This window comes from Fistularia commersonii, chromosome 16 (assembly GCF_037954325.1).
Source record: "Fistularia commersonii isolate RoL2024-O1a breed Wild chromosome 16, RoL_Fcom_v1.0, whole genome shotgun sequence".
Lineage (NCBI taxonomy): Eukaryota > Metazoa > Chordata > Actinopteri > Syngnathiformes > Fistulariidae > Fistularia > Fistularia commersonii.
In genome coordinates this window covers 11,839,542-11,911,630 of record NC_141299.1, presented here as the reverse complement: position 1 = coordinate 11,911,630, position 72,089 = coordinate 11,839,542, and the positions used below count along the sequence as shown (strand labels likewise).

Below are 72,089 nucleotides of genomic sequence, written 5' to 3'. Positions count from 1 at the left end.
ATGCCGGGACAAAGCGCGACAGCGGGATAAATATGGCATTGTATTAGTGTTTACAGAGGAAACAGCTCAGTGCTGCACACCACCCATCCTGACGCTGCACACACAACATCCAAGGTGAGAGCTACTTCTTTGGCAAGCGTCAAAAGACAGATTGTGCCGTTCACGATACCATCAATTACAAAGGAACAGAACGAACCGCTACTCTTGATCGTAACCTGACCCTACCTCGGTGAAGCCTTTTCTCCGCTTCACATATATTAACAGTGACAAACAAACTGCCAAAATCCTTGATTGGTTTCCTCTTCCTCCTGACTTTTGCATTGTTATTGACTCTTTGGAATATAGCTTAAGTACTGCCCCCGGAGCCCTTGTCAGTTGTTTGATAGAGAGCCTTGAGTGTGTTTGGCCTGTTCTTTTCTGTCCGGCCGGCGCGGGAGCGGGGAAGCCAGGCATTGAGCCCTTAACTATTCCCTCTTCCCAAGTTCTATTTCCAGCTCCGGCCCTGGGGCGCACCGCTCCGACATTCTGCAGCCCGGGCCCGACTGACCACAACACTGCTCCGTGACCCCGGGGCCACGACTTCGCTCTCACTGAGAATGGGAGGAACTGAGGAGCCATATTGTGTCTTGAAACTTCCCAGAATGATAATTATAAAAACAGTGTTTGTTTATGTTCTCACAAGGAAAAGGGACGGGCGAGTGGAAGATGGAGGAAGGAGGATCAGTGTAAAAGTTCAACTCAGGGTCTGGGAGTCAACATTCGGGCTGCAGCTGATACTTTACAACAGCCTGGATTATTTTAATGTAGTGTTATTTGCTTGACAGGGTGCATGTGAATACGAGCGCGTGTGTGAGATTGCACCATGACATTAAAAAGGCCAGCTGTGAGTGGATGTCTAGCCACTATAAATAACCCCCGGTTCGAAAACATGACAAAAAAATAGCCCAAATTAGGACATAAATATTTAACTGGCCGTTTGCGGCACGGGAGTCAGCGGAGAAACAGTGATCGTGAAAAGTTATGGTGACACTTCAACCTGCAACGCTTTTTTATGTGATCTTTTTCACATCTGCTTTTGCCGTTGTGCATCACCTTGCTTTTGACATGTCAGTCATCACGCGTGCACACTCAGTCAAACACACACAAACACACACACGACACAGAAAGAGCCAAAGAGAGAGAAAGAGACTGTGCTAGTTTTCTTGACTGCCCGTTTTACAACGCAAGTTGATCTCTATCCAACATTCAGGTCATCCCCGCGCCTAAGTGTCTTGACCACGGTGTTTACTGTGGTTCCTGTGTAGTTCGTGTGCACCTCAGTTGCCATGGTTACGATTCACTTAGATCATTATTCAATGCTACTCTTGGTACTTGACTCCACTTAGCGTCAGAAAGGAGGGAGAAATGAATAGATAAGATAAACTGATCATTAAATATCCCCCGCTGACACCGTGTGCTGTTGGGGGTTTATGAATTTTTGTCTGTTTGGTTTCGGTCTGTTTTGTCAAGATTACAAGATCCTCATCTCTTTATCTTGCGATAGCAAAGCTCATTTTCTTGTGAAAACAAGACAAAATAAGATGGTTGTCAGTTTTTTTTTTTTTTTCTGTTGTATATTTATCAACTCCAGTTAATCCAATGACTCTGAACCTGACGTCCCCAGAACCAGTCAGATACGCTAATGTCTATCTGATCTACAAGTTCAGAAGCGGCGCCTTTATTAAAGAGATCTATAATGCAGTGATCAATGTTCTCCTAATCTAACATTGTTACCGTGACGGCAGTGATAGGAGGGCAGATCCTGGTGCGGCACTGGATCATTTGCTTAGTTTGAGAAAGATCTACAAACAAAAAAAGCTAATAAAAGACATAGATATGTTGATTTATAATGGGTTTACATTTGGATGTGTTTGGAAAGGCATAGCAACAAGGGATTATGTTAAAAAAAAACAGCTAAAAGTTGGATCTTGACATAAAATGCAATAGAATAGTCAGAATCATATAATAGAATTCTTTTCTGCGGATTCTTTTGAATTGCATCAACAGCTGGAGGGTGATGTGTCCAATCTCACGATATTTATTCATGTTTGAGTCACATAAAAAAAATAATATTAATGATCGAGATGTAACATCTAATACTCCTTATGTTCATTGCGTCACAATGTCTGCGATGTCTGATACATTTCAACAATTACTTGATGAAAGAGGAACAATATGATGCATTATTTGATGATAAAATGTGTGCTTTTTTTGGTTTATTTAGCAATAATTTTTGATTTCCGCCATTTCCAAATTAAAAACAAATATTAGCCCGGGATCCTGGGAGCTATGTTGTCGGGGGCTTTACGCCCCTGGAAGAGTCACCCAAGACAAACAGGTCCCAGGTGAGGGACCAGACAAAGCACGGCTCAGAAGACCACCCATGAAGAGCAAAAACTTTGGACGCAGTTTTTCCTTGCCTGGACGCGGGTCTCCGGGGCCTCCCTGGAGCCAGGCTCGATGGCGAGCGCCCGGCGGCCAGGCCTGCACTCATGAGGCTCCGCCGGGCACGGCCTGAAGAATTGACATGGGTCCCTCTTCCCCTGGGCTCACCGCCCACAGGAAGGGCCGAGGGGGTCGGGCGCAGTGCGAGCAGGGAGGTGGTCTGACCCTCGCCTGCAGTCGCTGGCTCTTGGGACATGGAATGTCACCTCTCTGGCGGGGAAGGAGCCCGAGCTAGTCAGCGTGGGGTCTATATAGTCAGCATGGGGTCTGGAACCAGGCCTCTGGAGAGGGGCGGGATTTTTTACTCCGGAGTTGCCCCTGATGAGAGGCACCGGGCAAGTGTGGGCGTATGCTTGACCACCCCACTCGACGCCTGTATATTGGGGTTCAACCTCTGCCGTCAGGTGGGGGGGACGGGTTCTGACTTGTTTGTGGTTATGCACCCAATAGCGATTTAGTTTACCCACCCTTCTTGGGGTCCCTAGAAGGGCTGCTACAGAGAGCACTTCTACCGGGGACTCCCTCGGTCTATCCGGAGACTTCAACGCTCACGTGGGCGACGACAGTGCGACTTGGAAGAGTGTGACTGGGAAGAACGACCCCCCGATCTGAACCTGAGCATTGATTTGTTATTGGACTTCTATGTTAGTTATGGATTGTCCATTACAGACACCGTGTTCAGGCGTAGACGTCCATATGTGGACTCGGCACTGATGTACCTTAGGCCACAGGTCTTTGATTGACCTTGAGATCGTGTCGTCGGACTCGCGGTCGCATGTCCTGGACACTCGGATGAAGAGAGGGGCGGAGCTGCCAACTGATGACCACCAGGTGTTGAGCTTGGTGGAGGAGGATGCTGGTTAGACATGGCAAACCCATACGTACCGTGAGGATCTGCTGGGAATGTCTGTCAGAGTCCCCAGTCAGAAGGAGTTTCAACTCCCACCTCCAGCGAGAGTCGGGGGACTTCGATTCCCAGTGAGCCGTATTCCGTGCTTCCATTGTCAAGGCGGCAGACAGGATCTACGGCCGTAAGGCGTTCAGCGCTTGCCGGGGCAGTAACCCCTCGATCCCACCGGTGGACCCCAGTGGTGAAGGATGCCGTCAAACTAAAGAAGGAGTCCTATCGGGCCTTTCTGGTCTGTGGGCCTCCATAGGCAGCTGACAGGTACCGGCAGGCCAATCGACATGCGGCTTCGGTGGTTGCCGAGGCAAAAAGTTTGGGGAGACCATGGAAAACGACTTCTGCCGGGCATCGGGGAGATTCTGGTCCACCATCTGGCGGCTCGGGAGGGGGAAGCAGTGCTCCATCAACGCTGTACAGCGGGAGCGGGGCGCTGCGGAACTCAACTCCAGACATTGTAGATCAGTGGCAGGAATACTTCTGAGACCTCATCAAAACGCTTTCCCATCTAATGAGGAAGCAGAGCCGGGAGGTTTTGGGGCAGACATACCTATTTCCAGGGCTGAAGTTGCTGAAGCAGACAAAAAGCTCTTCAGTAGCGGGGCCCCAGGAGTATGGGGTACCGAACCCCGTTATATTGGCCTGCCGGTCCCTGTATGATCGATGACGGAGTGAAGTCCGCATTGCCGGTTGTAAGTCCGACCCGTTTCTGTTCGTAACTTTTACAGACAGAATTTGTAGGCACAGTCAAGGCGCCGAGGGGATCCAGTTTTGTGGCCACAGACTCAGCTTTTTGCAGATGATGTGATCATCTGCAAAAAAAAAAAAAAAATCTGCAGATGATGCTGGAAGTGGCCGAGATGAGGATCGGCGCCTCCAAATCCGAGACCAGGATGCTCAACCGGAAATTGGTGGGTCGCCCACTCCAGGTCGGGGAGGAGGTCCTTTACCAAGCGCAGGAGTTCAAATATCTTGGGGTCTTCTTCACCAGTGAGGAAAGGATGGAGCGGTGAAGACGGAGCTGAGCCAGAAGGCGAAGCTCTCAATTTACCGGTCAATTTACGTTCCCACCCTCGCTAGGGTCACGATCTGTGGATAGTGACATAACGAACGAGATCGCGGATACAGGCGGCCGAAATGAGTTTTCTCCGCAGGGTGACCGGACTCTCCCTTAGCGATAGGGTGAGAAGTTGGGTCATCAGAGTTGAGTCGCTGCTCCTTCACATGGAGAGGAGTCAGATGAGGCGGCTCGGGGCATCTGGTCAGGATGCTTCCTGGACGCATCCCGGGGGACGGATTTTGTGAATTTTCCATCTGGGAGGAGACCACGGGGAAGACACCCAGAACACGCTGGAGAGACTATGTCTCTAGGGCGGCCTGGGAAGGCCTTGGGGTCCCCCCGGATAAGCTGGAGCATGTGGCGGGGGAGAGGGAAGTCTGGGCCTCCAGCTTCTGCCCCCAAGACCTGACACCAGATAAGCAGGGGAAGATGGACGGATAATATTGGACTCAGTTGTTAGACTAAATTGCTTTTTTTTTTTTTAAATCCGCCACATGCATTTTGGTCTGTGACTAGAAAATGTACCATGTTTTTACTTCTAAAATGCCAATTCCTGTATTTTCGACATTTCACCGTTTGCAAGGGAATTTGTTGCGCATCACATTCAGTCTGTATCTTACGCACACGTAGTGCCGCAGGATATAAAGATGCAAGTGTCATCGACTTTACTTGTACTACCGCTCCTAAATTTTTTAAGAAGCCGAGCTCCGAGTGGACCGGTCTCTCACCACCTTCTCCCCGGCCCGATGGCTTATTTATTCAGGTGTAGCGTTTCTTCTCCGCGAGAGCTGAAGTCTGACGCTGACTGTGACCGGGCAGAGGGAGGGAGATCGTGGGCTCAGAGGGTCGCCGGGACAACAGGACTGCAGTATCAGTAGAAGCCGTGGCCTCGGGGGTTCCAGGCTCACGTCCACGGAAGACTGACACTTTCACACGGCGATTGCGCACGGAAAACGGCAATGATACCCTGAAACGGCTGCGGCCGACGGGGACGATAGCCGATAAGGGATAATGGACGGATGAAGAAGCGCAGATCCAGAATCCTATCAGGAACCTTGCGATTCCAAAGTCAACATTTTAAGTCCGCCTGGACCAATTAGATTGAGTGATGAATTAGCATTTTAAAAAAAGAAATCCTGCAGTTTTACAGCTACGCTTGAACTCTCCGGTCTCCTGACAGCCGCCCAAACATAATTACCGTCGTCTAACGGACTGATTTTTGCTTTCTTTTTGGAGTTTAAATATAAGTGACTTTTGATGAACAACAGATTTTAAAGTAAAAATATGTTGACTTTTCCAGCAGCGCATTCAAGTTGCAACTTCAGCCAAATGTTGAAGTATTACAAGACGTGCACGTACAGTTGAAATGATGAACCTGCAAAGGCGCACGTTTCCTCAGACTTGGCTGAAAATCCCATCGTCAGTAGAAGTTCTGCTCGCAGGATTGTCAACATCATGTTCCAGTTTTTATCTTTTGCATCGTTCCAATACAGGACCTAAAAATCTCAAATTTAGCGACACTGAGAATAAACTTCATATTTAATTAGAGAAGTTGAGTTCGTGCAAATATTGAAATAGTCGTATCTGCTGGAATTTTTAATGAGGGCCATATTAATATGTCACCAGATATTTTTTTCCACCAAACCCCTTATCAAAATGCGGTAATAACCAGGCTTTTAAAAAAAAAAAAAATGAACCAAAATAAGGAAGGGCAATTACTGTCAGAGCTCGACTCTTCATCTGCAAAGATGGGTAAAGGCATTCATTAAATTGGGATTTGAAACGGCGGCATTTGGCTGGTAAACACGAATCTCTGAATTCATAGTTCCCCCAACTGAATGTCCTCCTTTTCAAAAGAAAGGAATTTCCTTTTTATCGCAGAGGATCCTCAAAGAGCCGGGCGTCATCGTCCCCTACGAGACCGCTGTGATTTGACAAGTCCGGGGGAGGATAAAGAAAAAAATAAGAAAGAAAGAGGTGAATCGATAGTCAACTACAAAGGCCGGTGTTTGTCTGACAGCCAAACAAGCCACACCGGTATTGATCCGGGCCGCTTGAAATATGATGGATCGCAGAGGACAATATGTGGCCGGGATCCGCGCGCGCACACTGCTGGGAATACGAGAAAATACGGCAGCGCTCCTTCAAATCACGGCATTTTTTGTAAATATCATTTACCGGAATCGTCGCAATCACCACTTGGAGGAGGTTGTCTGGAAAAGGCTGCTCCGAGAATGTTGCATTTCACTGAAAACCTTGGATGATCATTTCACCAAATTGTACCTCTTTTGTATTCAAAATTAATCATCGGCCATCTGGTGGGCCTTGACATACCGTTTCAGCGGACAAAACATCTGATGAATGACGCTGAAGTTACCCTTGAAAGAAACCTTGGTCTACTCACAAATAACAGCTCAGCCAAGGTTTCGGCCTTTTTATCAACACAACATTCTTACACCCGTGACGATTCCTCTGCGCTGCTGAGGCGGTTGCAACATTTGCTAACTTGCCTCGGAAGAAAAAAAACACGCACGGAGAATCGGACGGAGTGGGGAAAAAAAAAGATAACTACACACACACACGCACGGTGGAAGATGGACGCTATATAAAGGAGGTCTCACAAATAATTTCACGCGGGGAGCTAATCTGCAAACACGTGGAGCCTCCTGCAGCTTTCCTGGTAGCTGCAGGAAAGGCGGAAAGGGGGGACGAGCAAAAGTACATATTTGTTACGAGCAGAGGAATAATTCATATCCTTTAAAAGTTCAAAAGATATTGTTATTTCGGTCCAATAAACAAAATCGCAGTTTACATCGGAGGTGTCAAACTCAAATACACAGTGGGCCAAAATTCAAAATTGGGACAAAGTCGCCGGCCGACATTGATATTTATTGAAAAAAAATCTTCCTCCAGATGTAACAGTGACCCTTTTCACCCAAACAAATTGTGCTTAAGAACTGTATATGAAACAAGCAAAGGTTAATACTAGGCAATAAATGACTTAATATTAAAATCGAAATTAAAATTAAAAAAAACACATCAATGGTATTTATTATTTAAATAAAAAAAAACATAAAAATCGTAGGTTTCTTTTTATTTGCAACCTTCTGAGTAAAATTTTAACCTTTTACCACAGGCTGATAATAAATGCAAAAATGAAATAATACTACTACTATTAATAATAATAACAACAGTAATGACATAATGATAATAATAATAATAATAATAATAATGATAGTGCATTAAGAAAACATTAATTATAGCTCAGTTTGCTACACACTGATCTACTCTGATCGTCTGCCTTTCTTTTTGCTATTTTTTGGAAGGGTAGTAAGTTACCAGTATTAGCATAAGGCTGCTATGGTAACTGTCAACAGAGGAGTAGATGTTAATGGGTCCTGTCGTGACTTTTGTGCCAAAACACCCGCAGAGCATTCTGGGATTTGTGGTATTTGCGGGACGGCTCATATTATTTAGTATGGCTCTGCGGGCCAAAAATAATTAATCTGCGGGCCAAAAGTGGCCCGCGGGCCAGAGTTTGACACCTATGGTTTACATGTAATCATTTAAAATAAAGCACAGAGCAGCATAGTGGTAAAATAGGCAGCGCTGATGCGTTGCAGAAAGAAGTCCCTGGTTTGATTTTACCAGTGGCACCTTTCCTTTCCTCCCAAAGTCCAAAAACATGCAGTAGGTTCTTTAAGATGCCCAGATGTGTGAGAGGTGACCGAAGTGTTGCATGTTACCATTATGTGTGAATGAGAGAGTGAACGGTTGTATGTCTCTATACGATGTGTGAATACATGAATGAATGGTTGTGTGTTTAGATGACATATGAATGAGAGAGTGAGTGATTGTATTTCCCTGTATGATTTTTTGAATAAAGAGTCGAACGTCTCCGTACGTGGCCTTTCGACAGACTGGCGACCGGTCCAGGGTGAACCCCTGGACCCGCCTCTCGCCCAATGACAGCGAGCATCGGCTCCGGCGTCCCATGATCCTGATTGCGGGAATATTGATTCAGATAATGAATGAATATTTCTCGAGAGGGGAAACCGACACATTTCCAGACGGGAGGCCTCAGCCGGTAACCTTGGTTTCGTGTCGCCTTTGCATGCGCTGGTATGTAAATGACCTTCAGGCAGAAATGGAGAAAGTAGTTTTTCTGGATTTGTGCTAAGATGAGCTGAATTAACTTGCAGCCGCCTCCATTTGTACCGAACAGAAATTCCAGGTCATGTGACAGTTTGGACGATTCCGGCAGAAATGTTCAAGGCACTGCCGGCATCTAACCAGCACGTGGGTATTGATTATTGTAAATGAATCCCTTAATCACCTTAATGAGATTTTTTTGTGTTGTTATGGGTGATTTTTATAGCCGCATTTACTCAAAGTCGTTCCGCGCCTTGTCGCAGTCGAGAGGCGTGTTGTGAAATATCCAGAAATGTCAAGGCAAAGCTGATGAGGTGCATTTTGGAGATTAAATCTGCGTTATTTGATAATATTAAAGAAGGCTGCGTTTGGTAATCAGAGCGCTGGCAGTACGTCCATCTTTACTTGTTTTCCCCTCTTTGTTTATTTAGTCCTTTTTAAAGTTTGCATAATTTGATCAGATAATATCAACTCCAGCCGCCATCAGATGAGTCCAAGTTTCCCAATGTTTACACCATTGCGTTGTATTTTACGCATTTAAGAATATCGCATTGTCTCTCGCGCAAATTCAAATCTAGCTCAAGAGAATGACCGATGTTTTTGTTTTGTTTTTTTTTTGCTCAAATCCGCTCCAATTATATTGTTTAAAGCAAAACTACGTTTCGCGTGTCTCCTATCGGCGATAACAACAATCCTCGGCCGTGCCCGCCGGGAGATCTCGAAACGCTAAAAGGGCGAAGGAGCAAAGAACGGAGAGCCTCTCAGTGGCGTAACCTGGGCTCGATTTATCAAAGACTGAGCAGAAAACCAGCAGGGAGGGTTTGCCTTCACCGGGGACTCTTTCAGCACCGCGCTGCCTGACAAATAGGCTGGAGGGTTCAGTGCATTAACCCACATGTTGACACTAGGCTGAGAACACAGAGTGATAGAGGGGCAATAGGGGGCTGCACAGAATGACATATGGCTCAGCTCTTAGGGGTGCAATAAACACACATGCATGCACAGGTGAAAACACAGGCGTGTACAAACACACACCGAAATGACTACTGTTACAGGTGGCTGGTTTCCTATGCGGTTTTACTTGGGTGTGCGTATTCTCACGTCGACCCCCCGCGACACCGAGCTCTCAACCGCTGCCGGAGGAGAGGTGAAAGTAGACCTAGATGGCGGCGCCTCAACACCTCAGCTGCGTTTTTTGTGTGTGTGTGTGTGTGTGTGTGTGTGTGTGTGTGTGTGGAGGCGGCAGGGAGGGTCACGAGGAGCCCTCATTGGGAAGAGCCACAGACACAACACAACCATGCAGACAGAAAGAGATACAGAAACACTGTCTCATACGACGGGGAGGAGAGTCATCTCCGGGTAAACACCGCCAGCGGAGGCCAGAGATGAGGAAACTGATATCAGCTGTGCTCCGAAGGCGCAAGAAACGAAGTAAAACACAGAAAGGAATAGTCTCAAAATTGCCCAAAAATGTAAATTAACAATAGCCTACCATTGCCCTATTTGATAGAAAAGTAAGTAAAGGTCATTTCAATGTGCTCATCATCTTAGGAACTTCTTTTTCATCTGGCTTGACTGAAAGGCTCACGTGGACTGAAACGGCCTGAGAGGGTCAAAGGTCGGCGTCATGACGAGGTCTAGTACTTCCTGTTCAGCAAGTCTTTCGAGGAATTCCCTCAAGTCTGACGCTAAGATGAACTGATGGCTCGGTGGCGGCTCAAGGTCAAGGCGACCTTGATAAAATTAAATGTGTCTGTCTCAGGAACACAAATTTTCACTCAAAACTCCATAAGAAAAAAGAAAAAACTGAAAACTAAAGGGTCAAGGGTCCGCTTAGCCTGATCTATGTATGTTTGTTTATGTCTTTATGTATATACACAAGCAAAATATCGTAGTTATTATCATCACCAGTTATTATGACGGTTGAGACCTGAATTTTTCAGACCCCCTCAAGAGAGACGGCAGTAATGTGCTGGACTTTCCATGGTGATCCGCAGCATTACGTGAGTGATGAAGATGGAGGCGGCCTCGCCACGTCCGAGCAAAAAGAAAATCCGCACCTAAAAATAAGGAAGTGGAAAACTGAATGGTAAAAGTGCCATGTAAAAAAAAAAAAAAAAAAAAACTGACTCATGTAGAAAATTGTCAAATGAATAATTTATGAGCGATAGCGGAGGATTCCCTAGAACAGCCGTCGATGAGAGCTGCGCGGTTGTCTCGCAGATGGATCAGCACGAGTGTGTGTGTGTGTGTGTGTGTGTGTGTGTGCAAGATTGTGAGTCACTTCATCAGCATAATAACTGCTGCTTTTTGTGCTCCCATTAGGTCATTAAAATTACAGCACGTGTGAAACTTTGGCAAGAGGGTAAAGTAAATCTCTTTACCCTTTTGCTCTCTGAAGGAAGTGGATGGAAAAAACGAATGAAAGGGGGAAAAATCTCCTTCATCTCTGTAGGCAACCCAAATCCTCACCGTGGTCGCTGCCAAAAACTAAATTAAAAAGACTGGAGAGTCAGACTCTTTAACAAACGCAGGGCTGTGCTCGTAGGGAACGGAGCTTCTCTCGTGGTTTACAATTTGTTTTAGCTTCTGCTCCGTGCTGTTCAGAAAGATCCAATCTTTCCAGATCAACACCAACCCACCAGATCGTTGCCGACGGAAACCCGAAGCCAATTTATAACAAAGCACTAATGACATCTTTCGCTTTGGTACATTGTGAAAAAATCTTTTTGGCTGACATTTATCTTCCCCGAGGCGGATTCAAACTTTTTCCAGGCACGTTCCCGATCACGGTTAACACATTCACACCTTGGAAGCTCCTCGGCGGGATCGACGGGCCCGTCGGCCACTGGACGGCCCGCTGGAGCATAAAACATCACCAACCGTCAACCCCAACGCCAGCGGGCACTAAGGCGAGACGTGACAGTGGATAGAAGTCCGACAAGTCATGTTTGGGTGCATCTTCATCCATTCATTTATTATCCTTACAGATTATCTCGCAGCTAGCATCACAGGGAGACGTACAACCATTCGCTCTCTCGTTCACACGTCTGGGCAATTTAGGGTCTCGAATTAACCCGCGGCATGTTTTGGACTGTTGGAGGATACCGGACACTCACGCAAACACATGGGGACCCATTTGCACCTGCGTCCTTGCACCGGTACTTTGTGAATTGAGCATCAAAGTGCACTCAAATGTCTTATCGCACTGCCACTGTTCATATTCATATCTATAATCATATCTATAACATTGTTTGCACTCCTACTACCGGCACATATCCAGATGCACTGCGGACAGCAAAGTAGGATACTCACTGTACAGGGAAACACGTTTCTACACTGTGCACGTGACGATAAATGCTTTGAATGGGAAGACTGTGGAGACTCCGCAAGGGAAGGCCACCTGTTGGAATCGAACCAGGGACCTGGGATAAATCACAGGAATTGGGTCAAACCCAAAGTGAAGGCAGTCCCCATCCTTTACTGATGTGATACTCCAGGCCTTTGTTAAGAATTGCTGACCAATGGTGAGCTCACATTTATCCGGTCGCCAGTAGTTGAACTTGTGCGCGTACACTTTTATGGATGTGATTTATTTATTTTTAAGAACATGTTTTTTGTGGAGTCGCAGGTCATCGGGGTTAAAGATACAGATGGATACCAGACAAAATAAGTCTCTAAAATAAATTCGCATTTAAACATCTTTTCCACATTCTATCATTTCTCTTTGAATGATCCGTAATATAACTTCCCGTCTCAGACGTTGATATTACTCTTCGGAGGGCTCTTGAGGAAAAAAAAAAAAAAAAGAAGAAGAAAAAGGAAAAGGGTTTAATTTATTTTGCAGGACAACACGAGGCTTTTGGGGCCATTTTGCTTCTTTTCTCATTGTCCATGTGTTTTCCATGACTAGAAAACCAGTATTCTGGTTTCCAGGGTGCGTGAGAACCCCGGTGAACAAGTTGACGCTCAACCGATTTTGGTCCAGATTGTCCGCAGTAAATTCCATCGCTCAAGCTGATCTGACCCGGCAGACATTTTTCAAAACGTAGAACCCATTAGTTGTCCTTGTTAGATATGGATTATATAGGTTTGAATTATTTGTTGACCGTTAAGAATCACCAAGTTTTTTTTTTTTACTAAAATGCAAACAGCCATAGCATCATACATAATTTAGAACAAGATTCTGCTTTGCTATGTTATTGGCGAACTGTCATTGGAGCGTTTCTGTGTTCGCACCACCAAAGAGCAAACTTTGCATGCCTGGAATCATGAATACATCTTATTTTGAAATGATACAGATAGAAAATAACTTGACTTGTCACTACACATGTATTGAACCCCCTAAGAGCCTGTTTCTTCGGTGAAAGAGCAAGTTATAAGAGCAAATGAAGTGTACGAAAGGCAACATCCCCTATTTTTAGGGACCCTGTGGGAAAAGGGTATGGAGAAAAAAAAAAATGTTTAGATTTACTGGCGTCGGAGGTTAAAAGTGAGCCTCGCACATCTCAAAACCTTTGCTGAATTTAGGAACTGAACACATCCCACACTGTGGAGTCGGCAGGAAACTGAAACCGTTTTGGCTAATGGGATAATAGAACCATAATGAACAGGAGAAACCACACCAGTGATGAAGTAATGCTGGCGCTTCAACAGCTCACACAGTCAGAGCTGGCAACGATCAGAGGACTGAGGCGCAAACAGCTGTGATCAAGGCGAGGGATGACGATCCTTCACTGTGACACAACCTCATTTGGTCTCCTGGTGGCCTGCATACCTCGGCACCCGGCAGGAAAAATACCCCCCAGGGATCTTAAAATACACTGAGAGGGCCAGGTCCAGGCCTAGCCAACCACGGGGTGGGGCAGCAGCCTGGGAGAGGGGAGATAGAAGATGGGAGAAGGGAGAGAGGAAGGGCCGGGGGGCAAAGCTGCGTGCCCAGGCAAGCTAGCCGGCTCCACGGGCCTATGATGACAGACACACACCACAGAAGGAATGTTAACCTGCTACGAGGTTCTTCGGCACGTCGGTTCCCAAAAACACGTTCGAAGGACCGATAACTAAAACGGGAGCAGAACTCAGCGGAACGCAACTCGGGGGCTCGCCGGTGGCCGCGTTCATTTATGTGTCCGACAGCCTTTATTTAGCCATACTTACATCCCCAGATCACTTCTAAATGTGTAGCGGGATTAATTTAGGATTCATGGCTTGATCAGACCACCGAGGTCATCGAGGTTGTTGCGTTGCCAAAATGAGGTGCAGCCTGACACCACGTGGGGACATGGAATTACTGCATCTTGACATTTTCAAAACGACAGTTCCCACTTCACGCACTCAAAAACAAATAATGCAAAACCAATTTACAAAAAGAGATATCTAGAATGCTGATTTTTTGGGGGGAGTGACTCGCTTGCCGGATATGCCAAAGGCTTTTTTAAAAGGAACTAAACGAGAGCTTAAAGTAATTTAATAAGAACAAAATGGTGCTTTATTTACGTCAACCGTCTGTTTCATCAGCAACAACCTGATATACATTTCATGAAAACATACAGTACATAAAGTTGACATTAATTTAAATCTAAAGGCATAAAAAAATCAATGCCTACATCCGAAGAACAATAATTCCTATTACCCAAATTTGTGCTAATATTATTTCGAGAACCACCGATACCATTTTTTGTTGACATGTTGTGGACGGATAACTGGCTTTTTCAGATGAAAGGATGCGGAAAAAACGAGTCCTATAAAAGATAACTCCATCTGCAGTGTGACAAAGGGAATACATTTGTTTGCTCACTCGCAGCCGACCTGTTGAGGGATTTAATCCGGCGAGGCTCGGCCCCTGCTGACTGGAGTTTTAAGACTAGGTTGCTGCATAATCTAGACTTTTAAAAAAAATGGAATACTGTTGCTTCATCTTCAGAATTTTCAACCGTCGCCGAACTGTTCAAACGATTAATCTGTTTCAAAAGTGCAAACTGTCGGGTCAGAGGACGTGAGCCTTGTTGGTAGTGACTACTGATCTGTTTCACGCACACAGACGTGCTCGTCTGTATCGATGGAGGACCTGGTCGTCAGTGCTCCTGCGGGGCAGGAGAATGCGGAGCAGAAAGTCCTTGATTCGACGCAGTCATCATCTGAGTCTGGGGAAGATTCTGATGAAGAGGATCATACTGATGAAGGTGAAAGAGACCAGTATGAGCATCAGCCACAGGAGCCAGTTGACAGACTTCTTGGTGTGCTGCTCCAAGCGCTCCGACTCGGTCTTCAGTTTCTCAAAGTTCAGATCTGCCTGACGCATGGACTGGCTGAGAGTCTGTGGAGCGAAAAAAACAACTTCTGCTGTGAATGTTGAGTATCAAGCGATCGAACACACCAAGAGTAATGTCATCATGTTCAGACTGTGCTGATTTTCACATTTCAAACACACAACATGCATGATTCCCAGGTATTTTGTTTTTTTATTAATTTAAAAGTGTAATTGCAGGAATCATTAAACACTGCAAAAACATTTTTTGTGTCCCCCTATTAATTTTGGGAGGTAGATTGGAGTTTTATGCCCACTCTTTGACATAAACAAGTTTAAGGGGTAAAAAAACCCCACTGGAGACACTTGAGTGTGAAAAAATATGAACTTTATCTGTTCTTTGCTGCCCACCAGTGGACAAAACCAGCTTTGAAAACGTCCGGGCCAAATAAACAACCTGCAGTCTCAAAAACCTCAAAATCATATGGGAAGAATTTGGGATAATGATAATACTGAAATTGGAATTTAATGAGGAAATGTGAAAGGTTCTATCTGCTTTAAAAATGAAACTATGCATGTGAAAATTATTTTATTTATGTCAAAACATATAAATAGACCTACTGATCAAATACACAGGGTTATTAGAATACTTCTGACTACCAGGATACATGGATGTCTGAGCAGATACCTGGTTATCCTGTTTGATGATGTTCTGCGCTGCAAGAGTGTTATTCTTCAAATTTCTGGCCAGGTTGAGCATGTCTTCAGCGATTTTCTCCTGCAGGTTGTGCTGGTGCTGCAGGATCGCATCCAGCTCTGCGGCTGACTGACGCTCATCTAGTGGGAGACCTCTGCGCGGAGGAGTCTTATGTTAAGATATTTATGCAATGCTATTATCTGCTTTAAAAATGAGAAGTGCAGTATTCAAAATCATTAATTTTACACTAAATGGGAGCGATGATTATCATGGCTTGCCTTTTGGGGTGAAACAATATAGGTAGAATTAAAAAAAACAGCCTATTTTTCAGGGTATGTCCATATCATTGGTGCATCTCTCACAGTGAGGGGAAAGCGGTCACACATGTGAGCTAATGATGATGGCAAAACTCCCAAGTATGATGATCCACTGATCACAAGGTAGAGCATGATGGAAGATCGAGCATCTGCCATCCCTGAAGGATGCAAATATTGTCTCTGTGCAGATTTGACTGCAGCAAAATCCAGGACTAAAGCACGATGGGCTTTTGCTTGGGAAGATTGGTTCCCCCTGTATAGTGGTGGGGGATTCTGGATTTCAGTATATTCTGAATGTATTTTAAGGTGTGCTGCGATGTCCCCGAAATATAAACAAAAATGTTTCTGCTCTAAACTGCATATTCTGTCTTTTTAAGGTTTAGTCTACACTTATATCTGAGGCCTCAGTGAGCCTGTAATGACAACAATTTTTTTGACGGAAAAAAGAAGTGTTCCTAGTTTGATTCCTGTGTCCAACTGAGGCCTGTCTGTGTGAAGTTCACATGTTCTTCCTGTGCCTGGAATGGTTATCTCTGGATTCCCCAGCTTCTTCCCACAGTGCACAGAAAGGCTATAGCTTAAAGATGACCCTGAAATGTTTATTGGCATGAATGGTTAGCAGGATAAGTAGAACGGATAGACTGACTGAATGTAGGACTACTAAATAAAATAAAGGTGTTTTGAAATGATCAATGTCACCCGATCTTCCTTGGATACAAGCACCACACTGAAAAGTATACAGTAAACAAAGACCACATAATGAACCGCACAGTGAACCGTATGAACTGTTCCATCCTTATCATACATTAGATGAAAAGATAAAAACAAAACAAAAAAAAAAAAAACTAACAAAACTTACCTTCTGTTTCGTAAATCTGTTTCTGATATGGCTATTGAGAGGACAAGAGGTGAAAAAAATAAATCCCTTACATTAGGTTGTCAAAAATATGATGGCACATTTCAAATGAGATATTTAGATATGAAATTGCTTTTGATTAAAATAGAATTGTTTACCTTTGCCTGACAATCCCTGTAATGTCAAGCATAAAAGGAAGTTATGGCATGAACTGAATGATCAAGGCATTAAACCCATTTAGTTCACCAATTGTTTAAAAGCATCTCCAGCAAACCGCTGATGGCTTTCATTAACAAATAATAATAATAATAATGATAGTAATACTGGTACTCTGCCCATTTCAGGAGATTGTACTTGATCAACCCAAATACCCAAGAAACTATAATAAATACCATTAAAAATGAGGGATGTTCAGACAATATCTTGTTCCTACTTTTATAATAACCGTTTCCTTGCAATATCACCTTTTGATCTTTCAAACAGTTTTTGGCAATTTTGAGAAAATCCATCCATTTGACGACAATTAATGAGGAATGATGTCCATTGCTTTGTAGACTGAAACAATAACAACAACAATAGTAGAGAGCCACGAGTGTAACCAGAAATTGACTTGCAGAATGAGATAGAAACCTAATTAGGCAATCACTGATATTAAATTGATATATTGTCTGGATGAATGACAGTGATGTTACTCTTTGGTGTTTATACATGGACGTAAATGTCTGAGAGGACCCTACCGTGCCAAGCAACTCATCCCTCATCTCTCCTGTACACCGGGCCTTCACCTGGATGTGCACAGTTTTAGTGGCGGGCATCCTCTCGTTGGCTATTGTGGGTGTTCGCCCGGGGGCGAGGAATTGATTTGCTAAAGCCTTTTCTGTTGCCGACGACTGTAAACAAAAACAGAACAGCCACGAGATCAGACATCCTTCTCAATAGAAGTGAACTGGATGAGAGGGTTCAACAATGAACAGCGTGTCAACTTTTAATTGCTAAAATGACAGCAAGACACATAGTAAATACAATGTAAGGTTCTAAAGGATAAAACTACTAAATACTGACTAGTTTTTCTGCCTCAAGAAGTCCCTTTAGGAAATCTACTTTTCTTGTATATTCAGTCAGGACTTCTGGTGTGGGTTTGCTGGAATAAAAACACAAGTAAAAATAATTTCAGTGGCTTTAAGGGCTGAGTGATATGGAAATATATTACAAATATTCAGAAAGCCTTCAACTGACAAACATGTAGCAAATTATGTGCTCAAGTGTAGATGTCGCTTCTTGTTGGTTAAGTGTGGAAATAAAAAGTGTGATACCGCTGATTTGGTTCCAGATTTTAAATGTTGCTTTCATAGTGGCTTCATTATTAGGAGTATGACAACTAATAACTTTGGGATTGCATGATAAAGTGAAAAGAGGTTGTGAATCTACCTCTGACTTTTCCTTAGAGCCACCAACATCTCCTCCAGGGCGCCAACATACTGAGGACAGGAAGAAAGAAAACTGTGACTGGTTTACATGGATATACAAAGGTGACAGGAAATCACTTCAAAATCTCTTCTTCTTCTTCTTTTGGCTTTTCCTGTCAGGGGTTGCCACAGCGAGTCAACTTTCTCCATCTAACCCTATTCTCTGTATCCTCCTCTCTCACGCCAACTACCTTCATATCCTCTCTCACTACATCCATAAATCTTCTCTTTGGTCTTCCCCGAGCCCTCTTGCCTGGCAGCTCCAATTCCAGCATCCGTCTACCAATATATTCACTACCACTTCTCTGTACATGACCGAACCATCTCAGTCTGGCTTCTCTGACCTTCTCTCCAAAACGTCGAACATGTGCCGTCCCTCTGATAGACTCATTCCTGATCCTATCCATCCTGGTCACTCCCAAAGAGAACCTCAACATCTTCATCTCTGCAACCTCTAGTTCTGCCTGCTGTCTTTTGGTCATTGTAACAGTTTCTAGTCTATACATCATCGCTGGTCTCATCACTGTCTTGTACACCTTTCCTTTTATTCTGGCTGAAAGTCTTCTATCACATAGTACCCCTGACACTTCTCTACTTCAAAATACACAATAGAAATATTGAAAAAAATATCCAAAACATAAACAGTGATGATTGAGGACGACATAATCTACAGTACAGCTATAATATATGCGTGCTTCTTAGACGAATGTAACAGTGTGCATATATTTAAGAGTCATGGAAAAACGTGAATTTATTTCTTACGTAAAGTTCTGATTAATTCTGAATCATGCTAACTTCGCCAGGTTAGCCAGCCCACGTACACACGTCAAAACTGCTGCAGTGAATAGGTCTACTTTTAAAATCACTTTCGTTGTAAAAAAACAAAAAACAAAACAAACAAACAAAAATAACTATTAATGGGAAGAAAGAAGCAAATAAAAATGTGCAGGGACATTCTTGTTAAGAGTGGTTTGACTGGCGACGTGGCTAAAGAACAGAACGGCTAAACGTCCCACAGTTGAAGCTAGTCATGCTAGCTTCATCTTCCGGGTGGGGGCTACAGGAAAACTGAGAAAGGGAGAGTTTCACACTTGGTCGCTTCTTTTATGCCTTACCTTTTCAAGCCGCCACTCGGTCTCGCCGCGTTTCTCGGAGGCGATAGATTCACAGCGGGACAATAACCTGACAAAATTAATCTCTAATCTCGAAGCCATGTTTGAAGCCGACGGACCGTCGCGCTAAAATGACGCAATGACCCAAGTTCTTTCCGGAGCGTTAGCGAAGAAGTAAAGACTGGACGGGGAATCAACACATGTTAAATAGAGCTGGAAAAGTAGAAGAGCAAGAGATCCACATTCAGTTTTTTTAAAAAAAGTGCATTTTTTACGAATGTTTCCTGTTTACTAAAAGTCCTATATTCCTGGAATATTGCCTTTCATTTTAGTTAGCTGAAGATCATAGAGATTAAAAATCAACAATAAGTATACTAAACAATGACAGTACCGTAAGTGTCATTGTGGTCTCTGGCTGTGTTTACAAATTATGTCTCAGCATAATTTGGAAAAAACCATAGGTTTAGAAAATATTCTGTATTTGCACAATATGACGATATAAATAACGCAGAATATAGGCTGAAAATAATACAAAAGCCCAAAGTATGGTCGGTGGAAGGGGGGAGGGCTGAGAAAATGGTCAAATTGCTTGTTTCTAACAAGAATTTTTAAAATTTAGTTCAAAATGACTAATGGCCCTGATAGTTATCACTAGAAAAGCAATCACCCAAACTGTTAAATATACAGCCTATGATGATGTTAGGTCATTTTTTTTATTCCTGATAATGAAGTCCTACTGGGACATTAGTCATTTGAAAACAGCAGAGCTGAAATCTGGTTCGGGGGAAAAAAAACAGGACTATTTACCATATCATACAAACCAGCTAGAGTTTACACCCCCCAAATTATTCTCTTTTCAGGGTGAGTTTAGTTTTTCTTCATAAAAATGTGTCATTACCGTACCCATCACTTATCTTACTTATCTGGCTGCACAGTGGACAGCAAAGTAAGCGTTTCATGATACAGAAAAACACACTTCCAGACTGTACACATGTCAATAAACACATTGAATCTTGAATTACATGTTATTTCATTGTTGATCTCACCTTTCTATTGTTGTGGAATGGATCCTTCGAGCTCCTTTGCCAAAAGTAAAAGCCCTTAAATTTGTAAAAGTTCTACTGCACGAATGGTAGAATAAGGAATGAATATTTTCATTTAATGGTTAACACTTGGAGTTTCTTGCTAAAAAGGGCTTTGAAATGTAAAAACATTAAATTATTTGAATAAAGTACCAAAGTTTGGGAAATTTAGCATTGGACAGAAATTTGTATTGTCATTTTACTTGCACTGTTCCTTTTGATATCATATTCTGTTTCTTTGTGCCTAGACCAGTGTTAATTTATGACAGTGCAAAAGAGTATTATCTGAAAGACATTTTAGGGTTTGCATGTTTGTCTAAATTACCGGATGTATGCATGGTGATTGTGTAACATGGAAATCACTGGTCAATAATGGATCTCCTGAGAGCCTCTTGCCCAAGCGTCTTTGTGTACCGTGAAAAGCGCTATACAAATCGTATGTATTATTATTATTATTATAGAAACACTTTTTTGACAATAACAGATAAAAACAGGCGGCAGCCAATACTACAAGCAACATGTTCTCTATTGTCACGTTAATGCTAATAACCATTACAATGAATGTCATTCAGTCCCAACCACTCACTCTGTTACACACTAAACATGGCACATCTTCCTCATGACCCAGACATACATCATTCAACAGCAGTCAGAGAAGAACATTAGTATTACAATTTCACGCAAAGGTAGCCAAAGCTGTGCTTTGGCAGCATCTTTTCATTCATGGTCTGTCCGCAGCCGAGGAGCTGTTCATCTTCGAAACGGACGACCATGGTCTAGGACTTTGAGCTTTAAAGACATCATGGCACGGTTCCTGCATTATGGCTGGGGTTTTTTCTTCTTTTCTGTTTCTGTTTCAAAGGAAAAGTGGCAAGTGCTGCTCTTGTTTCCCTTTGCTTTGCGAAGGCAAATGACTGCCTGACTGATGTTAGCTGTGAGGCAGGTCAAAGCTCAACATGGAAAGAGCCTGTTGTCCATTGTAGCTGATGTGACCAGAATTTTGTACAGCAGTCACAAAATGAATGTTCAAGGCATGTTTTTAAACATGTAGGTTAAGTACAAATTGACACAGAGGAATAAGACATCCAGAAAGACCACTAAATGACATTATCAAGGCACAAGCTAGTATTTCTGTGAACGCGATGGTTTCACTTGTTCATTAAGAGAACTAAGACATGGAAAAGTGCGACTGGAACCTGCAATATTTTCTTGAATTAGCACACATGTATTAACATATCAAATCTGCTGGTTCATTAATAGAAGGCTATAGAAAATACAGCCTTGGTCCTGAATGGACTGTAACCACAAAAAAAAAATTATAAAATGATAGAAAAGGTGCTTGGTAACAATTTGTCCCATTTTCTTTACTGTCACTTAAGATGAGGGGACTTTAGAAAAAAAATCTGCAGTTCCTTAATTAGTTTCCGCTGGCAACCACAAATAGAATTGCTTGAAATTGCTGTCCCTTCAATTAGCTATAGGTCCGCAGTGGTCATTGTGCCCACATAATCTCCTTTTTATTCATTCAAAGAGGTGATGATCCACTGCTGATTCTAGGTTTTGGATCCACTCTTGGCTTTCGGCAGTCAATAATTGTTTAGGTTACCATTTTCATGTTTTTCCTTCTGACCACAAAGAGGTTGTTAACTGTTTTCATCGCACCACTTTGTGTTTTTTTTTCTCCCGATCTGCCAGACAGGATCTGTCAGACATCATCATCCATAAAAGGTATGTCTGGGTCAGAAAAACGTCTTGTGTCATCTGAGACATGCGTGTCTGCGTGCTGTGGACTGGGTGTCGCTATGGAGATGGAAGAGGAAGACGTCGAGGGGCGACATGAGGAAAAATGCGGTAACAGCTCACAGTCATTGTTGTCATGGATGTATAGGGACTGGGTGCTGCCCTTGCGGCGGCCAGACTTTTCTCTTCTCTTGATCAAATTGTGAAAGGGGTGATGTCCCAGAAAGGGGGAGTTGTGAGCTGGACCAGATGCCACAGCCTGGGATACAACACCTGGGGGGAGTTTCACTGTGCCTGGGATAATCGGATTCCGACGGTGAAGTGGATGCCTGGCGGAGGTATGGGAGGATTCTGATGCTGAGGAGGCAAAGCAGGGCAGAGAAGAGCACGAGCTAGAAGATGTGATGACTGGGAAAGAGATATGTCCACCAGGGACTTTACATCGCTGTGCCAGGTCAGGTGGTTTTGGTGGGCAAACTGGTCTGTATCTCTTTAGTTGAACGCCAACTTGTCCTGGAAGAGACGGATACAAGAGGGATTATGGGAGTGGAAGACTGAATCTGTTGCAGCTCCTGGTCTGAATCACACAGCAATCCTAAGAGGGTGGAGGGAAATGAAAGACCATGCAACCATGTTACCTTCCGCACAATTTTTTTTTCATTTCCGGAAACAATGAATAGGCATTTGACATTGTGCTGATTAATTTGGTTTAGATTAGAGCATGCTTTCGTGCCCGTCATGCATTTACATGCATACATTGGTGTGCTGACGTTTGCACGTAAAACAAGCACACACGAACACAAAAACACGGTTGCTGTTCCTCCAACCTGCTTTGTTACAGAGCAGACGGCACCATTCCCATCACCATCACTGGTCCAGACCTGCACCACAAAAGACAGGAAGGGCCCCATCCCAGCGGCCCCGCAGTCAAGTCAGAAACCCAGGAGGAACAAAAAGATAGGAGAACGGACAGTCGGGACTTTACCTTCATACTGACCTTCAAGCTCTGAATTGTGGGCTGAAGGGCGCTGCTCATCTAATAGACTCTCTGAACTAAGTGAGGCTTCAGAGTCCAGGTTTTCCTGGTCAGAACCAGGCTGCTCCATTTCAGGCAGTCGACAGACCAAGTCGTCTCTGGATGACACACCATATTAAATCAGACTGTGGAGTGTGGCTGTGAAAGTTTATGAGAGAAAAAAATATCTTTACTTCTCCTGTTTGATGGACTTGATGCGTTCCACCAGGTTCTTCTCAGCCTCTGTGTCAGAGTCTAGAGGCTCATTCTCAGGGACGACTCGCAGATCAGAACTGACCTTCTCATGCACCTGCAAAGCAAAGAATTACAATTATACCTCAAACAACTCATGCAAACAACAGTCATCATATGATCAATTAACATAGAATAATTCATTTTGTGAGAATAGCACAGGAGCCATTAAATGTATCCCTCTGTAAATGACTGAACCATTTGAAATAGACGTCAACTTTTGTTAGTGAGGATGAATAAAGAGCTGGGAGGAAAGTGCCTGTGGTTTCATGCATCTACACATGATTTTTGATAGCATTTTTGTCAAACAAAGAATATCTCAGGGAGACAAAAACAAGCTCAACACCACATTGATATATGCCATTAGATGTAATTTTGAAAAATTCCCACAATCCAGGAAACACCCAACCTCTTCACAAATGTCTACCACAGCTTTTAAGAGTGTGTTTTGTAGCATGATGTAAAATATGCATGCTAGCCATCAGGCTTTGTAAGTGTAAGTATTATGACTGACACCAACCCAGAAGCTGCTAGTCCTCACCCAAATCCAACAAGTCTAATCACTGACAGCCTTCACATCACAAGCAGGCTCTAAACTAAACTAAACAAACACAAACATGCAAACCACTACCAGTTAGTATAAAGAATAAAAGGCATTATGGGAAGGTAATGAAATAACAAAAAAAAACAACAACAGCCAAAGCATAACTGCATCGAACATGCCATGCACACATCAGGTCCTTCTGCATGACACACGAAGTGCTACATGGCTACATCTGCTAGATCTACTGTGCCGGGAGAACTGGATGATACATACCACCACTCCTTTGTAAGGAGCTGAGAACCTGAGAGGTAAATGCCAGTAGTGCTAAAGAGAAACAAGGAATATTGGCCATGTTACCCAAGTAGCCTAAAAACACAAACATCTGACACTTGAAGATTTTAAATGATCCAGGAGGATGTTGCTGACAGGTCATGATAAATGTAGTGAATGCAGAGTACATTTACTTTGATAATATTGAATGCTCCTATTCCTTTTCTTTAAAGACAGGGACAAGAGTATACAGAAAGACAACAACTTTGGTGAGTCAGTGGAACAATAAATGAAAAAGAGGTAAATTTTGCTCCTCACGGTGTTTTGTCTCTTGAGTTTGAGTTGGTTGACAGCCAGGGCCTCTGCGTACTCCAGTTGTTCGATCTCTTCCATCCTTTCATTGTAGAGTCTGATCTGCTCACTGATTAGCATCTCCACACACCTGTCAGGAGGGAATACAGTATAGATTTATCCACTAGCTATATGATTCACATGCCAAATATACCTTAGTAATAATTCACAAAATAATAAAAGAGATAATTTATGCAAAGAAAAAATATGTAGTTCCACTGCCTTACGTAGTGGTCTTTGCGACATCTTTCATGCTGAGAAGTGGGTCAGCACCATCTGGGCATCGCAGGATACACGGAGCAAAAACAATGGCCAAGGAGTTGGGGGACATGCGGTTGTGAGCCTCTTCTTTACACACCCTGCAAGGGAAGATATAAGGTAGCAAGTTCAGATTGGTTGAAAATTTGAGTTCATATTTTTTTATCCTCATCAAGAAAAGGTTAATAGAAAATATCTTGCACTTTTTTGTTCTTATTGTATCTTGCAAAGGTTTTAAAGACTATACAGAATACAGCAGTGTTTCCCAACCTTTTGAGCTAGGGCATATATCTAAAACTAGAAAAATCATATGAACACCAGCGAACAAAAATGTCACAAAATATATATTTACTGAAATATAATGAAAATCTAGTCTCAATTTACTTATTAACTTACATGCTTTTTTGTTTTCTTCTGACCACTACTCCTGTTAAGGCCTTCATCTGGGTTGGAATTTTCTCCAGGACCAAGGTCAGATTGACCGCTTACTCTTATCAAATATTTATCCATTGCTATAACGGTACATGGGATGTTGTCTCAAGCACAGCATGACTATGTACTTTTGTATGTTGTGCGATACTGCTCTCTAATGGAAGAGTATGTGATTGTTCTGCCAGTCACAACATGCCGCTCACTTTGCGCATCAATCAGGAGATACTGGATAATCTTCCACGGCGCATGTGATGATTTCTCACTGCACATTTATGTGCCAAAGTACAGTGGTTGGGAAACACTGGGAAAGAGTGAAATTACTCTGTTTATGATCCTTGTTGGAACCCAATGACTAATAGTTAATTGATGATGCATGGATATGTAACAATATTGTCATATTTCACTTTTTTTTTCTTTTTTTTTTAAAAGCAGGCCATGTGATAGACCTATAAAATGTTAATTTGACAGAGTTAATGAGGTATATGCCCTTTGCAAACAACTAAAGGGTAAGCGAAGATCAGGAAAAATTCTTGGGAGGACACAGGACTTTATGGACTTTTATTGACATTGGAGTGGATCCATACCGAACAAGGTGGAAAACAAGACGCTCCAATGTGTTGAAGTTTGCTGTTGGAAGCTCTTCTAGCACTTTGTAGATGGCATAAAGCTGCTCCTGCTTCTCTGGCAGTTCTGCCGAAAGAAAACATACAATATCCTTTATGATAAAGAACACCAATTCAATTTTATCTTAATCAGGCAGCATCCTCAATAAATATATACTTGTTGCTTCAAACACAATAAATGTCACAGGAAGAATCCTCACAAACTGTTATATTTGATGACTTTGTGAAATTCTATCCAGTGATGAAGAGTCGCCCACTCACCTACTGCATGCAGGAACTCATTATAATGAGTGAAGGTCATGAGTGGGTCTGGCAGTTCTCTCAACCACTGCTTTACCAGCCCAGTCACAGTGTGGATTGGATAGTCCTCAAGGCAGACCAGGTGGGGGTCTGAATATGTCAACAGCACAAATTTAGAGGTGAAAAGAAAAAAAAATTCCATTTTGCTAAGTCAATTACAGTCAATGTAAAAATATCCCATTCATCATCATCAGTTGAACCTTAATTTCAAAGAGAGGGTTCTAACCAGTGTCTAGTCGCTGGTGGAGCTCTTTCATGCGATTGGCTGAGCCAGACTTGCGATAGATGCCCTCGGTGTAGAGGCCATGCATTTCCACATGCTCCAGCATAATCTCCAGCACCATGGGCACTGGGTTCTTTTCCGAGACCAGATAACCCACACGCACCCCAAAGTGCTGACCATTGAACTCTTCATCGCTCTGTGGATGGAACGAGACAAAAATGGTCTGTGAGAATTCCATTGTTCATTTGCAATGAAATTTCAGTAGGATCAGGAATGAGTCCATCAGAGGGACAGAATATGTTAGATGTATTGATGAGAAGGTCAGAGAAGCCAGACTGAGATGGTTGGGTCATGTACAGAGGAGGGATAGTGAATATATTGGTGGAAAGATGCTGGAATTGGAGCTGCTAGACAGGAGGTCTAGAGGAAGACCAAAGGGAAGATTTATGGATGTAGTGAGAGAGGATATGAAGGTAGTTGGTGTGATAAAGAAGGGTACAGAGAATAGATGGAATAGAATAGATGGAATGGAATAGATGGAAGAAGTTGATTTGCTGTGGCAACCCCTAGAGGGAAAAGCTGAAAGGAGGAGAAGAAGATTTGCGATGACATTTCATTAAAAAAAAATCCCATAATATTCAGGTCAATTACTTTTACAATTTAGTGTGAAAACACATGTCCTTAAAAATTGTCTGAAAGCTTTACTTTGAATGTTCTTACAGATCCTGCTCAGAGGGTGCATTCCTCCTTAAATCACAATATGCTGGGATTTTCTGAACTCTTGATGTTTCTCGAGCCAGAGTTTCATTAAATTAATATCTAAAATAAAACTATTTTAACATTGGCTGGTGAAATGAGAAGCATTTTTACTTTCGGTTACTTTTGAATTAAAACATACCTTTTTGGCACAGAAGGTGGCACAGTCAGTGCCTATTTTGCAGAGGCACTTTTTGTGGCAAACCATTTTGCAATCTGTAAAACAAGTTTTATTAGTTAGGTTAATTTTAGGATTTGTACAGATACCTGAATAAAACCCAAGATAAGAACGATGATCTCTACTCACAGCTGCACATGTAGGCTTTCTCCATGGTCCAGATGTAAGAAGTACACTGATCACATGACTGCATGATGCTGACCTGGTAGTGGATGAAAACATGATCCAGGGGGCTCTCCATCTAAAAGGGCAGACAACAATTTAATGACTGAATCAATTATTCAAAATGACAGTAAATTGCATTTGATTATTAATTGCACAACAGTATGTTTAGTAAATATTGAACTTACACTTTTGTCTTTTTTTCGCCTCTTTTTTCTGGCTTTTGCAGGCTGAAATACAAATGGACATTCATGAAGGAACAATTATGGAAAAAGTAATTAAATTTGCAGACTTTGGAAAATTGGATGATAAGAAAACTTTATTTTGATATTCTGATCTATATAGGTACAATGTCTTGGGCGGTACGGTGGTACAGCGGGAAGCGCTTCCGCCTCACAGCACGATGGACCCTGGTTCGATTTCTGATTTTCCTCCCACAGTCCAAAAACATGCAGCAGTTAATTGGTAAAATTGCTCAGATGTGCGAATGAAAGCGTGTATGGTTGTCTGTCTGTTTATGTAGCCCTGGGATTGACTGGCGACCAGTCCTGTGTGTACGCCACCTCATGCCCAATGGCAGCTGGGATAGGCTCCAGCATAGGACAGTTGGACAAGTGGTAGACAATGGACGGATAGATGGATATAGTTTCTGTTAAATATGTTTCACCTTTGTAGGCTCAGCCTCCTCCTTCTTCATCTCCCCCCTGATGAAGCCATCCAGCACAGACTGGAACAGGTTGACCACCAACTGAACTTCTCCCTTCTGCTGTTCACCTGCCAGATGCATCACCTTGTTCTGGTAGCCGGTCATCAGACCTTTATAGCCAATCGTGAGTTTCTGGAAATGTTTAGAGGATTTGAGAAAAAATGAGGATGACAATGTTGAATGAATAAATGGGTCTATGTGCGGAGGGAGAGGGCAGCAGAGAGACTTACCGGGAGTGAATACATGGCTTTGATAGTCTCTCTGAACTGCATGGTAGCTCTTACAAAGATGGACTCTGTGGCTGATAGCGATTTCCCCCTGGAGCGGAAATCATTTACCTACATAGGAACAATCACAAACATGAGTAAAATGTATTTTATTTTATTTTTCCAGAAATGGGGCAACATTTGACGACTTTCATTTACCTGGTTGCCAAGAAACTCATCGAGGTGACGTAGCTCATTGGCATTAGTAATCTCCCGATCCAGAGAGGCATTCCACTGCTCTGAGACTCGTGTGGCCCGACTGATCTTTATGGTCGGGTTTCGCCCTAGAGGTTTACCAGCTCGGTCTCCATGAGGCTGTGAAACAGGTCTGGGTGGGTGTCCAGATGCTGGGGCTGGAAGGGGAAGGGAGTCAAGTTATTTTTGATATTAATGCAGATTGAGCCTTCAAGGGCCAGTATTTTTTTTTAAAATAGGAAGAGAACAAATGAAGACATTCATTGTCTATCCTGCTTATTTTACACTTGTATAACCATTCACTCATTCATTTAAACTTCTGGGCAATTAGTCTTCAATTTACATCTGCATGTTTTTGAACTCTGAGAAGAAACCGGAGAACCTCGGTAAAAATTAAGCAAACACTGGATAACATGACCAATGCCCATCTTGCCACCCTTTCTGACTGAGGTGAACCTCAGCACTTAAGCATAGAATGGTGCTGACAGTTTCCTTGGCAAAAAAATTCCATGAGATGCTTTTTTTCCCCCAATTAAGTGTCCTGAAAAATGTAGTTTCTCTTTAAAGATTTTGGCATGTCACATCTTTTTAAGATAAGTCCTTAATTCTAAAATGGATAACAATGTAGAGAACAAGTAATGAGATTTTGATCACAACTGCCATGTAACAACATACAGTCCTTGAAAAGATGAATAATAATTAAACGGTTAGAAGTTTATTTAAAGGACAGCACTCAAGGTTAGCTGCCCTGGAATTTTGGACAGATGGCATGAAGATTGATGTGATGTTTACCTTCCCCTCCTATTGGCTTTTCACTGAGCGTCTGAGCAATGGTCAGCTCTCCGTTGTCTGGAGTCTGGGCCTCTTTGTGTGGTCGCTTTTTCAAAATCTTACTGAAGAAACCACCTGACCTGCAGTGTTCAGAGACATGAGAGAGCCTTAAAGTAATATTCATGCACCTTGCTATGTGCCTCAGTATACTGTCAAATCCAATGGAGAGATTTATGAGGGGGGGATTAGCTAGTTATATTTAGCTGTAATAGCAGACTGTGGTTTTAGTTTTTTTTTTTTTTTTTTCCTTCCTGTTTCAAAGAGTATCTTTGTTAAATTAAATCACCAGGGCTGAATTCTCAGGGCCATACCTGTCTGGTGTGGATGGGATAGTCTGGGGTGATTCTTGCTGCCCGGTCGTATCGTGGTTCCTCCTTCGAAAGGAGCTTCTTCTACAGCTATCAGTGTGGGTCTCCTGAGAGCAAATTGTCGACAAAACGCAAACAATTAAAAACAAAAAAGGATATATCACTCAAAGCCTCTACCACAACTTGTCAAGACTCAAATGACAATGGAGGAACTTTACAAACATTTCTAATTTTGTGAAACCTTTTTGCAGTTAGAAAAATCAATGAAAAGTACCTCTTTCATTGAAATGGCACCAGAACCCTCTGAACCTGGAGACAAACTGTCAATTGAAGAAGAAGCTGTTTCACGTCTGTAATAGAACAAAAACAATAAATGTAAATAATGGCAATTGTTAATTGCAACTGTATAATTAAATGCGACACTGAATGAGAACACCTGACACTTGGAAGAACAAGTTTCAAAGTTCACAATTTATATTACAGTTGGAATTATGACAGAAAGACGTACAATGGCTGTTTCTTTCTTTGATCCTCTCTGTTGTGAGATGGAGTAGGGCTTATGCTTTCAGATTGGCCGTCACTTCTCCTCCCCCTCCACTTTTCGGGCTTCTCCTTTATCGCTCCAGGACGGCGCTGCAGGCCAACAGCTCCAATTCCCTCCCCCTGGCAATTTTTATCAGGTGGAGGGTCAGCAGGTTGCAGTGACAATGTAGTTGGACGAACAGGAGCAGCAGAAGAAGAGGAAGGTTTCTTCTCTCCAGAGTCATCCTTCAATTTCCAGGCCACGAAGGTGTAATGGTCTAGTTCCTTGCTCTCCACACACTCCTTTAGCTTTACTTTTTCTTGGCTTTTCTTCTTTGGTATTGATATCTGATCAACACACGGGGCTAAGGAAGAGGCAGCTCTTTCAGTCTCTCTCTGGTTGTGCTCCAATCCCCTTTGCCTCCTCTGCTCTCTCTTCTCCTGGCTTCGGGAAGACTGGCCCTTAGCTTGAGGTCGTACTCTTTTTTGTTCGGAATGAAACTGCGTGTCAGATCCCTCACCAGGAGCTGCTGAAATTAGTGCATTGGAGGTGACTACGTCAGAAGGCGGCCCTGAATCTGAGTGATCTTGGGTTTGATTATCCAAATCCTCCTCTTCTCTCTCATCCAGCTGGGGTCCAGCCTCAGCCTGAGTACCGTTGGCCTCGAAATCAGACCTACAAGATACAGTTTCACCTTCATCCTCCTCTGCTTTCATAGGCCATTCATCCTCCTCTTCAGTGTGTGTGCTTGTCGTAGCCTCCCCATCATCCTCACATCTCTCGTCCTGTGCTAATTGAACTGGGATGCTGTCATCCAGCATCTCCTCTGTGACCAGCTCTATATCTTGATCTTCTCTTGTTTGAGGCTCCCTGGCCAGTCTTTTCTCTTCTTCAGCTTTCATTATTTGTCTGGCTTCTTCAGCCTGAGCCTCCTGTTCTTTCCTGGCAGCTTCTTCTGCTCTCCTAATTTCCTCCTCTTCTGCCTTTCTTCTTGCTTGCTCCTCTTCTGCTCTCCTCCTTTCCTCTTCTGCTTTTTTAAGGGCCATTTCATCTTCCTCTCTTTTCCGTTTCTCCTCACGTATGGACTGGCACCTGAAACAAGTGAAAAACATATGATTCAAACTCGACAGTCTAATCTAATATCCTGTTCAGAATGTTTTCACGCGAATAAAGAAAACAGATTAAAGATCTAATCAGAAAACAGAATGTCCACCGTTGGAGGCCCTATTGTTGTTATCTGATTTGTATTCAAATAGAAGACCAATAGCTTTGTCGAGGTTTGTTACCTCCTTCTTGCTGAGTGGCCTCTGACCAGAGCTTGTATTTTTGTTGCACCCTGTCTTTGCCGGTGAAAATCTGATCTCTGTCTATGGCCTCTCCAAACTGCCTGAATTAGTGTAGCTGCTTGCCGTCTTTGTTCCTCCTTGCAGAACCTGCGCCATGAACGCTAAGAGGGAGGGAAATAAACCAATTGATATTGATTTTTGATTATTGATATTGTAAAAAAAGATCAGGGCAAGAAAAAAAATTGGATTCACAAGTCTGACTGCCAAAATCTGAATTTGCTGTGATTACTTGAATCAAGATTGCAGCTTGTCGCATGTCCAGAAACTCCTTCCTCTGAAGCCGAGCTCTGAACCAGCGTTGGAGGAAGATGATTTTTCGCATTACATCCTTGTGCAGGATGTCCTGCAACTTTTGTCGCTCCAGCTCTTTCAAAAACACCTGCAAAAAGTGCACAAACCAGATAACATGAGCACACCTTGAAAACTAAAAAACTTATTTACTTTAAGAATTAGCTTGGTATGAGGCACTAAAAATAGTGCTCTCATAATCCCGGACATTTCACCTTTGTTTTGCCAATCTGGTACGTTGTCGGGTCCATACCCATCTTCTCAAGCAGAGCTGATATATCGTCCTTGGCAGCAGTGGCCTTCTTTGGAAGCAAAACCCTGAATTGCTCTATGAATTCCTATAGGTAAAGGCAATAAAAACATTAACAGTAAGACATAATGCAACATATCAAGTCAAAAATAAGAAGCTCGAAAAATATCTCTAACACAATATACAGTTTTTTTTAAATAGAAAAGCCATTGAATTTATCATTATGACATATAAAACAGTTGAAAGGTTTTGTGAGTGAAGTAAACATTTAGATATCAAAAAGATAAAAGCATTATTTGCTAGACATGGGTCTATACTTATACTTTTACCATGCGTGGTCTCATTGCTGTGCGGCTCTCTAATACTGAAATTTGGCTCCGGACACATGGGTAGAGACAATCTATTGTATAACTGAGATTATATCAACAATCAAGAAAAACTCAGTACCTGGAATGTGTACTTTGCTCCATAGCCTGACCTCCTGATACGAACAGTGTCCAACATTCCTGTGTAACGCAGCTGCTGGACCACCAAGGCCTCATCTAGATGCATTTCCCTCTGCTCAAATTCAGCCACAAGAAACATATCTGATTATGCATAAGATATGTAAACTATAATGTATAACGAGAAATATATTCAGCCTACAGTAAATGAGGCAAAATTAAAGGACATTTTAGCTTAGCACCTTAAAGAACATTTAGAAACACAGGATATAGGGGTTTTAACTAAATTGTGGAAAATGTGTATCATATGTAATACATAATGAGATCACTTGATGTCACTTCATCCAGTACACTAGTCTTACAAGTTTTTAGTGCCTCTTCAAAATGAGTCTTACCTTCTCAGCATTGGAACGGATGCAGCGAATAAAGAAAGGCTCTGCTCTGTTCAGTGTTTCCAAGAGTTTTGTCAACGAGTTCTACAGAAAGTAAAGAATGATCCACAGAGCTTCAACCTTCTATTTCTGGCAGATAAATTAATTTTTGGGTAACTTAAGTGAATACAGAAGCAGCTAGTATTACCTGGAACTGGGCGCTGATGCTGGGGGGTTTCTTCTTCTTGTGCAGATGGAGAAGAGATTTGGTAGTACGGTCATGCAGCGTCAGACCCACAATAAACTTTAAAGACTGAGAATCTAACAAACTCTGCACAGAAACAAAAATTTCAACACATTAATACAATATTATGCAAGACTTGCATTTATTAATATAAATCTTTGACACACACAATACATGTAAATAAACCACAATACCACAAGACACAATTTGATCAATATTCAACATTTACAGCTAATTGTGCAAAAAAAAAATATCAAACACTACAAAGCCCCAAAGCCTTGGACATAAGATTTCATATTTTTATTGGCGTTACCTTGGGAATGATCTGCTTCTGTTTGATGTTTTTATTTTTCCTGTTAAAAGAGGAAAAAGGATGGGTCATTGAATCAATCGTGTGAACAATAAAAGGATGGGAGCGAAAGAGAAGTGGGTGAAATCTCAAGAATCTGGGTTACTATAGATGGGTGGATGTCTTCATGCACTGCCAGATAGTAATCAATTCATGGGTTGCATCAAGAAGGTAGGATGACTGATGGGTGGAGACAAAGCTTGATAGAATAAGAGGCGATGGATGATGGACAGGACGAAGAGAGTTTGCTGAAGGAAATAGGATGTACACTCTAAACCCACGATCATAGTAGAAACTAAGCATACAGACAGACATGCTTGACTTGTAACATCAAAATGTAGAAGGATACAAAATGTAGGCCAATAATCAGTGTTAGACAACTAAACTGTCAAACATATGCCTTACATGCCTGCACAGTCTTTTAATGATAATTCATGCTGCAGTTATCGGAAATACACAAGGCTTGCAGCTTTAGCCTTCAAGACATCTTGATAGTATCTACAGAAAGATGTAATACTGTCAGGTAATGATGAAACAAGAAGCGTTTTGATGTTTCATTTTAGTGGATTAGTGTCATAAGACAATCCATTGAGAAGAGAAATAGCACTGTCATTTTATCTCTAACTGGTATTAAATGTTTTTTTTCCCCTTTAAAATGGGCTGAAGTTGTTCTCTACTGCTCTCTGGACAGAAAGATTTCACAGGAAATCACTCTAAAAAGTTCTTGCACCAGGTCTGTCTGCAGACTCACTGGAGGACGTGTCGAGGGAAGCGGAGGCGACCCCAGGATTGCAGCAGTTTGCGAGGGTCCTCACCATCCATCTGCAAGTTCTTAATGGAGCTGATGATCTGTGCATGCATGTCTCTGATAACACCAAACAAACCCAGTGAGGAGAGGGAAGGAGAGGGGAATAGGAAAATTGAGGGGAGATACACGAAAGGATAGGAAGGAGGAGGAAGGAACAAGAAAAAAAAAAGGGTCACACAGTTAGCACACCTCAGAAGGAAAATAGAACACACACCACCAGCTACCAAAGAAAGAAACACAACACTGCAGGATAGTTGGGGGTCTGATTTAAATTTGTGGAAAAGTGACCGACAACATGTATTCTCTCCCCCATGTGTGTTTACATATATACATATGGAATCCACAAGACACATTAGACCACCCAACAATTCTGTTACACCCCTTTCAAGAACAGAGAAGGAGAAAAATTAAGAGAGATCTGAGCTTAGTGGGAGTATTCACACCAGTATCACTGCCACTGTGGTGGTAGTTAACATGCAGAGCTGAGATGATTTTTGGTTTTGCTGCCCATCTGTTGTCATGCTGGAGCTGTTACTGGCTGTGTTGTTACTGGTGAGTCTGTCATATTTTGGGGCACTTAAATAGGAACTGATGTTACACTGGACGCCGGTTCTGGTGAGGTTAATACAGAGGTTTCTCTGTGTCCATGCACATCTACTCTCTACTTACCATGACTGACCATGAAAACAGAAGTCAGGCAGGGAAGGAATGAGCAAAATGAAAGAGAGACACCAAAACCAGCCTCTACACTTCTGTCCTTGCAGATGCTGATATTACTAGATCATTGTTTCTGTGTAACAATGTACCATAAGGTTCAATTACATTGTTGACAAAACTACAACCCAGTAATGTCAGATCTGAAAGCAGTAGGGCAGAAGGTCATGGGTCAGAGGGCTCAACGACCTAAAATAATCTCTATGGTTTGGTTCCATTCTGACAAAGCTCACTCCGTTCTGTTTGTCTATATCAAAAGAGACCAATGTATGTGTATGAATCCACATGTGGTTTTAGCCCTTCACGGTTGATCCAAGCGATCTGGCCAGCTAATCAGAGAAGGCCAGGAAAAGCACTTTCCTGTGCTCTATCACAAAAATAATATACACTAGATTTTAGCAGCTCCAGATAAAGACAGGGATAACTTAAAGCGAACATAAGAAAAATTAACATACAGTTCTGTGGTGTAAAAAAAAGTCCTCTTAGGAATTACCGTCACCAAACCTTCATTGTTTTAAAAATATGTTCAAAAAAAGTTTCACATTCTTCTGCTTACAAATGAAAATAATAAAAAATTAAAGAAACAAGGCCCCACTGATCAGCAACTCAATGGGTTTATGAGAGTGAAAATGACATGTATCAAACCCTGCGGTCTCCATTTTACAACTGAACACTTGTGGTAGATCTGGATATTTGACTGGCCTGTTACGTAAGGCTATTCATTACCATCATCGGGAGGCAAAAATAGGGAATGTATTTCAAAAGAATGATGTTCAGCCCTGCTGCAAGAATTAGGCCATGAACTTTCAAGGACACTGCTGATTTTTCCTTCAGTCATGTGGTTGAAAATGGTCTGATTTTAGAATAAGGAGTAAGCTCAAAGAAGGGAGCAAACCAGTTGAGCACATTTCCTTCCTGCTTGGCCTCGTGTCCTTAGTCCTTTCTCCTGTCCACCAATTCACTTACTTCTTACTCTCAAAGCTAGCAAAGATGTCTTCAAAGGCCTCTAGAGGGTGCTCCTCTGAGTGATCAAAGTAGAAATCGAGCATAGACGCTCGTCTGTGGAGGGGAGAGGAGAGAACCGCACATACTGTAGTCACCAGAGTGTCGGGGGGGTAGGAGATTGGGTGACTGAGAGGAGGTGAGAGAAGATTAATTTGTCATGGTGTTTACAAAAATCAGTTGAAATACGCTACAGTAATTTTGAAAACAATTGGCTTTGTCCTCTCGCCCATCAAATCCAGTACCACAAGGTAAATCAGTTCCAAAGCCGGGCAAGAATTTAGAACATTTTCTCTGACAAGAAGCATTTAATTGTGCTTTTTTTATTTTAATGGATGATGTGATACTGCTTCATGATGGCACAATATTATTTTCTCATAATCCTTGTTGAAATACTCCTTCCATGTTTCAAGCATGTATTTTACTTACTGTCAACCACAAAGTGAGCAACACCAATACTCCATGTGAGTTCCTCCACAGGCAAAGTCCAAAAACAACTACAACAATGTGAGACCAAAAAAAAAAAAGAAAAGAAAAAGACAGAGAGAGAGAGAAAGAAGAAAATCTTACTTGTAAATTCTTTCAATTGGAGCATTGGACCGCTGTAGCTCTCCCAGCGGTGTTCTCGAGATTGGACGGACAACACCTACAATAAACAAAAACAAACAACGCTTGTAAAACAAAGGTTTAATGAAGTCACATGATTCCTGAAGTTTCGTTGTATGGAGTTTGTCTTAACTTTATTGGATGTGGTTAATCCACATAGAAATGGCTCCTACGTCAATAAACTACATCTAGGAATAGCAAAAAAGTAAGGAGGATTGAGCACTGCAGGGAAAATATCAAAATCTTCTTAAGCTTCAGTTCTGGTAATTGTATTCTTCTATGTGCTGACCTGGAGGGCTAATTACACAACACAAGGACGCCAACATTCTGAAACTGGGGTATAAGCTGATTAAAGGCACAAAAAGGTAGCACGGCATAGAAGGAACTTACAGGACTGTCTCAGAAAATTAGAATATTGTGATAAAGTTCTTTATCTTCTGTAATGCAATTACAAAAACAAAAATGTCATACATTCTGGATTCATTACAAATCAACTGAAATATTGCAAGCCTTTTATCATTTTAATATTGCATATTATGGCTTACATCTTAAGAAAACTCAAAAATCCTATCTCAAAATATTAGAATATCATGAAAAAGTAATTTTTGTTTTTTTAATTGCATTACAGAAGATAAAGAACTTTATCACAATATTCTAATTTTCTGAGACAGTCCTGTAAATCTGATGTTCTGGACATACAAACTGCAGACATTGCAGAGACTATTGACTGCCGCTTTTGTTAATAGTTTTGTAAAATAATTATGAGAGCTTAATCCATAGAGTATGTTAATCAATCTTCCATTTAAAGTCCTATACACTGCCAATCAGGAGCCATAGTAGGCTGTATGACATTGATTTGTACCTGCAGTCTTTGAAGCCCAAGAGCGACCGGCCTCATTGAAGGCTGCAATGCCTCTAATAGTAGCTCGTAAGATGCCCCATCGAAACATGGCCACGGGGTCCATGCCGATAAGCTGACGCACATAAGCACGGTCGCTGCTCCGCAACAACGCCACGATGTCTGGACGCATGTGGTCTGTGTTTTTCTCCCTGAAATCCTGGACAGGTTTTTAATATTAAAAAGGGAAATTAGAAGGTGTAATAGAAACCAAAAAACGGGTCACAGATGTCCTTAAAGAGACACTTTGAGAATAAATTCTTCATATTTAATGGAAACTGTTGTATTTTTTTTCCTTCCCCTTACCTTTACTTGATATTTGACTTTCCCAGCAAAATGTTGAATAACAAAAGCAGGCTCCATGACTGGTGTCGAGACGAAGTATCTGTTCCCTTGGTGCTGCTGCTTGAATTTAGCTAAAAGTGTCTCATCTGTGGCATGAGGAAAACTAGAGCGTGGGCACAAGGGAGAGACAGGAAAGGAAAAGCAACCGAATTTAATGTATAATAATTTTCATCTTTTCTAAATATTTAAATAATGGTGGAACTACAGTGAATTAACTTCTGCTTTTCTTACTTGCTCTCCTCATCCAAAAGGTAGAGAAGGCCAGTGGGCTTTTTGCTGATGAGATGGATGCAGCCCACATTATCCGTATAGTCAATGTTGTGCCAGGTGATCCCCTCTGCTTGGTACTCCTCCTGTATAACCGATCACTTTGGTAAACTAGTTCACTGATGAAGTATCAACTCATTTATTTTATTTTATAACATTTTGTCAAAGACAATGCTGCAGTAGTGACTGATAAAGTTACACATAATTCCTTTTATCCAATTTCGATGACACACATTCAAGTAGTCAACTTTTTTTTTTTTTTCCCAAAGGTCCCATATCATGAAAAAGGACCACATGGATCATTTTAAATTCCATTATTATACTTAGTGGTCTACAATAAATAACATCTTTGAAATTCCTTTAACAGAGTTTGTCAGTTGCCAATCCACTGACAGATTATTTGAGGGTGGGGGCCAGTGCTGATAATGGATAAAAAACATATTATCCTCCACCCCAGGGAATGCTTCTCTACAAGACAGAAAGTTTTGATGCAAATTGTGTCAAAATAGCAAATCAAATTTCATGGTAACAGTGTTTATGCTGCTGTTCTGCAGAGAGTTGAAGAGATCTTTGCCAAAGAGTAAAATTGATTATGTGTGGCTATGCAAGAATGAAGCCATCAGAGAAAAGAACGTATATATATATATATATATATATATATATATATACGTTTTATTTATTTTTAAGATAACAAATCTGATAGTCTGCTCCTCTGTATTTAATATTAAATTATTTGAGCAGGGGCAAACAGACCAGGACCACTAACCTGCTCCAGATTGAAGATGTGATGGTTGAAGTAATACTGCAACTGCTCATTTGCATAGTTGATACAGAACTGTTCAAAGCTGTTGATCTCAAAGTCTTCAAACCCAAAAATATCCAGGACACCAATGGACAGACACTGAAAAAGAGGACAATATCAACAGTGAGAAGGATGATGAAGAACAAAGGTGCTGTGTTGGTCTGTTTGTAGTGCGTATTTTTTCTCACCGGGACAGATTCCTCCATGTCTTTCTTGTTGAGGAGAGCATGATTGATGCGTAGGACAATCCAGTCAAATAAGGCGCTATACAAAGATTTAGCCATGGAGTCTCTGGCTGTGATAGCCTAATGTGAGAAGAAGTGTTTCACATTCGGTTGGTTAATGATCAGCATTTTGATTTTAGATAAGAGTGCATCACAAACATCTAAGGAAAAACACATGTATATGAGCAGAATGCCAGTGCTTTACCTCAGAGTGGCTGTAAGGGAGGATCAGTTTATCGTTGACTGTCACTGTTTTCCTCTTTGTTAGTGCTTCAACCAGCAGCTCTTCTTTAACCTAAATAGCCCACAAAGTTAAATACAGGGAATGAAAAACAGTCCCAAAATGAAGTTAAAGTGGTAAAGTAAATCTTATAAAAGCAGAATTATACAAAATAACAGGTTACCTTTAACAAGTCAGAAAGAGTAGTAAGCACTTCTGATGGTCCCACGTCCAACCCTTCATCTCTGCCAGTTGACTTTTTCCTGTAAGTCACGTTGCCCAAATACAAGATGGCCGAAAGCACAGAAAAGATCCTGCAACACAATTTATAAAATAATGTGTAACTCTATACAGCAAACACAAACAACAGTCATAAAAAAATAATTTAATGCACTGGAACTACACTGGAAAGATCAGCTTTGATTTCAAACACCCTTTGCACGGGCGAAGAGTCCAAGAATCAGCTTCTTCCCCAGGGTTGTGAAAACTGCTGTAAATCTGAACTGAAACTGAACACACTTTACTTTGCACTTTACATTTACATTTGAGGGACATTCTGTCATGGTAATGATAAAATGTCTGTAAGGAATGAATGTCTTTTCTGCTGTTTAGTGCAATATTTATATTTCATTTTAATACTACTTATAATTTGTATTTTGTAACACACTTACGCCGCTGTGAAAAGGAGTGCTATTAGACAAAATTTCACAATACAGGAATGTGTAATGTTTATAAACATCCTCTTGCATTTAAATCTGATTTATTTAAAAGGCATTAAGAAAATCTTCTTGAAAATGGTTATCCGACCTGTTAAATTGTTTCACTTAGAAGCATAATGTTGGACAAAAATTAGCATGACTACTTGAGTATTGAGCAACATCTTTTACTTTACACAGGCATCTTTTCCTTCACTTCAGCAAAATGCTAAAAAAGCCATCATTTTGAACCCCACGCGTGTATAAAGCAGGCATAGCAGTTCATTTTCATTATGATTTTGTATTGAACATATACATTTTTTACAAATATCTAGTAAAGTGTACTATACTATCTGCATCAAAATATGCCGTCAAACTTGACCTTTTAGGCCCTTTTTATACCAGCATTAAATATTTCAAGAGTAAATCACATATGCCAAGTACTTAATATAGATCAAACAGCTCGAGCTAAAAAAAAAAAAACATTTCAAAAGACCAGAAACTATTTTAGTTCCAACAACTGTACTCCTGTAGCTACTACAGAACCGAAGAACGCGCTCAGTATCCTTTTACTGCACAAACACAGTACTTGAGCCCAAGCTCAATTTAAAATGGTTTAGAGTGATGGCTGTTTTTACAGCTTTGTTTGGAGAACTTCAAAATTGGAACACAAAGCGAATAGATAGCTCCAAGTCAGAGGTCCCAATGTTGTCGTCTCACATGGAGAAATGAAGCTGGCAAACTTACCTATGACATATTCTATGTCACTTCAGCCATCCTGACAGCAAGAGCACAAATGTGAAAATCCCTTGACACCGTAGTTGTCAAGAGTTTGCTCCTGTGTGATACTCAAACTGTCTGGGGATAACAACACCTCCCAGGTTTAATATACTCACTGTTTCTTGGTGGCTGGGAGGAAGCCAACCATCTCCATTGCCTGCTGGAGCCTTTCAAACTCATGATGCAGGTCTTCCTCTTCTTCAATCTTAAAGTTTTGCTATAGAAACAGAAAATATTGAGATAGAAAAAATTAGAGCAAAAACCCAAAACGGATTACCCCAAATCCAAAATTTCATTAATAGAGTTGAAACCTTACTGCTTTGATATAAAAGATTTTGATTTAACTTTATATAAGATTGTAACAGGTAGATATAATCGGATAGCCACACAGTACCTGCTTGAGGTAGAGGAAATCTTCTGGTGGTAGCAACTTAAACTCTTTCCTTTCGTCCTCTGAGGCACCCAACAGCAAATAGTAAAACACATGGTAGTTCCTAAAAAAAAAATTTTTAATGTAAATCTTTTTTAGATTTTAAGATTTTCACTTGGACATTTAAAAAAAGCAGAATGACCCACGCTTCAGAAGATTTTCACAACCGCTATTTATTTATCTTTAATAATATGGTCATTGTTAAAGATTTAGCAGTCAAAAATGATAAAGGTAACATATCTTGTTTTTTTTTTTCTTTTTTTTTGGAAAGCATAAGATTACTGGTGCTCTTTACAATTACCATATTAGTTGTTTTTTTATTTTACTGCTGTTATATATAGGCATGTGGGTGGATAAAGTGACTACAGTGTGGCGAGTTCCTGCAGCTATCATTTAGAAACCATGACATCATATCTCACTTTCAAAGGTAAAAGGGGAAGACTTGTTGCATGCAACAACTGCTTATTAGAAGTGCAACGTGCAGACTGATTGTAATCTGAAAGCTATGGTATTTATAAAAGAGAGGTGATGAATTTCTAGACGTTATAAACACCTCAATGTGAAACAGCGTTTCACTTCAAAACAGTCACAATAAGTTAACATACAAGACATCAAGCACTTTACGTAAACTCCTTACTGGTCAATGATATTTGAGGTCTGTATTCGCGTAGGTTCTAAAATTACACCCCCTTCTCCCTGAGCATGACAACTAATTGTTAAGTTATGACCCCTTCATAACTAAGGCTTTCATGTATCCAAAGTAAAAACAAAATGGACTTTGCAAGTTATAGTCTATTAACAATGATGGGTTATGTATATGAGTCATAAGAGCAGCTAAAAAAAACCTAGAGAAACCGTTTTGAAATATTTTGCAGACAAGTTGTGTGCTTGAACCTCCTCTGCACTGGAAACCAGAAGAGATAGATATTATTGCAAATCCAGCTGAACTTGTCAAATTTTGCAGTTCATGGGAAATGCTGAAGCATGGTTTTATATGCCAAGAACCTTGGCACTTCAACTTACACTAAAACTTTGTCTTAACTATTTTTAACCTCTGCAGTCCAATTGGTAAAAGGCACTCAATGAACCCAAATCGGTTCAAAGTCTTAAATACCAAATATGACAATCCATAGCCTCCAGGATCTTTCAAATGACAGAGACATGGTTTGTTAATTTCCAATTTTTCCCACTCTAAAGAGCATAATAAGGCAATTTAAGGCACCAATCAAATAAACCATTTGTCTGATTTTAAAATGATATAGCTTGAAACATTTGCACAAAGAAAGTGAAGATATTTTCGGGGGAGGCGAGGCAGTGTGGCAGAAGTCTGGCCACCTTTTTTTGGCAATGAATGAGTACCTTCTGATTTCCAGCAAACACAGTGGAATTTGTGATCATGCTGGTTTAACCTACTCTTATAAGATATAATTTAATTTTATATTTGTAATATCGGCCTGAAAAGTATAAATCATTTGTATGTATTGGTTCTAAAGAAGAAAATAAAACGACAACATTGTAACAGGTTGTGTTGTATTTCAATTTATGGCCTACTGAAGTCTGATTGTGCAGAGGGGCTCAAAAAGGACCTAATGGGATTAAGAGGTCAAGACCCACACCGTTCCTTCTCACCTTTCATTCTTCTCTCTAGAGACCAGGCGAGACTTCTCTAGGAGATACTTCTCAACAACAGCCCTAAAAAGAACAGAGAAAAATAGGGGAAGAGGAAGAACAATTACCATGAATCACTTAACACGAAAGGTCACTCAGCTGTATATGTGTTTTCAATAAATAAAAGAGGGGAGAAGGAGGAGGGAAGTCAAGGCAGATGGTTGGAACAATCTAAGTACGAACAAAGGGTGGAATCTACTGAGCCTATAGCATGAGACACTACATAGCAACACTGAATCAGACAATGACGAGGGAAAATGCTATTAATTCATTTTAATTTATTTGGAATGGTAAATGTAAAGGGTCACTGAAGAGGCTTCAGAAAAAAGTAAATATATAAATAGTGGCTATAGAGCCACTACAGTCACTGATGCCGGCCATGAAAACACATCAAGGAGTGACATAGTGGAGGAACCATAGTTTTATCCATCTCTCGACATTTCTGCCACTACTGGCCTGCCAACTGACATGAGGCAAAACGATCTGGTTCAATTATCTGATAAACGCCCTTTTTTCTGTTTGTCAAGTTACATTTAAAAATGAAGTTGTTTATGACGTGTAGACACATACACACGCACATGCACACGCACACTTTTAATTTTAGGGTCACTACCTCAAATTTTGTCACTCCCATTAGTGTCTTGATTTATTTGTTTATACATGCTTGAAAATGTCCTTTTTTTCTATTCTAACACAAATATATCAAAGACACAGCAAACATTTTGCTTTACCAGAATTAAAATATTACAATTTCCAAATTCTCCTGTTAAAACCTCTGTCAATGTTTTCCTTTTCTACAATTTGATCAAAGTAAGGTAGGATTAGCAAGACAGATTCAGGGTAAATGGTCTCCACTTAAAGACCACTTTCACACCTTGTGATTTCAAAGCGCTTTCGCATTCACAAGCGCGCGCTTTCGCGTTCACAAGCGCGCGCACGCGCGCGCACGCACGCACGCACGCACGCACGCACGCACGCACGCACGCACGCACGCACGCACGCACGCACGCACGCACGCACACACGCACACACACACACACACACACACACACACACACACACACACACACACACACACACACACACACACGGATGGAGCCAGAGCTGCCATGCAAAGCGCAACGCAGACCATCAGGAGCAACTTGGGGGTTGAGTAGAGGAGTAAAACAAATTTCCTTTCAGTCTGTTTTCCTGTGAGCTCAGAACTCATTGCAGAGCAGAGTAATGGTGTTTGTTAATCTCCTCTACTGACTAGCTGAAATGCTCCCACTGAGCTGGGGTAACAGTCTAACATTTGTAGTGCAGGGTAGTAAGCCTCCATAACAAGAGAAAGGGGGTGTGAGTACCTTTATTTATGTTTACTAGATTGATTGCTATTCTTTATCTAATAGGAACCTTTAAATCTTCTGAAAGGGTTGAAGACTCTTCTTGGGATGAGCACTTTCAAAATCATTAGTCGATGTCTTCTGCCATCAGAAAATAATAGAGTTGGACTACCATAATCTAATTCTGTTAATGGGGGGCGGATTTTATTTCTGCACAGAAAATCAATCTGGTCAATATGTTGCCAACATAGTATTAACAGATGAAACTGACCAATCACAGAAATATTTTTACAAGTTATGTGATATTTTTTTAGTTAAACCATTATTAAAGCCTAAGTAAAAATATCAATTTGGATTGAGGAGAGGTAGGGGGCTACTTGAAATGTTATAGTCATATTCTTTGTCCAGCAGAGTGTGCTCTCACTGCATTGCCTACTGTACTGCAAGCAACAAGCTGAGGTCAAGATGTAAAAAGACACTGTAAATGGCTAAAACCAACATAACCAACATAAAAATGCATGTACTCAACAGTGATAACTGTTACCAATGTAGAGTTTACTAGCAGTGGATTGTTTCCCCACCCAAACCTAATCTCAAGACAAACTTAAATCCATACCAAATGTAGTATTGTGTATTGGGTCTTGTCTGCAATTTCGACCATTACAGTTATGATATGAAATGATATGACCATATGCATGACCATATCTTCTGGTGTTTCTGTCGGTGATGGGAAAATGAGGAAGTTACACAGCTGAAAAAACTGAGATGCAAGTCCTAACCAGTGTCTGACTTTAAAGAAAAAGGAAGGATATGTAAGTGGTTGAAACTTTCAGTCTGCACATGGACAAACAATGCACAGAGGAGGAAGCATGTGAACAGGGTTAGCAAAGAGGAAGATACTGATTTAAATAGAGCTAGAGGGTGTCCATATGTGATCATAAAGGACAGTGTGCATTATGTATTGTTCAAAAAATCTCCAAAACATGCGTATGGTATTAGTTACTCACCCTCTGACCACTCCAGACTCCAGGTAATTAACCTGAATGAATTTCCCAAAGCGACTGGAGTTGTTATTGTGGGCTGTCTTGGCATTCCCAAATGCCTGACAGAGACAACAAAGGAGAGAGGACAAAAAAATACAAGATTAGGATTAATGGAAAAATTAACTTAACATTCCCTCATTGCTCGGTAAGCATTGAATACAACAAATAAAAACGACCGGCCAGTCATTTTTTTCCAATTGCACTGATATTGAAACCACTGTTAGCTTGTTGTAATGATATCGTGTAAGCTACAAAGTTGTTTGGGTGGGCAGAATTGTGCAAAAATAAGAAATTGATTAGTGGCCTTCAATGTTGCAGACCAATCAACACCCTGAGTGCAGTCCGCCATATTAAATCACCCTGACAGCAAAGAAACTCCATAGATCAAGGGTTAAATCTTGTTTTTAAACAGCAGCTGAGAACACAGCAGAGGGGAGTATTGTTTTTATGGCTTTCAGCGTGAACACTTCTATGTAAGTTGAGGGCCTTAGAAGTAGGAAAGCATCTGCAACTCGTTGTCCCTCTTTGCCCCCTATCACTCTCTGCCCATCCATCATTCTCAATTTATTCCACCTTTCGTTTGTCCTTCAAAACACTTTCTCCCTCAAACTAAGACTAAGCAATGAGAGAGAGAGAGAGAGAGAGAGAGAGAGAGAGAGAGAGAGAGAGAGAGAGAGAGAGAGAGAGAGAGAGAGAGAGAAAGAGTGCACAGGTCAGTGATGATAAATGAGAGACTGTTATCAGGCCAAACTAATAGTAGACCAGATTCACCAACTTGGAGCTCAGCTAGCACACCTTGCTAAGGGGCTCTTCTAATTCCACTAAAATACTAACAGAACGGTACCATTTTTCTTTTTTCTTCCTGGTGCACATGCTCATATGGTTACAAATTCACACACAAGTAAAACAAAAAGGCAACCTCGGGAGAAGCTGACTCCTTGAATGTTAAATAGGAGCCACATTGTTTCTGCCAAAGTAGTTGCGAGTGAATTTGATACAGTCGTGTTTGAGCTCATTACAATTAGGTGGCACTAAAATGCACAAACCAAGACACCTAAAGGGGGTATGACTCCTTGGGATTAACTCATGAGACATTTTTATTTCTACTGTTCAAAAAGACCTGTCTGTCATGTGCGACCAGCTAGTTTCTTTCTTAAATTTTAGTAGAAAGCATTTTTGCACATGGAAATTATTTAAAATGAAAAAGAAATCCGTCATATATGAACAAATAACTAGAAATTCATACATTTTATAGTGTTACTTTATTCCTGTTTGAATTTTTTGCTCCTCCTTTAATTGTTAATATTTTGAATCTGTGCAGCTCTTACAAGAAGACCAAAACCCAATAAACTGTAATAATTCAGTATTTTGTTTGTCAAAATATTTTTGTAAATATAGATGTCTGGAGTTGCTACTTTATTAAATTGTAATTACTTGTCTTCAATATTTGCTGATCAGTACTTTGCTTTTCTAACCCTGACTCTCCAAGTTTATCAATGTGCTTACTTTGCCTTGTGTTGCCCCGAATACACCACACCAATAAACTTGCAGCCAAAAGCACAAAACCCTAGAAAATCTTTGCTAAGCCCAGACTACTGCCTCCGTGGAGGGAATGCTAAACATGTAGAATCATTCATATTCCAACATGCCTGTCAAGAGATGATCTGATTGCCGGAAAGGTCAACGGGTATGAGGAAGTGGGGCAACAACTTGTCAAATGTTACCATCATAAGAAGTGGTCTGATATGCATCATTAGACAATAGTGCTTGCATATTATGAATTTTAGAAGAAAAAAGGGGAGCTGGAGCAATTGAGTGGGGAAAAGGGAGTAGGAATTGAAGCAAAGGGTCCTTGTTTTGATCTTTAATAATAAAATATAGATTCATATTGTTGCATGAATAATCAGCGAGCAACTATGTGAGTACCACATCTGTAGTGAGTCCTGTCCAAGGTCTGGAGTGAGCAAGGTTGTCTGCTCCCATATGTTTTTGCGATTCAATCCTAGCAGACCCAAAGTTATGAGTATCAAGTCTCAAATCATCACAATAAACCCACATACAAATATAACACTGGTTGTAAAGTAAACCGAGTTTCTGTAAAAACCATATAAACCCATGTGTGCACCGACACACCGACACACTTGTCTAGCTGCTGAGTTTCAGTTAAATGTTTTGGCAAATGCTGCCATGCTGCAACACAGACACTGCTCTAAAGCCTGGATTCGCTCACAAAAGGAGTTCCCATAGTCCAACCGCCACCGATGGTTCCCACATTCACATCGCAAAGGAGTGGGCATTCATACAGAAAGCAATCACACCTCTCGGACCTCCTCACTTCTTTTAAACCAAGTACTACATATAAAAGCTGGAATTTGAAGCTTACAGAATCAAGCAGTACTTAAATATAACACTGCTTGTTGCAATGCTTTAGCAAATCCAAATCATTCTTTAACAAGATGAACACTGTTCTTATAGTAGTTGATTTGAATGTAAAAATACTTTGGTGCAACAAGATCATATGATGTTTGCAGTGAATGACTACAACAACGTCTCTAAACAGTTCCTCAACTATGCTTGGCCTTGCTTCCAGGCAGCACTATAATGTCAGTGACACTAAAATCGTTCAAGACGAACTGAACAGAATGGTTAACAAAGAAGTGATTACCTGAATTACAAGAAAGGGAACAGAACTCAAATTGACTGATGCTTTAACAACTGTAGAGAGTGGTCTAAATCTGGACCATGAGAAATATTATTGTGGAATTTCATAATTATCATTATAGTATAGAGTAACACCAGTGTACTCAGTGTCTGCAAAGCCTGTTGAATTTTACTTGCAATGACAATGACAATTTACACATTTTCTACATTCTAGAACAATGTATACGTTGAAGCTCCCAAGCGTGAGCAATGTTTATATGTAAAAATAGTTTTTGTTTTTAGCTAACAGTTGCAATGTATGATTGAATTGGATTTTATTGTTATTTTATCACAAATTAATTTATGTTGTGTTCATGTCAACAAAACACTGGGATTAATTTGAAACGGATCTTACGTCAAGATAAATGTATAGTTTCCTAAGGATAAGGATTGGAATACTTAAGTTTTCAAGCACCAACTTCGCTCCTCTTGTGGTTTGGTGTTTTACCAGATTGGAGACATTTTCAGCAACTCCACCCATGTTTAGATGGATACCACATCAATCGCCAGCTTGTGGTGAGGTCACAGGACCATGAATAGTCCTTGAAGTGGCATTTAGATAGTTACTATATGTAAGATGCATTTGGCGTATTGTGTATTGAACAGAATTTTGAACTCTAAAACATGACTTAACAATACAAGACATTTGGATGTGTGAGGGTGAATGAAATTTCTATGATGCAGCAATTTTAACTTGACCTTGCCAACTTTTTTCAGTACTCATACACAAATCCAAACTAGCCTTACCAAATATAGCTGAGCAATGAAGGTGGTATGGCACATAACCTAAGCTTAAGAGATAAACAATGGATCTGCAGACAGAATGGCCCACCACTCTTCAATACTTCCTGAACAACACAATACAATACTCTGCTGTATCCACACCCCAGGAGGCTCTGTGCCAAGAGCAGCGAGAATTACTGCCTTTACGTCCCATGTTGTTGCACCTTCCGGTGAAAGAGGGCTCCGGATGATAGGGACTTCCTGTCTGAGGTTTTGAGACGGGGTGCCATGGTCAAAACTGTGGACTGAGACAATGGCCGATTTATTAGTACTACGATGTGTTAATGTTGAGGTAAGGCTTTAATTAAAAGGCGTGTACTTTTTTAGCCTAAAATGTGTCCAAAATAATATTATTGGATATGCGTGTGGTTTCACGGGACTACTTTATCTTTAAAGACCTATTTCCATGGGATTTGTTCCAGATTTTATATCTATGAATTAACGATCAGAGAGCTACAACTGTACGATAAAGTCAGTTGGGACATTCCAGCTAATGGCGCATGAAGTGCATAAGCAAATTCTCTACAGCTGAGCACACCCCTGCTAACATTAAGCAGCATTTCAGAAATAGTGAATGAGAGAGACAGATAATGTAACCAGTTGGACAAGTTCACAAATAGCATACACACAGAGGATTTGTTCTGCAAGTTAAAACTGCTCTGGGTGTCTTAAGGATAAAGGAAGAACAAAGTCTGAGCCTATCTGTACTGTGAGATCAAATCCAATATGATTAATGTAGACTGCAGAATGTGAAAGGATAGAAATACTTTCACTCACAAAAATAGGAAAATCTATGTATAGTTTTAGGTTGGGTCCATTTTAACCTTTTTTGTTTGTTTGTTTTTTTAAAACACCTCCACCTCCAACAAAGAATGATCTAAAAAAATACAGATGATGGATGTATACATTATGTATACGATCCTCATCCAAGGAAATAAACAAGAAATTATGTTAAATTAGTTTAACAAATAATGCCTGTTTTTTTTGTAAATGTATTGGAAAGAAATTCTGCACCCCGTGTATAATACCTTGGCTGGAACTAATGATATAAAAATTCACAATTTGCAATGAGAAAAATGGTTAATTGAATTCAATTATACGGCGCTTTCATCATCTTCCCGTTGCAAAGCACTTTACACTGGATTTCATATTAATCCATTCATACATGCTCCCACACTCCTATTGCAGCAAAGCTGCCATGAAAGGCGCGAACCATCAGGAACAAGGGGGGTGGGGGTCATTGTTTTGTCAAAAGGACACTGGCATGCAGGCAGGAGAAGCCAGGGATCAAACTGCCTCCCTTCTGACTGGAGGGGTGCCTGTTCTACCAACTCAGCCCCAACTGCCCCGCAGTGATCTTAGGGGATCATACTTTAAGAGGAATTACTGCTACTACTTCTGAAACATTACATTATTTTCAGGTCAGTCAACTAAGAGCATGGGGAGAAAGCTGATGGGTGCTTTCAAAACAGAAGTTCACATACTGTTTAAAAAAAAAAAAGGTTCTATATTTCAGAGTAAAACGCTAATGGCTAATAAAAGATGTGCAGTTGTTCAAGGGTTGAATGTTTTTCAATAGCCAGAATCTCTCCCTCTTCCACTGACCACACTAACTAAGTCCAGCCGTCTCTCTGTCAAACCGCAGCTTTGGACAGTGCTAACATATACAATGTGTTTACCGCAGAGACCAAAACTCTGCTGATGGAGGAAATCTCTCTATTGCCTTCTCCTTTTCTGCACCAGACTATGACAGACTGGCACAATAAGGGACTGAAGCAGCAGCTATTCTGCTGCATCTGGAAGTAACATCACATTTAAGAGTTAAGACTCGAGCATTAAGTATGAGCGTTTTGGGACAAAGGCAACCGGACAAGTGATTGATGGATACACCATTCTTGCAAGTTACTCCTGTTGCATTCTGTGTTTGACGTTAAAGCTGAAACAAAAAGCTTGTTGCAAATTCTGATAAATCTGTGGTATTAGTTTGTAGTATTCCAATGAACTTACAATCACAGAGTCTTGTACTTTGAATAAGCTACATTCCACATGTGGCTTTACTTGCTGAAGGACTATTTTTAGTCGCATTACTGCAATAAAACAAGTAAGTATGTGGAGATTTACCTCCAGATCTGGACAAAGAGCATTTAGTTAAAGGGGGCCTACTTAACAGAGACCAAGCAATGTTATTTGGTCAGTAACCTGAACAGTTTAATGCATACATATTGTGGTTTTCAAGTAGTCCATCAGCAGCTCACATGCTGAAAACATATTAAGGCCATATCATTCAGAGGAAGTATTCCTTTAACTTTAGGCACTGCACCTCAGAGCTCACCCACACACCGTTAAAGCTTATTCAGTTATCTATCATGAACAAAACGTGTTTACAGATGGAGCTTCCAGTGACCGAGGGTGAAATTGCAGGGTATGAAAGAACATGATGCGAAGAATGAAGTATAGCTTATGTGAAAGAATGAGCAAAGGGAGAAATATAAATACAGAAAATGTCTTTGCAATGCTACATGAGGTCTGATCGGATTTCAACTGTTTAATATCGGAAACAAATGAAATACCGTCAACTATATTCTAACAGCACTATAAATATATCCAAATGTATTTAAATCAAAATATGTTAAACAAATTACATTAAAACAATATACAAATGTACTTAAAACAGTGGTTTGGAGAGAACTTCTTCCTTCTGTAAAGAACAAAGTATAGATTGTTTGTTTGAATTTAGACATACACAAAGTACCATATAAGCCAGAGGAGAAAAAGAATTAAATGTGATTGAGTGGTAAACCGAAATATCTGTACCAGATAATACATAATATTCAAAATATTTCCATGTGACTGAGGAGGCTAACAGACAAGCTATTCATGCCTCATAGGTTGATAACTGTTTCATGTCTGCTTTGAATTTTTCATTCGATTTTCTCATCTTGTCAAAAATGTGCTTTGCGGTTGTATTAAGCTTGCACTGAAACCATTTTCACACATATTAACCAGTTGTTCCAACTATATTTGGTGAGTAACAGTACTGAAAACACAAGATTTACTAAAAAAAGTTGGTTATCATCCAAGAGGCAAGGAAAACTATAAAGCACATGTATTGCAGTAGCTCCCAGTGGAACTGCAATTGAGTCATATCTTACCTCTAGGACTGGTCCAGCCCCCAGTATGGTCCTCTCCACACCACTAGCATAGCCCTTCTGGCTGAGTGCCGTCAAACAGTGGATCAGAAAGTTGGTACTTTGAGTCTTGCCAGAGCCACTCTCTCCAGAGATGACAATGCACTGGTTAACTCTCTTTCTGAGCATGGCATAGTAAGCCACATCTGCGATTGCAAATATATGAGGCTCCAGTTTGCCCAGCTGGTGATTTTCATACATTTTAACATATTTTGGGTTGTAGATTGGCAGGAACTTGAAGGGATTGATGGCGATAAGAATGCTGCCTGCATAGGTGTAGATTTTTTTCTTGTAGAAGCGTGTACGCAGATTGTTTAATATGCTTTCCTCATTGAGGTTGGGGAGGTTGCAGAGGTCTGCAAAGTCATCCTGTGGTGGGGGGAGGAAGCCCCTGGCAGCAAGCCGCTGTGCCTGCTGTTCTTTGGACAGGGCTGGGAGGTGGACATAATGGATGGAGCCATCATTGTTTCTCTCCTGCGTCAGAGAAAGATAAAGAAAATGAGTGTAACAATATATTCCTGAACTTGAAGTTACAAAACATAGTCTGAATACTTTGGATAACTGTAAAAGCAAAAGCTAATCCCACATCCTCTGATAATTTGCAGGGTTGAATAAGGTTTGGGAATATTTGGCATGTGATTCAAAGTAACTTCTTAACTAGTATAAATACTTATTATTGTTTCGCAATGGAAAAGGTAGGAAAAGGAAAAGGGGATTTTATAATTAGCATTTTATATGCGTACTATGAACTGCATAAACTCTACCTGCAGCAAGAAGTAAAACCCAAGGCTCTGAGGGTGTTGCTCCTGGGCTTTCCGAGGCCAAAGCAGAAATCTCTGTACTGGTAGGTCACCAGCCTCGAGGACCCACTCTTCCCCGCCACATTCTTTTACTTCTGCTAACACGTACAATCGGCCAGGGTCCAGCCCCAGTGCAAAAGCAGCATCCGAAATCACTGAAGCTGCAGTTGCATCCTTCTGCACTCTGATGAGTAGAAAAAGTGAAACACAAGAATCAAATGTCTATGTCCATAATGTTACTGTACAGCTAGCACTATGAAAATGTGTGTTTCATCTAATGATTTATGTGTAGAAATACTTATCTGTGTCTCTATCCATCAACAAATTGTTCAAAAAATGATGAGCAGCAAAATCACTGACAAACCCACCTTAGATTGCAGCAAGTGGACGACTCTGCAGCTAGCCGTGGGTAAATCTGGAGGACATATGAGCGACCATTGTGATTGTTTGGGCTAGCTGCCCCACTTCCCCCTCCTCCTCCATCTGCATTCATTGCCACAGCAGCACCACCATCTCTGACACTCATCCTGAGTCAGGGGGAGTTGTCTCAGCATGCCGCATCCACTGCACGCCTCTCACCACACAGCACCTGAAAATGATCATTTTATGGTCATGTTAAGTCTTTCTGTATTCCAATTCGTATGACTGAATAATTTCAATTTGTTGTATTAAATTATATATCATATTTTAAGCATAGTCATTTCTGTTTACCCCACGTATACAAAAGGAAATTCTGCCAGTTATTTACAGTAAGAATGAAAAATGATGGGTCTGAATGAATTTATATGATTTTATATGTTTTGGTATGCGCAGCCACATTACCCTCCTAATCAAGCCCTAATCTCTATGTTCTCCATATCTCTACTCCCAAGCTCTTTGATCAATGACAGGATTTATTGTTTGATGACCAGTGACTCTTTCTTGAAGAAAACATCAGCTCAAAACAGTTTTCTGATGCCAACACCACAACCCTCCACTTGCCTGCTAATTACTGTATCATATGCTAGGTGACAAACTGATAGATAAATTAAGGGTGATCGCATTACATCCTTGTTGAGGGTAAAATGTTTACATTTTTCTTTGATCCTTAGGCAAAATTATTTAATTTGATATTTCACTGGCATACAATAATGCCAATTGCTCCCACATATTTACTGGCTGATCACTTGTAATTCGCTATTTAGACCTAAGTGACGAATTTACTGATAGTCAAATGACATTGAAACAAATATTTTCATCAGTCATGTGTAAGGTGTCAAAGACAAACATGCAACTTCAAACACAATGAAAAAAAAAACAAAGTCAACAAAATATTTTTGCTCATTAACTCATGATTCAGACGTAAAACATCATGTGCACAACTTAGGTTAAAACTCACATTTAATGTATCTTAAGTGGATAAAAATCAATATGCCATCATCACAATTTTGCAACTAAACCTAAACTGAATTTTACTGCAGCTGTAAAAAAAAAAAAAAAAACAACCTGTCAGTTATGTTGTGTTCTCACCCACAGCTAAGGATTATGTAGATAAGTATTTTCCCTTTTCAATCAATTGTGCTTGTAAAAATCACTGTAAAGCTCAAATATCGAAACACCAACAGAATTTCAGCTGAGGCTTACATTTGAGCATGCTTTTTGTTTTTACATGAAATATCATACTTTTTATCCAGCAGCGTTTCTTTTGTGATTCTGCATTTGTAACTAAGTAACATAACATTAGACTCTTTTTTTATTTTAACCTCTTATACCTTCTGTAAGTTTTGGTCTGTCTAAAGGTTCTTATACTCATCCTAATGTTTTGTTTGTACCATTAATGTTATATTTTTTCAAGTACAGCCACATTACCTCTGCAAAAAAAAAGCACATAGTTTTACTTTCAAAGTCAACAAAGCTACTCTTCATCTCATTTAATATGAAAGCCCCTAGTTTTCAACCTTATCTTTTTCTTTGGCTATTTTGGGGGGTTAATGAGCGGTGGGCAAAGATTTAGATTTGGATTTTTTAGTCTTGGACAGACTTTATTGTCATTCAGTGTACAAGTGTACTCATAACAAAAAAAAAATGTCCCAAGTGGCTGAGCACAGAATTTAATATATAGTATATCAAAACTATCCAAAGAATATTGCAGCAAAGTACTATGTAGAGCAAAAGTGAAAATGCCTCGTAGACAGTGAACAGACAAATAAAAAAGTGATCTTATGATTTGCCAGCAGACCATTAATAATGGACAACAGACAATGAAATAATTTTGAAGGCCAGATATAACCATGTCAAGGACCGGATGTGCCCGCAGGCCTTCAGTTTGCTGTGTCTGGTGTAAACTTTTGGCTGAAAAGAGGAAACTTTGTGACATGGACCACCAGGTCAAAACCTGGATCAGAGAGTCATTACACTACAATTTTTATAACTAACCAAATCAGTTGATGAAGAAGTTAATAATATTATTACTGTAACTGTAAGGAACAAATGGTGTTGAACAAGGTTGAGCACCCTGGTTGATGTCTGTGTAAAACCATCTATTGTTTAAATATTCTTGCAACTACTCAAGGTCAAGCTAAGGTCAATTTCCAATTCGACCCAAATCAAAACCATTACATCTCAACCTAATGCTGAAAAAAAGATCCCAGCAGTATGGTATAAAATGCACTTTCCTTTTCTGAGCATAAAGGGCCTACATTCCGTAGTGCTTTCATTACTGCTGATGGTATATGATATCTTAGTATTCTCTATTGAATTATATCACTCATAGGTGTAGATCTCAAATCAGTGACACATTTACCCCAAGAGAACTAAGAACTCGCCAGTTTTATATATTAAGTAAATTAAGCTGATACTGCTGTATAGTTCTACTTCTCAAAAATATCAATAGTTAAAGGTGGATCACAGACACAGAGGCAGTGTAAAGTTTGCAGTCATATGATTGGTTGAGGGGAAAAGCTTAGTGTACCTAATGCTTGACCACTGAAGTGAAAGGTAGCCTTGGTGAAACCTGGTTTAAATCATGACATAGTGGACAGTCTGCATTGCTCAGGGAAATTGAGACAGATTCGAGTCCAATGAGCACAGAGGCCTACAGTCTATAAATTTTGTCATTAAATCATAGACTGCTTACTTTCTTAACAAAAACAGTAAAAATTAAAACAGAAACAGTCTGTTGTCAGATAAATACCCCGATATAAGGAAGCAGAGAGAAACTAGGTTCCCACAGACATTGACTTTGATTATGAAACCAAGTGCCCAACTTCTCTATGGGGTTTGTTTTTGCTGAAACAACTTCTCGATTACTGATCCAAGGCTTAGCTGTGTAATATATAACATTATAAAAATTCATATTAACTAAATACATTGACATGTCAAGGGACTTAGGTGGTAAAACAAAAACAATGTTTCTTATCTCAACACTGATAGAAAATAAAGCACAAAATAGAGTAAATAACTTTGAGCTTTTCCCTTTGCAGGTCTTGCTGACCACAGTCCCGAAAGCACGTATGCTTGTAAAATACCAATATATGCCAAACTGCATGGCCCAAAAAAGACAACATAATCATCATCATTCATTACAAACTATGTCTGGTTTTTATTTATCACTTTAGGCATTAAGCTGCTCTTTTAATTGGAATTAAATGTAACATACAGGGGTTTTTACTATTTTCTGAGACCGAATTTAAACTTTCGATATCATCTACATTTTCCAATTTCATTGTGTTCTGCAATGACAATAAAGACTATTCTAGTCTATTTGACTTATATCTGTGATGGAGTGCAGTGTGAAAAATCTGATCTGCAGAGGTAGAACACTGATCAATGGAATGGAAACAATGCCACAGGGAAAAGCAAATATCCAAAAGTGTGACACAAAAAAGATGGCAGTCCCAGGGGATAATCAAAGAGCACACAGGGGTTGAGATAATACCGCTTCCTCACTGCAGAGGGGAGATCCTCTGCAAGGATGCCCGGCATTCCTAAGATAAGACCTGGGGTTGTCTGATTTGTGTTGACTTAGCTTGGCACTTTAGCTTCTTACTGTAGGTTGAGGACAGATACCAGGTCTTCAGCTCATAGTCTCTCTCCTGCTCCAACATTAACATTCAACAGGAGGTTCTAATCTGCCATGTTTTAATAATAACCATTATTTACTAAGCCATGCAATAAAATCTTACGAATTAATTTCAGTTTGAAATTGTTCATTTTATTCTATACACAGAACAGTACTAAACACACAACTGAGTGTCTAATTGCCTGATTAAAAACACAATACCGTGTTACATTCAATGTATAGAGGATCCCTGTTGTGGGAACTTCCAATATTTCATAGAGCCATGATGTCAACTGTAAAGTCATAGCATCTTTGTATTCACTCTTAGTTAATTCAGATTTTTAAAACATAGCAACGTTCAAACACTAAAAGCCTGTTATATACACACACAACAGAACAGGATCTTTGTCACTGCGCATTACTTGGTGGTGAGACAGACTATTTGTAGCAGACAGAAGTGAAATAAGGCAAATGGGTCTTATTCACTCCTGAACTCCTCCCCACTCCTACTCACTCAAGCCTTCCTCCCCCAAGGAGGAGGAGCAACTGTAGGTTTTGAATGCCAATTAGTTTGGACAGACTATAAATACTTTGCCTTTATATGGCCAGCTTTTCTTGTGTTTATAATCTCACTTGGAGATGTGAGAAGGCCTAGTGTTATGCTCATAGTTTGTGCTGTGGACAGTCAAATTCTAGGATGATGGACCTCCCAAGACTTCTTCACTTTAACTAGACTGTATAAACAGAGCAACCAGTCAGTGCTGAGACTCCACCAGCTGACTCTGATGTGGCAGGAAGTAAATGACCCAGTGACACATTGCGTATCAGAGACCTTTAAATGGAAAAATCTCTCTCCTTGCCTCACTAATGTTAACAATCATTCCCTCTACTCTTTTCCTCAATGCATGATTCACACTCAAATACAAACTCATACAAAAAGGGGTGAGTACAGTTCAAGCCAACTGATGAATCAGCAGTATGCATTGGATGAAAATACGACAACTCCCTGCGTTTCACCTCAACGAACTGAAGGATAACTGATGAATCTCATGAGTCAATGCAAGAATCAGCAACTATCTCAGACATGACTGGTCACTAACATAATGATATCGGTTAAAGGTGATGGTATAGGATTCTCAATATTGAGACAAATTTCAATATTTTCAATATTTACTTTAATTATAAAATGTACCAACTGAGTCAGTGATTTAACACACAGGGGGAAGCAGTAAATAATTGGCAGCAAATCTCGAAATATTTATACCTTACTATATTGATGCGATTTTACTCAGTTTTGACCTAATTAAAAAAGAAAAATTAAAACTTTGGAAGTGAGTCCAAAGTGGCAGTTTCTTGCTGAAAGACGTTTTTCAAGGAGCCAACACTTGAACGACCACCTGTAGATGGTCAATCTTCTCAGTCACCTTTGAAATATCTATTTACAAATAGATGACATTGAAAACTAAACCAATACAAAAATTCAACTTAAATTTAAAAAAACACGTGAAATGGCTTAAATGTACAAGCCAGGCCAGAGTCAGATTATGATTTTATACTCCAAGAGAAACAACATACCAAGGGTAAAAAGGGAAAATAGTTAAGGGGCCAAAGAGAAATCACTCTGGGTTTCAAACACCAAACACCATTTGCTTTCAGAGGGTATCAACAATTTATGGGAATATGCAGGACTAATGGAAGAGTTGTTTATCTCAAGTACTTTAACTTAATCAAAACAAGCAAAATAAGCTATTTTTTCATTCTATATAACTTCAGGAGGACCTACACTGTATTAGTGGAGCCTATAAAAGGAAATATCATGAATTCTTTGCTGTAAGAATTAACAAGCCACATAATAGGGCTGGGCGGTATATCAGCTCAACTGCTACTTTTGAGGGCAGCGTTTTAGATAACTCCCAAAAAGTCTTGAAAAGTTAAGCAAGTTTTTTTTTGTTTTGTTTTGTTTTCTAATGATGAGAAAACATTTTTTCTCATCATTTTTTCTAATGATGAGAAGAACGCTCTAATGATGGGAACGCTATAAACTGCCTAATAGTCTTATAACTCAATGACGCGTTAACCTACAACACAGCACAACATTATGGCAACTAACAATTTATCGCAAAAGCTTCTAACGCCTTGAATTAGGGATTACACAATTGCAAAAGCGAGCCAAACAGCATGCTGGTTAGAGGTAGGCAGTTGTCAAATAAAAGTGCTAGGGGGCTGAAAAGGGGCTGAAGTGGATATAATTTTTTGGAAAAGAAAGTAGAGGCTATACTAGCACCAAAAGACAATGTGTCATAGGACTTGTGTCTGCTGTGTTTAAGTTTATTTTAATTAAAGTATCCAATGTGGAAAAAAACAGAAATTTCCTTCATCACCTCAAAGGCAAAAATACTTATTTGGAGTAGGCACCAAATAATTGACCGTAAAATAGTGAGGCTGGGAAAGGACAAGAAATGTGAACTAGGCTTCTTCCATTCACTACAAACACACAGCAGTGAAAAAGAACTTTTAAACAAATGCATTAAACATAATTTCATTGTGACTAACCTATAATGGAAAAGGTGCATTGATCATGATTACAAGGAAATCATGTTAAATTCACTTCATTTTATGCTTTGCTTTTTCTTAGTTGCATTTTGCCCCATAAATGGACCAGTGTTTTGCAACTTTTTCATTCATCAGACTCTAAAACCTCTATTATCTGAGGAAATGTTTTCAATATGTTCTTTGTTCATCAGAGGGTAGGATAAGCCACTATAAACCTATTCGGAAGCCTGGTTAGGCTAAAAACATGATTAACGAAGAATAAGCAACCAACACATTAAAAATTCAATTCTATTCTATGTGACAATTAAAATCTTAAAAAGGCAAGTGATGACAATTTTTTGTCATGCTGTCTAATAGAAATATATACACATTTAAAACAATATATTTATCCCTTCACAATTTGTCAAATTACAGTGGGTTACAAATGAACCAATACTTTCTTTCTGTTATTGGTGCAACTATGGAATGCAAATGTTTTTTGTTGTGTATGCAGCTTTAAATGTAATAGTAGATGCAAAGACAAGCTTTGTGGAAATTACAGTCACCATGGAAATGATGAAAAGCAACCAAACTGCAGAGGAAAAGGGATGTGACATGAACACATTTGTTTCCATTGCATTATATGAACCATTGTCCAGAATAAAGCAACTTTCAATGCTCAGATTTTGTCGGCATAATTGTATATTTTGTAATTCAGCATGATTAGCTGAAATTTTAGAGCTCTTAGGGGGCTGACTAGACTTAAAATAAAGCTGTTTAGAAGGTGTTTGTACAGACAAAATGTACATGAACTTGCTTTTAGTGCTACAGGGGGTTGAGGAAGTTTGATGGAACATCTGATTCGAGACAGAATTTGACACATTTAAAATTCCCCTGATCGACCCGATGCTGGCAATACACATCTGTGTATTGCCACCTTGAACCAAGCGGTCTTCTCCCGAGGGAAAGAGGAGCTGGGGCCAATGAAGTATCCCTCTGCACAACAACTCTCTCTGCATGACCTAATGGATATGAGACGGACTGGCTCCCTGCCAACTCTGGTTGCATTGTCCTCTGGGCACAATGAGAGACTGAAGCAAGGCAAGCAAAGACTCAATATGTGTGTGCATGATTGTCTGCGCTCATGGTGGCATTTGGCCTGCGCATATTTGCGTGAGCAGTTCATAAAAGCACCAAGGACTTGTGTGTTGGAGAGACATTGCTCTTGCTAGTGAGTGGTGCTAAATTAGCCGAAGGGTTCAGGCTTTACGGATGCACCCAAAATGGCTGTGAGTGGATCATAGCCCTCCCACCTGAGCCATGTGATCTATTCAAGGGAGCAATCTTTTGTTTAAGCAGCCCAAAATCTATCAGATATCTAACTGGGAGAGCACATTTTGACACAATAAAACAAACATAGAGAGAAAACAGTGTCAAGAAGAAAATGCTATTAAAAGCTCATCTCCCTTGATCTTTAGGAGGCCCCATGCTGACCAGCCATGAACAATAAAACCAGAGTGAAGGAGCATCTGCTGCCTCCATAAAAAGAACAGAAAGGAGAAGGAAGGAATTAGAGATCCAGTCCATGGTTTGTTGATATCACCACCATTTTCATTAATACTAATCCCAGACTTTTGTTCAAATTAGTTTCTTGCTCTAAGAACCCTGCAAGATATAGACAATAAAGACCAACAAAGGTCACACTGAATGTTGTTTAAGCTAAACTGAACATAATAAGTTATTTTAGAGTTTAGTACAAACCATAAAATATGTCCTGCATCACAATTAAAGCTTGGTATTCCAAACCTAAAATCAAACTAGCCAGCTCTGTCAAAACACATAATCATACCACGGCCTGACACTACTAATCAATTCTAACATGCTCATCTGCATGTACCGACATTGCATTGATCTGGCACTCCTGTTGTCATGTGTTTTAGTCCCGTATTGACAAACTGAAGTGAACTGCTGTTCAGCTGACATCCCTTAGAGGGAAGTTTGACCCCATATCACTCATACGAGGGGAAAGGGGCAGTAGCTGCCGGCCTCAAATAAAAGCAAATAGTCCAGTCTATATACTCTAGGTTTTCCATGTGTCTAACTCTCCTGACTGTCCATGACTTTTCACAGAATTGTTACTGATGAAGACAACGCATAATCAGGTCAGCCCACCCAATGGAGGAAAACATTAAATATTTTCTTTGACTTAAACTCAATCCTAGAGGAAAAAAAGGAATTGCCCAAAACCTAATGTGTCATTAAAAGGTGAAAACACTCAAAAACTATATTGTTATGTTCCACTTGTCAAGTTGAGTTGCAAACTCACACAGAGTTAACATTAATAGAACCCCAAACTGCAAACACTGAGGAGTACAAGGCAAAGTGCAGTAGGCACTACTAGGACAGCAAAGTGCTGTTGAAAAAAATCCCTAGAGTAATTTGTATCATAATCCATATCTTGATTGCATTTAGTCATATTCCCCCCATCCCTTTACCCCAGGGGTAAAGGGATCACGAAGGGTCTTCACACTAAGTTGCAGGGTACTATCATTTGCTGGAACTAACGTTGTTAAATGCATTATGCTTCATCAGATCACTTGGAATTTTTCATAATAAAAAGCTCACTCTTAAAAATGAAAATTCTGCTCATGTTTGTGTAGGTGTCCCTTTTATGCAGAGGATTAACTACTATAATAGGAGGCATGGTGACCAAGCTGGTATGGAGAAATGTATGTTTTCAATTAGCCGAATAACCTGAAACTCTAACCAGCAGCACTGACATGAAATACACCAAAGAGGCCATAGCATGTCTGACTAAATGCAACCCAGAAGGCTCTGCTCAGGCTGATTAGTTGTTTTAGGATTCCTCACTAGTTGTTGGTGCATGGGTATGCAGTACAGTTTTCTGAGCTAATACCTCAGTCGTGGTGGATAAGTAAGAATTGTAGACCACTGATGGAGAAATAATAAAGAGAAGAATAAACCAAAGAATAAATGTTTTAACATGGCATTACAAATTGCTAAAGTCATTCAATTAAGAACAAAAACACTATTAAAATGTAAAATAGTCAATAATGGGGTTAAGCTTTAGGTGTTTAGGTTTTCCTCGGATTGTCTCAGATATGTTGATGTAACGCCAATTCCAGAATAAAGGAAATACAATCATGCATCACAATATCAAAATATATACTACTGGCCCTCTTCTGTAGCAACCTACAATTAACCATTGGACAAGATGCTGAATGGCTTCCGGTGAATGAAACACTTCCATGGGAAGACCCCCCATAACTAAAAAAAACCAAACAAACCAAAAACACAACACATGTGTAGTATTCTTTTAAACACTTATAACACTGGTTGCAGCTGCTGGCTAAAATCAGGAAGAGAAAAGGAAGCAAAGGAAAAGAGGGGGACAGAGAGGATTATTGTACACATTCACTCATGTGGGCTATCCTGCTCTAAAAACGCTTTCCAAACACATGACTCCATTGTGCCACCAGGATAGTTACAGCAATGCAACCAAATTCATACTTAAAATTCTTTCTCCCTGCCTTCTCTTACAATCATGACAGACAAAAGTAGAATGATTTGGGGGTTAAAAAATCTAAACAGAGGATAAAACTGGTTCATTTTTGGTCAGTTTTCAGGGGCAGTTGATAGCCAGAAGATATTAATTTAACAAGGCTTAAGTTCTGTTTGTCTCCCAAATATTTATTGAGAACAGCTAAAGGGAATGCCATTGCCATGAACTCAGATCCACCTCAAATTTAGAAACATTTCCTTCTTTGAAAAAATAAACACACTTTGATCTCTATTTGAACCTCTAAATTTCAAAAATATTGTAGGGGGAAACTACAAAGCCCTTGAAATGAGGGATGCATAATTAACAACAGAAAGAAAAAGAAAATAATCTCTTTCAATCAAATGGATAGTATATTATATCCTATCTGCATCATAGTGCTTTCTTTTTTGCTTATCATGCCTTACTGCAGGCCCACCAACTGAAACACATACACACATACATACAACACAACACACACGGGATCATAATCTCCTATAATGAGTAGAACCTGGGCAGATCAGGCAGAAGGATCTGCTGCATTCATGTTTAACAATTAGCAGGGAAAGATAGTTTGTAGTGGTTGCCACTTTTCTCTCTCTCTCTCTCTCTCTCTCTCTGTCTGTCTCTATGCACACACTATGTCATGCTATGAGAACACTCTTTCCCACACCTGGGCCCGACATCCTGTGTGATTTTTCTTAAGTCAAATGCAATGTGCACATTATTCATTAGTGACCTAAGACAGGCTAGAGTTTAAAAATAGAGCAAACACAAACAACAGAGCAGAGTCAACCCTACTGAGACCCCAAAACCAAGGTCCTCTGTTCCAACTCCATCAATCCTCTTGTACATCACTTTATGTTTCTGTCTTTTCATCTTTTCCTATCTGTGTCTCTTCTATCCGAGATTCACAGTGTTTTGCTTCCCCCCCCCTCTTGTCAATCCCCACAGCCCTTTGAGCAAACAGTTTTGGGAGTGATAAATAGTAGGCAGACTTGAGACAACATTTAGTCTAAAATCTCTTTTCATATCAAACATTTAATCTAGTAAATTAACTAACAACTACACATGCAAAGGAATATGATGCTGAATGATACCATTCAATGATCAGGTCATGACTATTTAAAGCAAGTTTAAAGCGAAACAGAAATATAAATTTTAGATAAACCACTATTAACGTAGTTGAAAGTAAGGTGGTGGCCTTTATGTTGCCTTCGTTTTTAGCCATTAACATTAAAAACCTGCGTACAAAGACACAGACAACCAGACATTTGCAAAAACACACACATAACCCATTACATATGTGTAGCAATCGTTAGCCTGATCATTAGATTTTGACTGTCACCAACATTGATGTACCACAGAGCAGAGAAAGAGCAAACAGACCCTCAGGCGTGCCCTCCCTCAAGCTCATAATCCTGAGCCAAGATATGCGATCAGTGCCCAAACACAGGGGAGGGGGAGGTTATAGAGCTCACCACAGCATTCAAATGGACAATCTAGTCAAACACATCTTTCTGTGGGTGATTATTCCAGCAAAGGTAATACATACAGTATTTTGGTCGAAACTGTCTGGCCTGAAGAAGTGGAGACCTTGACATTTTTTGATTTTTACAAAAGGCTGGCTGATTTGTGGACCATGCATGTTATGGAGATGAGAAACTACCTAGATTAAAATCTAGACTTTACAAACTGGAAACGGATATTTTTGTCCATTGGCCTTTACAGGGAGAACTGAAAAAATGCAAATTAGCCTGGATTTCTAGAACCACATCAGTCACTGTCTGCTAAGAATCTTGCATGAAATCTCTGCTGCCATCCGTGCGTGTATGGTTGTGTATGTGTGTGTGTGTGTGTGTGTGTGTGTGTGTGTGAGAGTGTGTGTGTGTGTGGCCCATTATGAATAAATATACATGTGCCGGTCTATAAGGAACACTAATGTAGGCAGAATCTCAAAGGTGACTGCAACATGATCCACAGGCTGCACAGAACAGTTATCTGTCCTGCATCCTTCAAAGAAGAAAGCCAGGAACTATTTTATTTCAATTAACTTTAAAAAAGTGGGGGGATAATGAGTCATATTATGAGATATTTCAATGCCATCACACAAATATGGGTTAACAACAGCAGAAGTAGCTCTTTAACATTTTAGAAAAAACAGACTGCAATGTTCAACTACCTAAAACAAAATGGGGACAACAACTGTAAAGCCAAAGCACAGGTAATGAAGTCAGTTACTATTCCTTTAAAATGGTCATTACATATGCGCAAATTTGCAATGCATTGATTTCTAATTGTTCATATGTTAGTCATAACTGGAGGTGCAAAGGTTTCAATCATATTCACATTCAATCTTTATTCAATGTCCAAAGAGATTACTCTGATTTTGGTCGGTTGTGATTTGTGATTTCTAAGAATTTATACATATCACAATGTTAATTGAGACCATAAACAGACAAATATTAAATGTTTGTTTTTGTTTCATAAACATACTATTAAAAGGTTGTCTAACTGCAGCTGCAACATCTTACAATGAAGTAATCATTTATTGTTATCAGGTTCACTGGAACGTGATTGTACATTCAAATTCAACGGGAATGTGTCATGGTACTGAAGATGCTAGCCAAGTAAATATAGGTGCAAGACTTAAAGTGAACAAAACACATACAAATTAATAATTAAAGAAAAATCCCATCCCAGGGAAATTGTGACAACCTCCCCAGCCGTTCATCTCTGCAACACACCGAGCTTAATTTATTTACATCACTATTCCATCCATTAAAAAATCGTAAGGTCATAAACAATTGCCCTATAATGGAGACTAGTGTTAGATATTGAAGGTTGGGTGTTCTCTTTTGCTAGATTTAGCTTAACTGTCTTTTCTAGCATGTTCATATTTTTCATAAATGTCCCATATACCAACTTTGCCGTGCTCCATTGCTCTGTTAGTGTTGCTGTACGCATGATATGGCCAAGTGTGCAATCTTGTTTTATATATTAGACCAGTATAAAATTGGATCCACTGAGACCATGGTGGCCCCTGTCCAGTCAAGGCTTTTTAGATGAAGAATCAGGTCACTCTCTAGTTTATTTGTCCGTCTTCAATCATCATAAAAAAACATCTTGAGGAAAAGAAACATCTCAAGTAACTTAAACAGGCCAAATTAAAGAGTGTGAGAGAGGAGGATACAGAGAATAGGGTCAGATGGACAAAGTGGATTCGCTGTAGCAACCCCTGAAGGGAAAAGCCAAAAGGAGAAGAAGAGGAAGAATGACAGGATAAACACCTGTGAATGGATCAAATGCAAAATCAGAGCTGGAGCCAGAATGCAAACTAATAAAAAATGATTTATTGGCACTCCTCACTTATCTACACTTATTTTTGAATGCAATGAAGGGCAGATAGTGGAAACAAATGTTCTTCATGTTACTATGAGATACAATAATAAAAAACTTGGCAGTGGCCACATGTAGATTTTATCTTAATTGTCACACAAAACCAGTACATCAGTCTGAAAATGTTACAATTTTGTTTTCCATGACTGAAGCAGACTTCACTTTGGAACACACCAGTTGTTCATTTTGGTTAAACATTTGCTTGGATTATGCTCGGACTCTAATCACTATCTAGACGACTGGATTTTGCATTATTGTGATGATAATCAAGCTTTGATGTAGTTGCTCTTAACTTGCTGTGTACGGACCCTACAATGATAGCCAAAAGTGGACTGACGCACAACAAAACAAATGCACTGTAAGTAGGCCATCCCTAAACAGTTGGTCTGCCTTTTCCTCCCTTATACCCTATCATTACAGCTGGGTCTATTTATAAAGACCATAAATTGAGCCTGCCACATTGAAAGAGCCAAGTAACCAAGGAGTTTGTGGAATTGATGACTTTACAACCTAACCAATCTCCCTATTCTGCCTCTCATGGTCTTCTTCCAATGACTGTCTCTCTTATCCATCAACTTTCCTCGCTTGATCGTGCTGTCTAGTCCACTCACTACACAAGAAGAGGTCATAACACTTCACACTGCAAAAACTGTTAGCAACTTTTTGCAGAGTGGATGTCTATTTTTCTCCATGTCTTTCACCAAGATGAGGCAGACCAGGGAGCATTCCTGCCACAGGGTGCACTCGCAGTTATGCTTTCACAAAAGCACACACATATGCAAGTCACTGGTGGCCCACTTATCCAAATGACCTTCTTTCCACTTATCCGTTACTGTGTTCTTAGAACTAGTTTGGTGTGCTGAGTGAAAAGTTAGCCTTGGTGGGGATTATGCTCATTTATTCACCAGAGCCTTGAATTAGTCATTCATGTCTGTGATGAGAACATTTTAAACTCTCTCAACAGCTTCTCTTCCACTATTAATACATATATATATATACAATTGACAAAGCAGCAAGTAAATAAACAACACCAGTTCTAGTATTCTTTATAAGGAAATAACGCAGAGATACAAGCAGGCCACTGGCAAATAGTATAAATTCAAGTCTCTGCTTGTCTGACTTTTCTTGCCAAGCCCTTGGCAATGAGCCCTTCGGTGTACGTCACACAGTACCAAACTCCAGTCTAGTGCACTGTGTTTGTAGCATTACAGTCCATAATTTATGACTCGGATTATAAAAGAATCAGAGCAAATAAAATGTCTAGCTTTTTTCTCCTTTCTGTCTCAAAAAGAATATTCACAAATAACTTTTTCTAATCATTATTATACTTTATTTATTAATAATACAACATTTTATTGTGGACATATAGCCTCCCCTAAAATAAACCAACAAATCAAAACCAATCCGTTTTGCATACATTCACGACCATTGTGTTACATTCAAGAAGTCATAACCTAAGTGATAGCCCTACCGGACAACAGATACAATGGCATCGACACTTGAACAACCACACCGATGCGGTTTGCGAAAATCCTCTAGAGCTATCAAGCCATTCAGTGCAAGTGCAGCCACTTAAAAGATGTAATATCAAGAAATTTAACAAAGCTAAATGTATTTCATAACTGTTGTCTTTATAAACACTTTCTTGCCTTATCTTCCCTTTTGTGATTGTTGTGTTGCCACAAATAAAACCTTTCCTCATAAGAGTCGTATTAGAAAAACAACAACAGATCCATAACTTCAACTGACCTTGAAATGAACGGTCATGTGAACCTGAAAAATACACTCATTAGCTCATTCAAATTCGGTCACACAGTCAACGGAATTTAGCGGTAGATGATACACAGCAGATGAAAGCCTGGACGGAGGAAAGACCGCTGACAAATTTGGCAAAGCTCAGATTGGGGCTATTATCTTTTCATCCACAGTTTCACACAATTGCATCCGCCAGGATGTGTAGACCAATTACAGCTCAAAGCTGGGCTGGAGATGCAATTGGTCTTCCTTCCCCTCCCCCTTTCATGTCTGTAGCCCATATCAAGTCTGCAGAGAGGCTAGTTGAGCACCAACCATTAGCAGGAGGCCATATGGTCCCTTTCTTTCCAAAATGGCAAGGCACTTTCTGGCAGCATAATTATGAAGGGATTTCTAGTTGAAATCTTTGTAACACAAAGAAGGATGCGTCTTTTTTATATATTTTTTAAAGAATTCTACTTTTTTTCTCATTTAGAAAAATCTCTTGATGCCTCTTTAACTGCACACTTATCTTTACCCCAATTATTGTGAAATATCTATGAAAGTCATGAATATTTTAGTAAATCAAAACAGTGTGTACAAAGACATTTTAATGTAGATTTGCTCCTCTGTCACCCGAGGGACTGGGATTCAATATTCTGATAAGAAATAGGTAATAAAACATGCTTATGCACAGCAGCGCATTTGTCACTCCAAAAAGTCATATTGTCTATACTCTTGATGACTGATACTGTTATTACAGCATAAATCAATGATTACAAAGGATGAGCACTATCAATGATAACAAACCCTTGACAAGCAATATGCATGCAAGTATTTCAATGGTGAATAAATTATAGATGTAGTCTAAAATGTATTTCACTGGCAGGCCGTAATAATGTATTTGTGTTTTCTGTGCTCCCTTACTGATGATATGATGCTTAATTTTACAACAATGAGTTTAAATGGATAGACTTCTATTGCAGCCAAATCACATTTTGTTCCACCTGCACCCCTTATCATTTGTCTCTATGTTAAAACTGTTCTACAGAAACTGTAGGTCTCAGAGTCGGACAAACGGCCTGCTGTCATCACTGTCTTCGAATCATTGGAATGCAATGAACCAACTGCTGTCTAATATCAACTGATTGTTCATGACACGACCGTCTTAATTGATAGTTTGTTTTAGTCCTGAAAGAAGGATGTATAATAAAAACTGACACTTCTATCATTTTAAACCATAGGTTTCAGATAAAACCTGTAATTCGAACAGAGGAACGTTAAATACCACAAAAGAGGGAGAAAGGAAAGCAGGATTCAGCCAAACAGGAGTCCTGCTAGCACTCTGTATTGCTGTCTAAACTACAGGATGTGTGCAGTGCAAGACAAAACACACTATCAATATTCAGGTCAACATTAAGATTATTAGAACTTGTCTGCGTCACCTGTTGAAACCTCGCCTGTATATGCCAAAGGCTCACAACTCACTTGAGGACATTATAGTGCGTTGTCTATTGAAGTAACCTTTTGAAAATTTATGATTCACCTTCAATGGTTGTTTAGAACATAACCAACTTCCGTTACTTGGCAATCGGCCATGTCCCACGAGCATGACAGCAATTTTGAAACCACTCATCGACTTGGGTAACAACAAGTAGCTGACAAAGCCACAGGCACATGAGATGAAATGGAACTAATAAAATATAAAATTTCAACATGAGGAAACTGCTTGCCAGTTAGTACACTTAAACTGTATAAACAGCAGAGTAAGTCAAAGAAATGGACACAGGGGAATAGAGAGGGAGAGGAACTTAAAACTGCAGTACATGTGTATGTAATTTTAATGTTCCTATGTATGATTACTTTTTTCCACCATCCAGACATTAGTCATGATGCCAGAGGTTGGAGCTGTAGCTCGTGTGGAAGATTTTCTTAAAAGTGCAGTCTGGGAGAAACACACAGAAACTTTGACTTAAACTCAGCATAAGTATTTCCAAAATCCATATCTCCTTTAGGGTAAAATAGTAACAATTGAAAGCTATGTTTCTAATATAAACAAACTCATTACCAGTTATCTGGGCTGGAGCTTATTGATTTTGTAAATATGGAAAACATAGAGTAGGACACGTTTCTATCATTTTTGTAAATACATTTGAGAGAAGTTTATTAAAGTATGATTATATACCATTTTTCCTTAAAGCCTCTGCCAAAATAGACAGGCTATGATATCACTGGCCTCATTTAAGATACGGAAATGAAACATGACATTAGGTCGCAGAGTATACAATTCCGTATGATAAATCCTTTGAGCTTTTTGGTTTAATATGAATATATAACTGAAAAGAATTACTGACGTTAATGAGCAGCAGATCGCTTAAATAGCTGAACAACACAAGCAGAATGCTAATGTTCATGACAACTTCTCAATCGGTTACTGTTGCACTAAGATGTTTATTTCACTCCACACAAAAAAGATCAATAAAATAATCTCTTCCAAAGAGAGAATCCACTGTTTTCAGTGCAAAACTTTAAGATATTTATGTTCTGCACATTGAGAAGCAGGCCGAAAAGACACAGATCAGCATCAAGTCAGCCGACATTCTCCGCTTGACGCGAGGATGTGTCACTGACAAATAAACCGGCATGGGGCAGGTCTACGGAAATAAAGCAAAGACTCGAAATACATGAACTTACAATGGCAGCCTCGCTTCTTGAGCCTTTAAAAAAGAATTTTAAAAAAGTGTATTTCCTCCCTGCATACGGTGATTCAGTGAGTTCGCCCGGGCTGCGACCAGCCCCCACGGGAAGGCACACGTCTCGTACACATTTTCCAAGCAAGAAATTACAAAAGAAAAGAAAGCAAAAAAAAAAACAAAAACGTGAACGTACCTTTCCTTGCTGTTTCTCTCATTGTGTCGTTGTATTCCGCATTTGCATCCCCGCGATGTACCGGTCGGATAAATCGGTGATATTTAGACACGGTTTTCCGTCTCCCTCTCTCTCTCTCCCCCCCTCCGTTCTTTGATGATGAAAGCAATCCGGACTTTCTTTATCCGGGCTAGCGTTAACAACGGCCGAGTCCCAGACAAAGCTGGAGGCTTAAAACCGACACGGGGAAAAACAACCACTCCACCAAAAAAACCTAGCTTATTCAAATGTGTAAGTTACATAAAGACGAGAAGCTTCGAAACGAAAACGGTTCATTCTTAGCGTCTAATTTCAGTGGTTTCCGAGCGGCTAGTCAGTTAGCATGTCGCTACTTCCTTTCTCTTTGCCCAAATAAGAGCGTCAGGCCGAGCGGTGAAAAAAGTTGAGGAAAAAGGATCGAACCATATTCAGCGTTGCGCCTGTTGCTCGGTGCCATTTGTTGGGAAACAGCGACCCCTACAGGACAAGACTGGTAGCGCAGCGAGGGGGAGCAATCAGCCCTTTGTGTTATTATTATTTTCAAGCATTACATCTTTCCACAATGAGTGAATGTGTAAATATTTTTCCCTTTGTCATTTTCACATGCTGGACAACAATCAAGAGAAAGTCCACCTTTGATTTATTTTGGTTTTCTTCTCTTACTGCAATCCAGGCGACAAATGTTTACAGAAATGTAAAAACATGATCCAGTGTTGTTAATGTGTTTACATGTGGCGTGAATACTGAAAGTGTTACTCATAGCCTGAGATAATTTAGCAGGCAGTTGTACAATATGTAAAAATATTACATTCATAATCGCATATCAATGAAAAGCCAAGATTACATCTTCTTCTCCTTTCGGCTTTTTCCTTCAGGGGTCGCCAACGCGAATCAAGTTTATCCATCTAACCCTATTCTCTGTATCCTCCTCTCTCACACAAACTACCTTCATATCTTCTCTCACTACGTCCATAAATCTTCTTTTTGGTCTTTCTCTAGACCTCCTGCCTGCCAGCTCAA

General features: G+C 40.3%; 2 protein-coding genes across 10 annotated transcripts; both read right to left on the bottom strand.

Annotated features, from left to right (window-relative positions):
* Nucleotides 1-13,572: 13,572 nt before the first annotated feature.
* On the bottom strand, nt 13,573-19,644 carry use1 (unconventional SNARE in the ER 1 homolog (S. cerevisiae)). The gene is made up of 8 exons (XM_086162277.1): nt 19,299-19,644; nt 18,146-18,195; nt 17,780-17,858; nt 17,455-17,607; nt 16,876-16,891; nt 16,721-16,751; nt 15,536-15,698; nt 13,573-14,916 (listed from the first exon to the last, which is right to left on the bottom strand). The coding sequence occupies exons 1-8, from the start codon at nt 19,395-19,397 to the stop codon at nt 14,734-14,736; spliced, it is 774 nt and encodes a 257-aa protein (XP_086018403.1). The 5' UTR covers nt 19,398-19,644; the 3' UTR covers nt 13,573-14,733.
* A 1,243-nt stretch (nt 19,645-20,887) lies between these two features.
* myo9bl (myosin IXb-like) lies at nt 20,888-71,447 on the bottom strand. Of its 9 annotated transcripts, XM_086162273.1 has the most exons (45): nt 71,052-71,447; nt 53,268-53,488; nt 52,864-53,083; nt 52,064-52,573; nt 45,393-45,487; nt 43,022-43,084; nt 41,357-41,456; nt 41,079-41,179; nt 39,672-39,801; nt 39,473-39,562; nt 39,232-39,348; nt 39,008-39,142; nt 38,206-38,327; nt 37,936-38,077; nt 37,594-37,789; nt 36,696-36,771; nt 36,090-36,182; nt 34,353-34,466; nt 33,566-33,605; nt 33,217-33,339; nt 33,033-33,113; nt 32,642-32,752; nt 32,160-32,282; nt 31,886-32,035; nt 31,597-31,757; nt 30,296-31,402; nt 30,062-30,137; nt 29,791-29,894; nt 29,441-29,559; nt 28,613-28,806; nt 28,418-28,525; nt 28,149-28,319; nt 27,670-27,711; nt 27,449-27,560; nt 27,284-27,357; nt 26,389-26,581; nt 26,124-26,252; nt 25,824-25,929; nt 24,777-24,908; nt 24,517-24,640; nt 24,202-24,252; nt 23,327-23,442; nt 23,115-23,251; nt 22,945-22,998; nt 20,888-22,630 (listed from the first exon to the last, which is right to left on the bottom strand). In XM_086162273.1, exons 2-44 carry the CDS (start codon nt 53,423-53,425, stop codon nt 22,985-22,987), a joined length of 6,360 nt encoding a protein of 2,119 aa, XP_086018399.1. In that variant the 5' UTR covers nt 53,426-53,488; nt 71,052-71,447; the 3' UTR covers nt 20,888-22,630; nt 22,945-22,984. The 9 variants fall into 9 exon arrangements, with proteins under 9 accessions (XP_086018399.1, XP_086018400.1, XP_086018393.1 ...); XM_086162274.1 differs by lacking the exon at nt 24,202-24,252; XM_086162267.1 differs by lacking the exon at nt 22,945-22,998 and having other exon boundaries at nt 21,947-22,630; nt 23,103-23,251.
* Between the last annotated feature and the right edge of the window lie 642 nt (nt 71,448-72,089).

What these genes read in the sequence shown, in the direction of transcription:
- use1 (XM_086162277.1), bottom strand. Translation starts at nt 19,397, where the DNA reads ATGGCTTCGAGATTAGAGATTAATTTTGTCAGGTTATTGTCCCGCTGT. An exon ending in TTCTTGAGGCAGAAAAACTA is followed by an intron (nt 17,608 to 17,779) that starts GTCAGTATTTAG and finishes TTTTGTTTACAG; the next exon opens with TCGTCGGCAACAGAAAAGGC. An exon ending in TCATCAAACAGGATAACCAG is followed by an intron (nt 14,917 to 15,535) that starts GTATCTGCTCAG and finishes TTCGCTCCACAG; the next exon opens with ACTCTCAGCCAGTCCATGCG.
- myo9bl (XM_086162267.1), bottom strand. Translation starts at nt 53,425, where the DNA reads ATGAGTGTCAGAGATGGTGGTGCTGCTGTGGCAATGAATGCAGATGGA. An exon ending in ATTTCCTCTACCTCAAGCAG is followed by an intron (nt 41,180 to 41,356) that starts GTACTGTGTGGC and finishes CTGTTTCTATAG; the next exon opens with CAAAACTTTAAGATTGAAGA. An exon ending in CCACCTTCTGTGCCAAAAAG is followed by an intron (nt 26,582 to 27,283) that starts GTATGTTTTAAT and finishes TTCCATCCACAG; the next exon opens with AGCGATGAAGAGTTCAATGG.